This window comes from Bidens hawaiensis, unplaced genomic scaffold, assembly GCF_021521415.1.
Source record: "Bidens hawaiensis isolate Kalapana, Puna unplaced genomic scaffold, B.hawaiensis_p1.1 tig00028049_1, whole genome shotgun sequence".
NCBI lineage: Eukaryota > Viridiplantae > Streptophyta > Magnoliopsida > Asterales > Asteraceae > Bidens > Bidens hawaiensis.
The window spans coordinates 175,534-247,622 of NW_027494559.1; the positions used below are offsets into that span (position 1 = coordinate 175,534).

General features: G+C 37.7%; 2 protein-coding genes across 3 annotated transcripts; one reads left to right on the forward strand and one right to left on the reverse strand.

Moving 5' to 3' along the window:
• The first annotated feature begins 1,861 nt into the window (after positions 1-1,861).
• Positions 1,862-4,156, forward strand: LOC143576290 (two-pore potassium channel 1-like). 2 transcript variants are annotated; one of them, XM_077060415.1, is made up of 3 exons: positions 1,862-2,096; positions 2,879-3,795; positions 3,890-4,156. In XM_077060415.1, the coding sequence occupies exons 2-3, from the start codon at positions 2,903-2,905 to the stop codon at positions 4,077-4,079; spliced, it is 1,083 nt and encodes a 360-aa protein (XP_076916530.1). In that variant the 5' UTR covers positions 1,862-2,096; positions 2,879-2,902; the 3' UTR covers positions 4,080-4,156. The 2 variants fall into 2 exon arrangements, with proteins under 2 accessions (XP_076916530.1, XP_076916531.1); XM_077060416.1 differs by lacking the exon at positions 1,862-2,096 and having other exon boundaries at positions 2,868-3,795.
• Positions 4,157-23,943: 19,787 nt separating this feature from the next.
• LOC143576288 (uncharacterized) lies at positions 23,944-24,411 on the reverse strand. The gene has a single exon (XM_077060413.1). It carries the CDS (start codon positions 24,409-24,411, stop codon positions 23,944-23,946), a length of 468 nt encoding a protein of 155 aa, XP_076916528.1.
• Positions 24,412-72,089: the final 47,678 nt, after the last annotated feature.

The following is a 72,089-nucleotide window of genomic DNA, read 5'->3' on the forward strand; positions in this document are numbered from 1 at the left end:
TTGTTATTATTATTATTATTATTATGTAGGCCTGGGCATTTTTATGAATGATATGATTGCATTGTTACAACGATATTACAACTTTTTATACAAAAATATGTCAATTTGTATACAATTGTGTATCGGGGATTTGCCAAGTTTGGCTTATGTTCGTATGCTCGTTTAGGCGGTCTTCGAAAACTTTTTCCCATTCTAGTGCATCTGGTTGCGCGTATCTTGCCCAATTACTTACTGGCAACGAAATTGGGAAATTCTCTTTCAATTTTGCATGGATCTAGTGATTACCTCCAAAATTAACGATGGCTATAACCGGAATATCAGATAGTTGGTTAGGACAGTCTCTCGTCGGGAAATAGGATTGATTGTCAGTGCCATGTAGATTGACTAGAACACACCTATATGCCTGAGAAACCAAGTGTCTATGAGGGGGTACGTGGAACCAACGACTCTCTGGTGCCGGTCTAACCGTATTGAACCAGTCTAGTTTGCTACGCCACGTATCATAACGGTCGTCATTCTCTCTGTTGGAATGTAACTTCCAGAACGCTTCGTTTGTGTCCATCTCGTTTATCAATGTTTGCCGAACATTAGCCCAGTGTTTTTGATTTAACTCCAACCCACAGCGACTGCTCAAAATCCATAAATACCGTTTGGGCTTACGTCTTTGATATCTGAGATGAATGGGTGCACCCAAAAGTGAATACGCTCTTAAATCTTTCTATCAACAGTACTTGGCCAGAAGAATCCATCAAAGGAAACCTGAGGTGACGTCCCGACAATTTCTCAATAGAAGAACGTTTCAATGTCTTAGGACGCATGCTCGGTATTTTAAAGCGTGACTGAGACTGGGACATCGAAGGGGTGAGGGTTTCATGTGTGGGCACCTATGAAGAGAATGGGGTGTAGGAGCTGTGTCTTGGGGGATCCTGTTTTTTGGGACGCCCTTTAGGGTCCTCTCATTTCTCAGGCTCTTTCTTAATTGATTTGCCTGAAAAAACAGACATCTGCTTCGAGAAATACTTTTCTTTTGATTACGGTCGTTTATTGACGAAAGTGTTTTCTTGATATGGCCCCATGATGGCCTCACTCACTAAATACTTTAATGCTTCAATAATGCTACCAACAACTTCTTAACAAACTTTTAACACGTATCAAACTTTAAACTAAATGTTTTCCCATTGTCTTTTATCTGTTCACATGTCCTATACAATATTTGCATACAACTTTCAACTTATAATAGAAAGATTAAGGTATATGGGTGGTATTTTTAAATTTATTTCAAATTGACAAACTTCGGTTTTATTTCTTAAACAAATCATCAATTAATTGTTCAGTTTATCGGTTAAATTGGTTAATTCAAATACGGTTAGGTTGAATATGCCATTAATTGGCCAGCCACATTTTTTAATGTTGCTATCATGGTTTTTATTTAAAACTGTTGATATATATTACTAGTCCACTTGTGTGTATACATCTGTTTATTTTCAAGTGAACGTACATTAAATATTTATATATCAAAATATAAATACATGATCTATATAACACATTTATATAGTTTACTTTTCAGTAAGCATTAGATATATATATAAATTATTGATGTGTGATTATATTATGTATTTACGTACGTGTCCGTTTATATATATATATATATATATATATATATATATATTTATTTATTTTTTAGCGTCCATTAAAGATATAACCAGTGAATACCTATCTATGAAGGGTCCCATGCACGTCCAACGTGACGTTGTTGTCGGGACCATACTTTGTTATTATAATATTATTTAGATCTGTTTTTACATTTAATAATAATATACAATAAGACCACGCCAATAATATATATATAAAAGGTCTTCCATGATAAAAGAAGTGTGGTACAGACTTTAGTACATTAACAAAGGCAAGTATAAATCCCTTTTTAATTCCACCTTCAAAGGATCCAATCATCATCATCATCAACAGCTTACCAACAACTAATAACCCTGCCGGAGCCACCACCTTCCGGTCACCTGGTGAACTCATTTTCTGCCGGAAAAAGCTCACTGTCAGAGTACACCGGGAAAGTTAATTACCCGGCCTGCTTCATTATATATGTGAGTCATATATGAATTTGTGTAACTCCAAAAAAAAAAACATATTTTAAGATTTTTAATAATAATTTTAATTTATTTATTTTTTTGTTGTAATCAAATATACAGTTTTATTTATTTGGTTCGGAATTTTAAGTTCATTTAGTACAGTGTCGGTTCCTTTAATCAGTACTATTAATATTCAAATTTATGTTTCTAGCCCACTTGATTTTATAGGTTGTCCAAATACGCCCTGTAGTATCACACGTCTTTATGTTAGATAACGTTTTGAAGTTCTATACATACAATAACGATAGCTGTAACATATACTAGGGTGTTTAATATTCAGTTTCAACCGATTAAACTAAAAACTAACTTGAACTGAAAGCGTTGAACAGAATGACTAAACTGGTTTTCAGTTCGATTTTCCGTTCCGGTTGTTTTATATGACTCTATCCGATTCGTATATACCATTTTTGCCCGTATTTAGCTTAATCCTAGATTCAATTTTTGAATCGTTTCTATTTAGCCTAGCGGACCATTATCCATGTTTAGTCCAATAATCTAACAAAACCCAAAACTCCATTTAGTTTTTGGCTTTTGAACTGTCTGAATTCGATTCGGTTTCAGCCGAAAAGATTCTGAAACCGAAAACAATACCAAAGAACACCGTTACTCGTCAACAACATTTTCGAGCTTGATGCCACTTATTTAGGCAAACCTTACCTACACGTAAATAAAGTATTTGGGTCGATAATTTAACGTACGTCAAGCACACAAATTTAACATTTTGAGTCGTGTTTCAGACCGTTGCACCCGAGCTTCTTGCAATGACAACTAACGGCGACAAAATAGCTTCACCAAAACACCCAAACATAACGGACCAAACCGTATCCATCAAGCGAAGTAGATTCCGTAGAATCAAAAGCACCCCGCTGGCAGATTCTCTCCCATACCATAACAAACACCCAGATCCAATCAAACCAAACCCCAAGTCCGTGTTTGAACACTTCTACCCGAATTACCGGAAAGTAGCCCTCATATTATTCGCATATTTAGCCGCAGGCACACTTTGCTTCCATTTAACCCGAAGACAAATAAAAGGGATAAAAACAAAAGACATACTAGACGCGCTTTATTTCACCATTGTGACAATGACATCTGTCGGGTATGGAGACCTCGTACCCGACAGCACACTCACAATCCTACTCGCGTGTCTGTTTGTGGTCTCGGGCATGTTAATAGTCGGGTTGGTTTTAAGCAAAGCAGCCGAGCTTTTAGTGGAAAAACAAGAACGATTGCTTGTAAAAGCGTTACACTTACACGAAACAATTGGTGAAAAGGAAATCCTTCAAAAGATTAAAACAAAGAGGGTTAGAAACAAGTGTATCATATTGCTGTTGTTGCTTTTGGTACTCATGGCTGCGGGTACGGCTTTGCTGCTTTGGGTTGAAGATTTGGACTTCGTTCACGCGTTTTATTGTGTTATCGGGACACTAACGGGCCTCGGGTACATAGATAAGTGTTTTTCAACGACAGGTGGACGCGTTTTTGCTACGGTTTGGATATTGGCGGGTACGGTCTACGTAGCGCAGTTGTTGTTTACTTTCGCTTTGTTGTATACCGAGAAGAAGCAAAGGTCGTTGGTGAAATGGGCGCTTAAGAGGAAAACAACGCCTTCTGACCTCGAGGCGGCTGATTTTGATGATGACGGGATTGTCGTGTAAGTATTTAACTTATATTAAACGTTTGACATAAATTTGAGTATAGTATTGTTATATAACAGCCTTATGATATTATGTTTTGGTTTGAAACAGAGCTGCGGAGTTTGTTGTGTATAAGTTAAAGGAGATGGGAAAGATTAGCGAAGATGATATCACACCGATCATGAATGAGTTTGAAACGCTTGATGTCGATAAGACCGGAACGTTATCTCAGTCCGATCTTCTGTTTTCCCAGTCATCGTTGTCGGTATCGGATCTTATGCCTCCCCGATTATCGGTGTAAGATCATGTAACAAAATATAAAGAATTGTATATGTTTGTGAATTTCATAGATATTAAATGCTTGGTATTTGGGTAGAACTGGATATATAAGGGTGTTCATAGTTTGGTTCTGTTGGTTATGGAAAACAATAAAGTGAACCGGACTTCTTGGCGATTTGATCCTGTAATTTCATTTCATATTCAAATTACATTAGGTTTGTATGTAATCCAGTTAATGTCAAGATTTCAATAAGAGACTAACGATTACCAACTAAACACTGATAAATTTATGATGAACTTCATGTACAATCAAAATTACGAAATAGCTTCGCAGGATTAGTAATTTGAGAATGGAAAACTGTATAAAGATTATTGTATGAGAAAACATATAAGATTTACGGAGTCGTTTGAGAACAAATGTTTGCAGATTTTCAATTTTTGCTGATTTTTTATGACGTCGCCATGAAATCCTTAAACCTAATTGCTATTGAAGTTTGGGCTAAGTCATGGGTGTGACCGAAGTCACTAAGGGGTGTCCCACTACTAGAAAAGTGGGCAATTGCTACCAAAACTTGCGACCGAAAAAGATGGTTGCAAAATTTGCCACCGTTTGCAACCGAAATAAAAACAATCGAAAAATTAGCAACCGAAATCAAAATGGTAGCAAAAATAGCTACCAAACAAGATGCGGTGGCAAAATGGTTACAAATATAGGACCAAAAATGATCCGATGGCAAAACGGTTGCCACATAAATGCAAATCACGAGTAGGTATTTGGTACGGAAGTAAAGCGGTCGGAGTTTTTATAACCGTTTATTTTTTGTTGGAAATTTACTAAATGCTATGTTTTAAATGCCATGGTGGTATGATATGTTTGAATTGCCACGATATGTTTAAGCGATAGTAATAGAAAAAAAAAATTAAGTGGACGCTCCCATATTAAAAACCCTGTTCGTTTATAAATTTAGGGCTTTTGAAATCACAGCCTATATCTCAACTCCAATTCTCCATCGATTGAGCCACAGCAGAACAATCTGACCACTGAAGACCTCTGAGCGGTCGATCTCTCCGCCGAAGCTCGCCGTAGGTATCTGTGAGCGTATATCTAACATATACACCGTATATGTTTGTGTATATATATGGTTTGTTTGTTTTTCATTTGTAACAATTTATTCTGAGATAATAAAATTCTCTCTTTATGCTTTTCTTCTTCTTTATTGTGTTTATCGTTCTTTAACGATTTCATGGTATGAGAACATGGTTGTTAGTCCTGCTCTTCTTTTTAACTGGTTTCTTGCTGATTTTCTCTTATCCATCTGATCTTTTGTGTCACACCCCGACTTAGGGCCTAGAAGCGTGACCACAAGTTGGTACCTGTTTTGTAAATACATCAGAGTTTATGGGTTAATTTTTTAGCGGGAGACTTTAGGTTGTTTAAAATATTAATTTACATTGAAAATTTACTCAGGATTTAAATACCCGAGCATCTGGTTACAAAATATTTGTTTATATTACAAGGATTTCATTTATCAAAATTGAGCCATCTTGTAACGTGAAGTTTTATCTTCATGACGACTCCAATCCTTGCTATTGCTTACTAGTACTTAGTTACCAACAATTGGTGGGAAAATACGTAAGCTATGTGCTGGTGATCACATATGACTCTAAAACATTTAAACTACAGTTACAATACAAGTATAGTTTTCTGTACAAGCTCAGCAGAAAGTATTTCATTTTCGGGATTTGTACCACTTCCCTGCACACACAAAAGTTCTCCGAGCCACGTAGCCCCTATTGAAGAACTGGTTATGATTGTTAGCCCACGGCCACGTAGCCTTCGAATGTTTAGACTAGACAATTATGCTTGAATCCATACACATGTGCAATCGGTATGAGTTGCTTTTATTTTATAATTTGTATTAAATATAATGTTTTAGAGATCACGTAATCTTATGTAAACGTTGACCGACTCTTTAAGATAAACAACCTGTTCATATTATAGAGTATAAATATGTTTTGACTGTTTGAAAATGTTTAACGTATTCACATGTACCGTCTGTGTGCGTTTGAAAACCTTATTGATTGTGAATGAGAATGATATTAACCTATACATTAATAGGTTTTTATAAATATTTGGATGGTGTTTCTTGATTAAGCTATTCCCTTTGAGCTTAACCTTGATAAAGTTTCAACTTTGTCTGTGAATGAAAGCACTTGTTTTAATGTGACGTTTGATATAGCAATTTGGCTTAATAGGTTCTAACACGTTGGTGAGTTTCTCCACCGCGGTTGATTGAGATTTATACGAATTACTTTCCTTTGGCAAGAAACTCACTACTAGTGATATCCCCCTTACAGTTACTACATGTCCGTCAAAATATAACCTTGTTAAAATTATTTTTTCAAGAAGTAACGCTTATGAAAATTCATTATTAATGCTTTTAAAATATTTTCAAGGTTAAATGCCATAGCCTTTTTTAATGTCTAAGCTATTACTCAAATAATTTAAACATAACTCCTACCTTAATGTGAGCACTCAGAATGATAACAATAAGAAAAGTGTGAACTTGACGGGTAAGATCTGGATATAAATATGCTTAGATGATTGATAACGCATTTGGGACTTCGATACTTGCATGTACTTTGAGAAAACGGAATGCCGGTTCGTTGTAGTAATCAGACACGCTTCCCTAGGTTAAGTGTGTGTGAATGAAGGTGTTTTGGAATGAATGAGGTTGAATCCCGTAGCCTCCTATTTATAGGTGAATTTTGCACTCCATCGCGGTACGCGATGGAGTCTTTATGTGGCCGTCGCATATCACGACACCGCAATTTCTGCGAGAATGCCACGTGTTGACACATGGCCTGTCAAAATGTTCCACGTGTTGAAATTTCCTGGTTGATTAATAGGGTCATCGGGTAACACGATGATCCTATGGATCTGTTCATCGTGTATCGCAAAGCCGCCAAGTATCAATTTAAGCGAAGATCCATCGCGTAACGCGATGGGTCTATGACTGATGCAACGATGGGTCAAAATTTTCAGAATTTCTATTTTAAGTCCCTATACTTTAAGTATTGATATTTTTGGCTTAATTCTATTATAGAAATTTACGCGATGTTACATTTTGTGATCATTCTTCTGTTTTGTTCGAGATTCTGATCATTATTTGATCGTTTTCGTTTGTCTCATTTAAATTATTTTGAGATTTCATTTCTTCTCTTTCTCTACCTATTTTCATCTTTTCATAGGTTTTATCCTTTCATTTTTCATCAAATTCTCTTATCATCCGTTCATTCTTCATCAAATTCTTGTTTTTTGAATTTTCACTCATTGTTTCAATTCTCTCAATGTTTTCTGAATTTTCTCATTTTCTCTCAGTTTTGGTCAAAATCTTCTTTCTCTACATATACGCCATATACGTTTTTGACTTACACGACACATATCTTTTATAGCGTATATCATGCATATACACCAACATACGTATAAGGCTCTTTGACTTATACGCCATATATGTTATACAACACATAAGTGTTTCTTTGTTATACGAAGCACATAAGTTTCTTTCACGTTTTTGTTACGTTTTTGCTGTGTTTTTCTATTGGCAGCCTCGAACAGTTCTGTTGTTCAAAACATGACCATTGATTCCTCTAATCCTCTCTACCTTCATCCTTCTAATCATCCCGGTATGATCCTTGTTTCCAAGTTCTTTGACGGTACCGGTTTTGGAGCTTGGAAAGAGCATTAACATTTGCTCTTTCAGCTGAAAACAAGCTCGGTTTCATAGCGTCTAATAATTGTAAGCTCGGAAGAATGTAGTTGTGTGCCTGAGACTTTTATAGTAGAGACCACTAGCAATATTTTCGTTAAAATCACAAGAATGGTTAAAAATTGTAGGATAGAACTAGAGAGACGTGATTTCCCTGTTACTCTTTATGTTATGGCCTTAGGAGGGTTCGACGCAGTTTTGGGAATAGATTGGTTGTCTGGGTTTAAGGCTCAGATAGTGTATAAGAGTAAGTTGATAAGGTAAAAATATTTGGATGGTGGTATAGTGACAGCTTATGGTAATAAGGAAAGTTTATTAGGCGAGGATGCAGTGCCTCCCTAGCGTATGTTGTCAAAGCTACGACCAAGACGAAGGAAGTGAAGAATGTTCCTACAGTGTGTGACTGTCCAAAAGTGTTTCCAGAGGACCTTCTGGGGTTGCCACCAGAGTAAGAGGTAGAATTCTAGATAGTGTTAATACCAGGAGCACAGCTGATGTGTTATGAAATACACACATATTTGAGCTCGTTTTGTCATGATTTTTAATGTGTTTTAACGTATATATATCCATTATCGATAGTATTTTATATATTTATGTTTGATGTTTGATCATAGGAAGAGAGCATGGAAATAAAGCTTTAAAGTGATGGATTTTGTTCACCCGAGGATCAGATTGAAGACGGAATGCGTAAATGAGCTTTAACGAGTCAGAAGTCGAAAATCGAAGACCTATAGGGCATGGCCGCCACACGTGACCAGGTCAGCCCTCATAAACACGCAACGCGACGTCCTAGGAAGTTCCATCAGCTGTCCAAAGCCTTAGGCCCATCTCTTTTGTCCTTATGTGGGCTGGTCCGAACGGATTTGGGTTATATTGGCTTGTTTTAAAAGTTTAAATCATCCATACATATATATATATATATATATTATAAACCCTAGAACGATTATAATAACCTTCCCGCCACCAGAGGAGCTCTAAGGACAAATAATTAAAGAGGAGAAGCTTTCGGTTTCGTGTTTGATCATTATTTTGTACGGTTTCATTGTTTTAACGATTGTATGTTCGTTTTGAAGTTTTGAATCGTAAAACGAGTTTTATTCAGTTTCTAATGACCATGGTGATTATTATTATTATTATTATTCATATTTACTGTTGTTCCGTGATTATTATAGGCTCAACTTGTTTGAATCACCTAGGTTTGATGTTTAATAGTTAAAATAAACTAGTATAGAGTACTTAACAAGTGGTTGATTGTTTTTCTGTTGTCAAGTTCATATTTTGTGATTTTATCCCGTTAATATCTGCTGCCATAGATGTATCTCAGGTTGCATGAGCCCCGTGTGATTGATTATTGCATAAATTAGTTTTGTGTAGTCGTTAATTTCATAGTTCGGTTAATACTTTATGTATTGTTTGATTGTGATAGACGTATCATCAGGGTTTTTGTTGCATAATTCATTAAAATCAGTAGATTAACCACCTTTGAGTTGGATCAAAACCTTAGGTGTCGGCTTATCTTGCTAGTTAGTTGATCGGGTTAGTCGTTGCGAGACCACGTGCGGTTTTCCCATTGTCGGCTAGGTTAAGTTTGTAAGTTGAGTTGTTTTATCCTTAGTGTTGAATTACCCCTTTTCTCCTAGGTTTATAATAGCTTGAACCTAAAGCTTAAGCATGGACCAAGTGTTGAGTTATTAGGTTACTTAGAATAAACAACCAATAATTAAAAGTTAACTAGACGTCGTTAGGGTTGGTAAAACTGACCGTAGGGACCCAGTTACCTTGGCTTCACTTTGTTAGCTCATATTTAGAACCCTGGTTTCAACCACGAGTTAGCACCTGAGTCATCCTACAGCCGTTAGATCATCATACATAGGTGATTTGCTTTCCCATTATCGTTAAATCCCGTTAAGTATTTTAGTTAGTTAAGTTAAGTTAAGTTAGTTTAAATTAAATTAGAATAAAATAATTTAATATAAAATCAATTAAATATTATTAGGTAGGACTTGGATTAGGTTTTATAATCAGAGACGTTCACACGTGTCTTCGAGTTCGATATCCGGACTTCCCTAGTCTTTGATACACGCGACCGGTACACTTGCCGTTTGTGTGAACTAGGATAGATTCTTTGGATTTTAAAGCTTAGTTGCGATTCGTGATTATTATTTTTATATATTTTTTCGCATATCAAGTTTTTGACGCCGTTTTCGGGGGCACGGTCTGAGGTGATTAGAGAATGACCCGAGTTTGGGGACTTATCTTTTTTATTTTATACTTTCTTATTTTTTTTTTATTTTTCTTTTAGTTTAATTTTAGCCTAGTTAATTATAGTTTTTCTTTATAGTCGTATGCATCATACCCACTCACAAGGACCGCCGAAGCTTGAAACGTCCGACAATACCGAGAAAGTCTAGCCTGAAAGAGAGCGTTCTGTTTCAGCGACATGTTCTGATTCTCCTTCTTCTATTTCTTCCACATATTCTAGGGATAGGAACATGGGTGACCAACTGCCTAGGAGAGTAGTAGCTGACTACGGTTGGCTGACCCCGAATCCTCATTCTATCATTACTTTACCAGACGGTGCCGCCCCTGAAAACTGGTCCATTCCTTCCCCCGTCATGCAACTCATCAAAATCTCCCTCCAAATCCAAGGGCTAGAGAGCGAAGACCCTTCAAACCACATCGACATGTTTGTTCAAATCTGCAAAACTATCAGTCGCGGAGAAATGAACGTTGAAGCCATCTAACTCCGTCTTTTTTCCATTCTCACTTGTCGGCAAAGCCTACAAAAGGCTGAAGTCACTACCTGCTGGATCCATCACCACTTGCGCGGGCCTTCAAGAGAAATTCATGACCAAATTCTATCTGCCATCTATATCCGCTCGACTCCGTTAGGAGATTTTTTTCTTCCGCATAAGATCCGACGAGTCTTTCGGGGAAGTTTGGGGAAGATTCAAGGACCTCCTTCTTAGTTGTCCTCATCATGGTTTAGATAAGTGGATCCTCATCTAGAAATTATACAATGGAGCCACACAACACGTGAGAGAGATGTTGAACTAGACTGCTAACGGGAACCTCCTCAAGAACAAAGATCCCGATGAGTGCGTCGTTCGTTTTGATGATCTAGCAGGGATCTACGATGGGCACGAGGGTAGAAATTCTTCCATATCATCGAGTGGAGTACTTTAGGTTGATTCGAACACTAGCATGCAGGTGCAGATTGATGTTTTGAACAAACTCATTAGAGATCTTACAGTTAAGAGCGCCTCAAAGTGTGAGATTTGCCGTGGGGGTCACGACACCTTTGACTGTCCTATTAAGCCTGGTAGCAATCAGAAGGAGGTTGACTTCGTCAACAACCCCTTGAGATATCAAAACCCCGCCGTGTTGGAGAAATCAGAATAATTATCGAGGGGGACAAGCTAGTGGCTACCAAGCCCAATACCAAATGTAGCGTCGAGAGAATCTATTCGGGCAGGGGAGTTCAGGTCAGGAGAGTTCGAAACAAGTGGGGAGAGAGGAGAATAAAGCCTCACTGGAGGACATGATGGTGGAGCTGCTAAAGCGTGATGAGAGGAACTGAGTGACAAATGAAGCTAATTTCGGGGAACACAATGCTATGCTGAGGAACCAAGCCACGCCTGTAGCTAATCTTGAGCGTCACGTAGGAGAGATTGCCAGCCAGTTATCCGAAAGAGCACCAGGTTCACTACCGAGTAATACCGAGAAAAATCCGAGAGGGTTCGCCAAAGTAGTGACTACTAGGAGCGGAGCTAGAAGAGAAAGAGAGGCTGATCCTTCGAGATTTTTTACGCCTGAGGTTGATGAAGAGGAGCAGGTGGACGAGGAGATCCACATGGAGCCTCCTCTGGTCGAGGCACGCTAGCAGAATATTCTAGCGAGTACGAAGCCGACCGATAAACCTTCATCATATTCTAACCCACCTCTAAGAGTCTATAAGCCCAAATTGCCTTATCCTTGGAGACTCAAGACGGAAAGAGACGGGGCGCAAAACTCCAAGTTCCTTGAACTTCTCAAACAACTTCACCTGAACATTCCTTTCCTTGAGGCGCTCACTCAAACGCCCAAATACGCCAAATTCCTCAAGGACATTCTTTCTAATAAGGAGAAGCTAGCTGAGGTCTCTTTAATTCCGTTGAGTGTTAGGTGTTTTGCAGTTTTGCAGGGCAAGTTGCTTGAAAAGATGGCCAATCCTAGGAGTTTCATGATTCCCTGTATCTTAGGCGACAATAGAATCATCTTCGACGCGGGTTGAATTGAGAAATGTTTTTATTGTAATGTCAAATGACATTTAATTTTTAATTATCCTTACAGGAAAAGACTGAAATTGCCATATGAGTTTAATAATATTTCATTAACCTTTCGGCAATTCGAAATGCTTAAACAAAAGGCTAAACAACAAAGAAATTATATTAATTCATTGTTAAAGTCTCCTGAAAAGTCTCATTGTTTTATGATGTTAAATTTTTGAGACAACAAGCCAATAATCTGTTACCAGTATGGAAACCAAAAATCCCATCGGTTGTTATTGATCATGTTGAGGATACTGGTCGACTAAGACTATGGTTTGGATTTCAGTGTATCATTAATTATTTAGTTTTGTGAATGGGTATCCAAGAAGATCTATCAACGTCATATATAGTTGCAAAATCAAATTTGTTGATAGTGGATTATTTCGGCATATTGGTTTAGTTGGATTTGATTGGTACTTGTAAAGATTTAAAATTCATAAAATTTCCAATCGGAAAACTTGTTCACAATACACACTTTTTAAATGAAAATTTTCTTTTTAAGTGAACAAGATTTAAAAGTTTTATCCATGCTGGAAGATTGTTTTTTGCATTCGTTATTATTCTGCATTTTTTTGTTTTTGTGTATATTTTTAGGGGGGGAGCAAAATCAGAAAAGTTCAAAAATATTGTGTTTTTTGTATGAAAAATATAAATTTGTGAGAAATGTGATTCGACATATATGGGAAATGATAGTACATTAAGTTAATGGATCTAACACATAGATAAACTAGACTAAAAAGTGCAGTAAGATCAATTGCATGATGTGTAGATAGAATTGATAGATCGTATAAGGGCTGAAAAGATATAAACTTAAATGCTAGACAAATCTAGTGGTATTACCTCTTGATGCTTAGTTAATATCTTTTTCAAGCACCAAAAAGTTTGAAGATTGTTGTGTGTACATGCATTCATTTTGCAAAGAAATTCAACTTATTTTTCATTTTATTTTGCAAAGAAAGTCAACTTTATTTTTCTCTTTATTTTTGCTTAAGTCTTGGATCCTCTCTGCATGTAGTAATACCGATATGAGGGTTAAGGCCTAAGTATTCTGCTTTATTTTCTTGGTGTTTCATGAAATCCTTGAATCTTCTCTGCGTATACTATAAGCACAAATGTGTGAAAGTCATGTATCAAACTGGAGGTTAAGGCCCTATACAATTTCAACTAATTTAATCTTATTATTTTGTTAAAGGAGAACCTTATCTGTGTGTAGTAATACCGATCTTAAGGGAAAATTTTAAACCTTCTACTTTTTTTCTTTTTATTGTTTTTTCATGCGTCACATCTAATCATGTTAAGAAAAGAAAATGTATACATGTGAAATTCACTATATAAGATATGCAAATTGTCTTTGATTGATAGGGTCCATATAAGATTTGTACTTAATTGAACCTTAATATCTATCGTAAAGCTACTGAAGGATCTGTATAAAGTTTAAAGTGGAAAATTATATCTCAATCATTGTTTGATTATGTGCATAATAATGTCGAAAATTGAAGTGGAGTCTATGACGTTATTAGTCAATACGATCCCATGTTGTGATATTTCTCACTAAAAAATTTTATTATTTTTACTACTTACGTTTACTGGTTTAATTTTCTTTTCATTATTTTGAGAAAAATGTAAAAAGATTTAAGGTGATTTTTGAAATAAATTTAAAAAAAATCAAAAATATTTTGGGTGTGTTTTAGCTTAAAGTTTGTAAAAGCTAAAAAGATTTTATTTCCAATTTATTTTTGATCTTCCGACAAGTGATATACATTTTCAAATTGTTTTGTCGTGTTATTCAAATGTTTTCACCATTACACATTCTTGTTCATACTATTTTGTGCTCAAATGCTAAATCAAGATAAACTTTATGGTTTGTTGATGGAATGTGTTGATTAATTGTAGTTTTAACTGGATGATGATTATTCAATCGTTGAATCTTCTCAATGTGGTTGATGTGCTAAAAACAGTCAATTAAATATTAACTAAATTAAACAAGTAATAAAAACTAGACTTAAGACTCAACTACACAAAACACCGGCAAGTGAACCGATCAATTGTACTAAAGCTAAGTAATTCTGTAATCGAACCCACAGAACTCTATAAATTACGTTAATTAACTAATTAGACTCGACTTACGACACGACTATTTATTATTAATGTTTTAAGGGGGGGTTTTAAACTAATATTAAACTAAGAAAATAAATAAACAGGTAAACTAGAAAACAAGCAGATAAATCACAAGATCGAAACCAATCAGAGAAGGAATCTTCCTAGGTAAGAATCCCATGCATCAACGATCATCAAGCAATGGGCAAATAACAAACGTATTCATCTAACAAACCCTAAAGGACCCTCAATTGAATTAAGTAAAATCCTAAAGAATAAATATTAAATTATTAAGCAATCAATTATATTGACTTCCTCGCAGTTATCAGATAGGGTTAATTAATAGTATCTAAAGCAAGAAATCTTACGAAACACTAAACTCTAGAAACTTGATAAGCTTAACACGACATCATGAACAAGGATCAACATAATAAGCAAGAATATTGTCACTAATCTATCCTAGCATGCGATTGACCAAGACACATGAACAATTCCTCACCTTACAGCTATTGGAATTTAGCAGACCATTTATAATCCTAACCAACGATTAACAAGCTTCTATGATCTAATGGGCCCATTCAATCACAATAATCAAAACACCAAGTAATGATTAAACATAAACCCTAAATCTAAAGAACACAATCAAGAGATAAAAGATCTATGTGGAGCAATAGTTAATAATCAATTAAGATAACAAATACTCATATGTATCATGAAAACAAAATCAAGTCTTTACTATTAATATAACGAAACCATAATCAAAACATTAGTCCAAAGCAAAAATCATGCTTCAAACATGTTCATCAAACCTAGGTAGACATGAAGTCTAGCCTAGCATAGTCTTAGTCAAAGACAAATAACTAAAACAAAGAACAAAGAGAAATATCATGAAATATAATGAACAAGGATAATGATAAAGAACGAAAGAACCCTTCTTAATCGATCCTTGAACACTTGTATGAAAGCTTAATGATCCTCTTTGATTCCTAGCTTCAAAACTCCTCCAAACCCTTGGTTTTCTTCTCAAAATCGGCTGCCCAAAGTTGTCAATTCGTTTAGGTTTGAATCCATATATATATAACAAGCTGGGCCTTAAAAAATGCAAAATAATGCTGAAAAGAATCCCAAGACGCCACGCGACGGGCTTGGCCTCCCCCGGTCGCGCGGCGCAGCTTGCCCCGGGTGGAAATTTCATTTTTTGCTTTTTTTTATATTATTAAATCTTATAAAATCTTTTCCTTGAACTCCAACTAACGATTAGAAACTTCTAGACCTTCTTTTCCTTGACTCTCAAGCCATCATTTATATGAAAACAAATCAAAACTCTAAGTGAAGTAATCATGTAACCATTGATGAGCAAAACGAACTTAAACTTCTTATAAAATGATAGAAAGAATTAAAGCGTAACATTCAAGACACCAAACGATTTAAAACACTATAAACATATAATACTTGAATCAAAACCTTAAATAATAAAAGATAAATAAAACTCGAACTAAAACGAGCTCAAAACATTAAATAAACATAACTTTATAAGGGATTCGAGATGAATAAATAGATGTATATCAGTGGTGAATTTAATTTTTGGCAAAGTATTCGGGTTAAGGGGGAGTGATGATGTTGATCGTATGTACAAGCTTGATGTTGATAAAGATTTGAGATGTACAACTAATGCCAAGGGGGAGTTTGTTAGTTCATTGTCTTCATCGTATTACATGTATAAAGACTCACATGAAGATCAACTGAAAGCAACAAAGACTAAAGCTTAAACGAACTCCAGCAATTGTCAACGGGGAGTTTGTTAGTACATGAAATGTGGCAAGTGCTGAGAGTTTAACCAAGATAGTTGTTTAGTCTTTGTAATTAGTGTTTGAGGCTCATTCGTTATATCATGCAAAAGAAGATCTAGTGAATGAGATATCAATATAGTGAATGAGAATGTCAATTTAAGTTTAACGAATGAAGAACAATGGCTAACGAATGAAGGATGGATGCAAGATAACGAATGTGCATGTCAAATGTTATGAATGAGAGATCATGGTTAAATAATGAGCACGAATGGGAAGCAAATGGGAGATCAAGCATAACGAATGAGTGATTGATTGGTAATGAATGTGTCTTATGCTATATATATATATGTTGAGATAGTTTCATTTTGTAACAATTTATTTTTGCGAGACACTGATTTGTATTGTTACTTTTCCGAAATTTATAACGAGCTTCAACGAGTTATTATTTACATCTTGTGTAGTGCTCGGTCGTTTTTCGTTCATCGATTAGGTACGAAACGCATCGAATCAAACATCGTGCCTTTCAGTTTCGTAGATCAATATCCAGTTCATCGATCCTCATCGGGAAAAACATTATCGGTAATCCCTAGTGGTAGGAGGCTTGGGTTCTCCAATGGAGACGCGAGTTCGAATCCTACTTGTGTCACATTTGGGTGGATATTGACAATGAAGGATTTGATTTAGGCCTTGTAGAAAGGTTTCCAGTTTGAAAACTGAGCCCACTCGGGTTTTCTTCCCACCATGTGTTACGCCACAGAGTTATGTTCTTGTGGTGGCACAACGACTGTCAAGTGGAAGTCGACGGTATGGTTTCCCTTAGAACGCCAAAGCCAAACTCTAAAGCCAGTGTTGGTCCGGTTAAGACAACATAGTCTGGCCATAGTGGGCCATTGGGGCTCTCCAAATTTGGAGAGTGCGGTAGCCTAAATACAAGAAAGTCGTCGTTCTAAAAAAATTAAGTATCCAGCAAAATTCCACAGCTGAATCAACTATTTGTGGCATATGGGATCTTACCATCTCTCTTATTTCTCTTCATAACCCATATACAAAACAAGTTACTTTCTTATATTCTTGAGTAACTAGATGTGGAATCCATCGGCAATATTCAAGGAATTTGGTATTATATTCCTTGAGATTTGTACCAACAACTTTTCGATTCCATAAATAAGTTTGAATCTAGTCCATCTCATGGATTGGATAGAATTTATCAAGAATGAGACTCTTGAACGTTTCCCAACTAAGGTTAATCATTGTTTCTCTACCTTTAATCTGAATCTGGGTATTCCACCACTAAAGATCTTCTCCCTTTATATTGGATAGGTACTTCACATGTGCACTTGCTAATGAAGACAATTAATTATTGTTCCTCTAGCCATCTTAGGGTGGCTATAACATTCTTGTCTCAATAAAATTCTTTGGGGTTGTAGTCTTTAAAGTTTCTAAAGTTGCATCCCTTTTGGAGTTTTAACTTCTTTCAGGTTAGTCCCTTGAGTTACTATCAGTTGTAGAGATGTTGTAACTTTCATTCCTTCTAGATGAATAGAAATACTTCAACTTCTTTTGTTATATCTTGACTAACTTTGACTTGTAGAGATTCTTGAGTGCGTCAAAAACTGGAGTCATAGCTTCGTTGACCTTTTTAGATTCCGTCCATGTCACACCCCGAAAACCTTAGCTTAACACAGCGGAAGTCTTAACTTTAATTCGTTCGGGTTATGACAGACGCCGATAGTCAACAATAATAAACGTTTAATAATAAAAGCATCATCTTTTATTATAAGAAATATTTTACAACATCAGAGTTTATTACACGTGCTGATGCACGGTTTACAACACATCACTTTTGTTCAAACACCCCACGCTCTCGTTTCCATACCATCTCGAAACCTTCACTTTCCTGCAAAGCATATTTAAATAATATTTGGGTCAACACGAATGTTGGTGAGTTATTCCTGAGAAGAAAAACTTATTATATAAATATAAACAATTTATATATAAACAACACATGAATATAATGGTGTACGGCCATTATACTCCCAATTAAAGACCGATCAAACACGGTACAACACAATAACGAAACCCGCATTTTACCTTTAAGCACAAAAAGCGTTAGTTGTAAACTAGCTACGAATACAACGCGTGTATGACTACCAATTTGATAACTCGAAACGTACCATACTCGAAATATTCCCACTTTTAACCCAACGCGAATGGAAGTGGGGGGCGTCACCCCGATAGATCTACCAACATTTCTGTGCCCTCAATTCGGTTAACAGTTATTTAACCAAATTGATTCATCCCACAATAACGACAATTTGTAGTATAATGCGTTTTCAACACATATATATATATATAAACGAATATAGATATACAATATGCTTTTTGGAGGAAGAACTCACCTTTGATTTCGGGGTTTCGAATAAACGCTTGTTCCTATATTAGTACACGTTCATTAATTTTAGGTTTGACTAAAATATATATATTCTTATTCTAAAAATCCACACAAGCACATAACACATAAAGTTTACTACTTATAATCTTATTATTCTATACTTAAAAATATAAACAAGTAATAATCAACTAATAATTGTTTTATTTAATAATTTAATTTAATTATTAAAATTTATAAAAATTATTACCTTTAGTTGCTGGAGTGTTTTGGAAAAATTCAAGTTATTATTTTATTTAAAATTTTTTGACTCTATTATAATCGGTTTTGTCGGTTTTGCCGGTTTCGTTGATTTTGAGCTTAAAAACGAACCGGTTGTCATTTTTATGAAACTTTTAGTTTTAAATTATCTAGAACACTTTTTATATAGTTTTTAGACAAGTTTTATTGATTTTTCAATAAAAATGTTTTGGTTTTTATTTTGTTGCTAATTTCTTAAAAATGCCCATTTTTACCGTTTTCGTGTCGGTTTTCGCGACACGAACCGTGTTGGTTTAAGTTTTGCTATTCTTGACTTTTCTTATACTTTAACTTATGTTAAATATAAGAATATTATGACTTTAGGAGCTGTTTTAATTCAGTTCCAAAAACTCATGTCGGTTTACCTTAAAAGTCGAACTTTCCGATCGTTAAAGTCACCGACAAGCTATTTAAGTCACAATGTCAAAACCAAACCATTTGGTACAGCAAATATACATATAATAACAAATAATATATCATCATATACATGTTTGATCATCTAGCACCAAGTATGCACATAAAACAAATTTTTAACTACACATGCTCAAGCCTTAGCTTAAGTTTTTAACTACACGATAAACAAGTCGTTTCTATAATCTCTACAAGGTGTTTATGTACCAAAATTTCCAGATCTTAATAACTCATATTAACATCTTACTTCATCCCATTATTATCTTTTAACAAACACATTCTTGATTTCTTTAACAACAAAGTTTCTATTACTAGTAAGTAGCAATTTTTAATAACCTTATTATCATACTAACAATCTTTACAATAGAGTTTACTAAAGTAATCCTAACCACAAGTCTTTAATCATCCACACAAGACTATGTTCACTTATCAAATCATTTTGCAAAATATCTTGTACAATTTACAAAGTTTCCTTTATTAGTAAGTTTAACACAAACTCTTGTTTATCTAAGTTATTATGTTTCATGCATCCTAGTACTTCTAGTAGATTTCATTCCTTTCCATATGTCCCATTCAATCACTTAGTTTGTCATTATCAATCCATATAAAATCAATACAAGTCAAGTATGAGCTTTATGATCAAAAATCAAATTTTTGTATTACTTGCATGTGTAAGTAACTTTCCAACAAAGTCAAATCCCTACACTTTTGTCAACCCTTTTCCAAGATCCTTTCAAAACCATTATTATTATTACTTACAACTTTTTAAAGTAATTAAGTATGAGGGTTTTAAAAATTATCATTCTTCTTTAACCATTTTACCATTTAACAAGCTTACAACTTCAATCCAATACCAAAATCAAAACCCATGGTTCTAATGGTTGTTTTTACCCATAATCCATTTCCAATCTTTTGACCATTTACACATTTACTTCCAATATTAAAACAATACCTAAACCCATTTGTTAAACAAACTCAAGTAACATCCATATGGACAATCTATACAAGCTAAAATGCAACCATAACAAGTCCTATAATCAACAAAACCCATCTTACACATCCCTATGTAAACTCACGGCCACATACATACATGCATATATCCATATCATACTTGCATGTATACTACCAAACATACTAAAATCAAGCCTTCAACATCAAATAACAACCAATATACACAAATCTTTGAAGTGGGTTACCTTGGGTTTCGGATTTGGTGCCTATGGAGGTGATAATGTGACCTTGGGTTGGCTATAATCCTTCCTTTGGCTTCCTACTTCTTGTATTTTGCTTAAACCTCCACCAAATACCTCCTAATCAATTGTTGTGTGTGTGAAAGTTTGAAAATGTGAGATGGTAGGGAGGTGATGGGGTGGCCGGTTATATGAAGGGAGGAAGAGAGGAGTAGAGTGGTGAGTTGGATTCTAGGATAGGTGTGTTGGATGGCTTGTTGGGTTTACAAGTAACCTAAGCAATCATGAGATACATACATGTGAGCTTCTTATTGGTGTGTTTGGGAGGTGGGTTGGGTTGTGTGAGGGTGGCGGCTGAGAGAGATGGGAGAGGGAGAGGGAGAGGGAGAGGTAATTTGAATATTGACATGTGCTAAAAACTAGGTATTAACGTTTAACGTATCTCGTAATTTATCTAGCCAAACGACTTCCGTTTCTAATAATTTTTATCAGACTTTGAGTGAAATTAGATTACAGTCAATGTCTGCCTAAAAACATAATTTTCTGATAAACTTAATGTCGGGCTCTTACGGTGTCCTCTACTGACTTTCGGTTACTTATTTTCTAATTTTCGCGATTCGAACCTTCTAAAATTAAGTTTATACACTATCTCTAATATCCTAACATAAAATTAAATTTTTCGAGGTCATCTTGACACGTTTATGAATTTATTCGTTTTGAGATATTACCCGGTGTCAACTTACACAGTGTCAGCTACACAACAAAATTGAACTTTTTCGGGTTCCATACTTTAAAATTCAACTAAAATCAAAAACTTTGACTAAAAATATTATTCCTATGTATTTATTTTACTAATTAATACGCGATTATGGTTAATATAATTACCAGATTAGTCTAATTTTTGGCGGTTGTCACATTCACCCATCCTTTTAGAAATTTCGTCCCGAAATTTAGGATGTAGTGCTGGTTTCGGTTTCTTCTGGGAAGAGGTGAGGGTATTTCGCCTTTATTTGATCATGACGTTCCCACGTGAACTCGGGACCAAGTCTTGAATTCTAGCGAACCTTGACAAGCTTAATCCTGTTACGTCTTAGCTTCTGGATTTTCCAGTCCATGACTTCAACAGGTTCTTCTACAAATCGAAGCTTATCATCAACCCTTATGTCTTCAATAGGGACAATTAACGATTCGTCAGATAGACATTTCTTCAGATTGGATATGTGAAACACGTCGTGTATTCCACTGAGTTCTGAAGGTAGGTCGAGTCGATAGGCTACCGACCCTACTCGTTCGGTAATTTTGAACGGTCCGACGTATCGTGGGCTAAGTTTTCCTCTTTTACCGAATCTGACTATGCCTTTCCAAGGTGATACCTTTAGTAACACTTGGTCTCCTACTTGGAATTCCAACGGTCTCATGCGATTATCCGCATAACTTTTCTGTCTGTCGGCTGCAGCTTTTAACCTGTCCTTGATTTGAAAGACTCTGTCGGTGGTCACTTGGACAATTTCAGGACCTGTAAGTTGCTTTTCTCCAACTTCTGCCCAACAAAGAGAAGATCGACATTTTCTTCCGTACAAGGCTTCAAACGGTGCAGCCTTAATACTGGAGTGGTAGCTGTTATTATAGGAGAATTCAGCTAAATGCAGATAAGTATCCCAACTACTTCCAAAATCAATGATACAGGCTCGCAGCATGTCTTCCAATGTTTGGATAGTTCTCTCGCTTTGACCGTCAGTCTGGGGGTGATAGGCGGTGCTCATATCTAAGCGAGTTCCTAGGGATTCGTGAAGAGATTACCAAAAACGAGAAACAAATCGACCATCTCTGTCAGAAATGATTGAGACAGGTATTCCATGTTTGGCTACGATCTCTTTCAGATACAGCTAAGTTAACTTCTCCATTCTGTCTTTTTCTCTAATGGGTATAAAATGAGCGGATTTAGTTAATCTATCCACAATTACCCAAATCGCATTATAACTTCGCGGCGTAACTGGCAGTTTGGTTATGAAGTCCATGGTAATATTATCCCATTTCCACTGGGGGATCTCTGGTTGTTGCAGTAGTCCAGGCGGTCTTCTATGTTCAGCTTTCACTTTGGAACATGTCAGGCACTTGCTGACATACACAGCTATGTCTCTTTTCAAGTTAGGCCACCAATAATGTTCTTGGAGATCTTTATACATCTTGGTTGATCCTGGGTGGATCGAATATCCAGACTTATGCGCTTCGTCTAGAACAAGATTACGCAGATTTCCATAGAGTGGTACCCAAACTCGATCGAGTAGGTATAGTGTTCCATCAGACTTTGAGACAAATTCATTTTCAAGTCCTCGCAATTTCTCAAACCTTACATTTTGCGGTTTTAAGGCTTCATGCTGTGCATCACGAATTCGAGTAGTAAGAATCGTTTGAATCGTCAATCCTAATGCACGAACACGCAGAGGCTTTTCTCTTTCCTTTCGACTCAACGCATCAGCCACAACATTCGCTTTACCTTTGTGGTAACGAATCTCACAGTCATAATCATTGAGTAATTCTACCCATCGACGTTGCCTCATATTTATCTCTTTCTGATCAAAGATATGCTGGAGACTCTTGTGATCAGTAAATATTGTACATTTGGTTCCATACAGATAATGCCTCCAAATCTTAAGAGCAAACACAACAGCTCCTAATTGCAAATCATGCGTTGCGTAGTTCTTTTCATGCACCTTGAGTTGTCTGGATGCGTATGCTATCACCTTGTCTTGTTGCATAAGTACACAGCCAAGACCTAAGCGAGACGCATCACAATATACTACAAATCCATTAGTACCTTCTGGTAAGGACAAGATTGGTGCACTACACAACTTTTGTTTAAGCAATTGGAAGGCTCCTTCTTGTTTTTCTGTCCACTCATATTTCTTGTCTTTTTGGGTTAATTGGGTTAAGGGTTGAGCTATAGAAGAAAAATTTTCAATGAATCTACGATAGTAGCCAGCTAATCCTAAAAATTGTCGCACTCCAGTGGGCGATCTTGGTGTCTCCCAATTCTTAATTGCTTCAATTTTTGTTGGATCAACTAGGATACCATTCTCATTGATTACATGCCCTAAAAAGTGAACTTCTCGAAGCCAGAAATCGCACTTGGAAAATTTGGCATATAACTTCTCTTCCTTTAGCAATTCTAGAATCAGTTTTAAGTGTTGTTCATGTTCTTTCTTGGTTCGTGAGTAAATAAGTATGTCATCGATGAATACTATCACGAATTTATCCAAGTATGGCTTACAAACTCTGTTCATAAGATCCATGAACACAGCCGGTGCATTCGTTAGGCCAAAAGGCATGACCAGGAATTCATAATGGCCATAACGAGTTCTGAAAGCGGTTTTAGGAACATCCTCTTCTGCAACACGTAACTGATGATACCCGGACCGCAAGTCGATTTTTGAGTAATAGCTGGATCCTTGCAACTGATCAAACAAATCATCAATTCTCGGTAGTGGGTACCGATTCTTAATAGTAAGTTTGTTCAGTTCTCTGTAATCGATACACATTCGAAAAGAACCGTCCTTCTTTTTCAAAAATAAGACTGGAGCTCCCCAAGGTGAGAAACTTGGTCTTATGAATCCTTTGTCTAGTAATTCCTAGAGCTGATTAGATAACTCCTGCATTTCCGATGGTGCTAATCTGTACGGAGATCTAGCTATCGGAGCGGCATCTTGAACCAGATCGATTCTGAATTCGACCTGACGCTGAGGAGGTAATCCAGGCAAGTCTTTAGGGAAAACTTCTGGAAAATCCCGTACTACAGGAATATCCTCTATCTTTCGCTCTTTAGCCTTTGTGTCGACTACATTGACAAGAAAAGCGAGACATCCTTTCCTTAACATTTTGCGAGTTTTTGTGATACTAGAGAGTTTTAACTCGGTGTTACTCTGGTCACCTCGAATGCTCAGAATTTGACCGGTTGGGGTTGGTAAACGAACTAGCTTTTCGGAGCATATGATTTCAGCACCATTTTTGGATAACCAATCCATTCCTACTACTATATCAAAACTGCCTAACTCTACGAGTAAAAGATCGATTGAAAACCTAAGGTTTTCTAACAGCATATTGCAGTTTCGGACAATTTTACTGGTTTCAATTAGCTTCCCGTTGGCTAATTCTATTGAGTAATTATTGTCTAACTTGCTTGGTTCAATACCGAGAAGGGGTTCAAATTGATCAGAAACAAAACTTAAATCTGCTCCAGTATCAAATAGTACATAAGCATAATGATTATTAATGAGAAACGTACCGGTGACTACGGATGAGTCTTTCCGGGCCTTTTTCGCGTTCATCTCGAATGCCTTGCTCTTAGCATTTTGTACCTTGAGTTTGGGGCAATCATTTCTGAAATGCCCGATGACACCGCATTCGAAACATTCGAAAGTTCGGCTTCCCGAACCGGACTGAAAGTCCTTACTGAAACAGTATTGAGCCTGGTGTCCAAATCGGTTGCACTTCTGACATTTCCAACATTCCCCATAATGACTCTTTCCACACTTGTTACAAATGGATCCTTGTCCTGATCCTCTTGCGTTTGCTGCAAACATTCTTCGTGCTCCTTGGTTTCGCTTGAACTGTCCTCCTGAGTCACCATTCCACTTTCGTTTGAGTTCTCCGGTTTTCTGATTTTCGGTAACTGATTTTCGTTCATGTTCGGCGGTAGTCGCTTTCTTACCGAAGTCTTTCAGAGTTCCCATACGAATTGCATTATCAGTTAAAGATTTTGCCAGCTCTCGGGCTGACTGGATAGTGGTTGGTTTGGAGGAGGTAACCAATCCTCGGATCTCGGGAGCTAAGCCCCAAATGTACCTCTCGATTCTTGCATATTCAGGCGTAACCAGTCGGGGTACTAGTCGTGCCAAAGCGTTGAATCGGGAAGTATATCCTCCAATGTCAGCACCTTCCATCTTTAACTGCCAGAATTCGTATTCGATTTTCTGAAGTTCGTTTCGGGGACAGTACTCTTTTAACAACATTTCTTTTAGTTCTTCCCAGGTTAGACGGTAAGCGGCATCTTCTCCAAGATTTAGAATTATGGAGTTCCACCACTCGAGTGCCTCATCACGGAATGAGCACACTCCGTATTTTATCCGTTCGAGAGGAGTGCAATCACTGATTTTCATTACAGATTCCATTTTCTCGATCCACCGGATAATTTCCAAAGGTCCTTCGGCACCGTTAAATTCTTTCGGTTCGCAACCTTGGAAAGTTTTGTATGAGCACCCGCGTACCGTGCTACCTGAGGGGTTTTCGTTTAGATTTTCCTTTCTAGGTGCTTCTCCATTTGAAGTATTAGTTGTATTTAGGGGGTTTTGGCCTGCGTTGCGATTAGCCTCGTGTTGCTCAAGTGCCGTATTTACATGTTGAGCGATTAGCTGAGCTAACTCGTCTTGAGAGGAAGGTAATCCGGTTGCTTGATTATTAGTGGATCGCTTTGTTTTTGGCGCCATGTTCTTTTTAGAAAAAATATAATTTTGGTTAGTTTTGGAAAAAGTGATATTTTTCTAAGTTGTAAAGAACCAAATAGCATTATTAATAATACAAACATAAATATAATCATCAAATATTGGGATTTTATAATGTACCAAAATACCAAAAATTAGGTGTACTTACCTACACCTTGATCACCCACCATAATTCTAGTTCTTACCACACAAAAGACAACATGTTTCAAAGTTAAGTTACATCACAACTACCATAATAGACATATTAACCAAAACACCCTACTATGTCTAGTGAAGGCTCATCAAATAGCCTACGCAAGGCTCTATCATCTCATTCTTCATCTCAAGAACTCCTACCCTGGCTTTTGTCATCAGTCCCTGGTTCTTCAGTTCGTTCACAAACTGGTGCATCACATCACGAGTTTGGTCATCAAGACCCTGTTTATGCTCGATAGCAAGCACACGGTCCACCATGTTATGAACGATGTTCTCGTAGGCTGAGAACTTGGCAAGAAGAACCATAAGTAGCTCGTGATCAGAGGGTTCCTCGACCACAGGCTCCGGTGCGGGAGGCGGTGGTGGAGAGGATGGAATCACAGCTAAAGGGAGTGCAATGACAGGGGCCGATGCATCATGGTTTGCCCTGGTCCTTCTTCGAGTGTACACCTTCAAGGGTGTAGCTTTCGAAGTAGACCCGGCATCTCCTGATGCAACTACCGGACGCCACTCCACCGGTGATAGTGGAGTACCACTGCTACTAGAGTCGGAATCAGATACGATCGCCACAAAGTTCGTCATCTATCAATTCAAGTTAGTAATAACCAATTATATATATATCTTTGTTACCCTTTCGTTTCGAGAGGCGGGAAAAGAGCGCGTGTTTGAACATACCGTTATAGTTTAGAAAATTTTATATTTTCTAATTCTCTATAACTGTTGGCTCTGGTACCAACTTCAGTCACACCCCGAAAACCTTAGCTTAACACAGCGGAAGTCTTAACTTTAATTCGTTCGGGTTATGACAGACGCCGATAGTCAACAATAATAAACGTTTAATAATAAAAGCATCATCTTTTATTATAAGAAATATTTTACAACATCAAAGTTTATTACACGTGCTGATGCACGGTTTACAACACATCACTTTTGTTCAAACACCCCGCGCTCTCGTTTCCATACCATCTCGAAACCTTCACTTTCCTGCAAAGCATATTTAAATAATATTTGGGACAACACGAATGTTGGTGAGTTATTCCTGAGAAGAAAAACTTATTATATAAATATAAACAATTTATATATAAACAACACATGAATATAATGGTGTACGGCCATTATACTCCCAATTAAAGACCGATCAAACACGGTACAACACAATAACGAAACCCGCATTTTACCTTTAAGCACAAAAAGCGTTAGTTGTAAACTAGCTACGAATACAACGCGTGTATGACTACCAATTTGATAACTCGAAACGTACCATACTCGAAATATTCCCACTTTTAACCCAACGCGAATGGAAGTGGTGGGCGTCACCCCGATAGATCTACCAACATTTCTGTGCCCTCAATTCGGTTAACAGTTATTTAACCAAATTAATTCATCCCACAATAACGACAATTTGTAGTATAATGCGTTTTCAACACATATATATATATAAAAACGAATATAGATATACAATATGCTTTTCGGAGGAAAAACTCACCTTTGATTTCGGGGTTTCGAATAAATGCTTGTTCCTATATTAGTACACGTTCGTTAATTTTAGGTTTGACTAAAATATATATATTCTTATTCTAAAAATCCACACAAGCACATAACACATAAAGTTTACTACTTATAATCTTATAATTCTATACTTAAAAATATAAACAAGTAATAATCAACTAATAATTGTTTTATTTAATAATTTAATTTAATTATTAAAATTTATAAAAATTATTACCTTTAGTTGCTGGAGTGTTTTGGAAAAATTCAAGTTATTATTTTATTTAAAATTTTGACTCTATTATAATCGGTTTTGTCGGTTTTGCCGGTTTCGTTGATTTTGAGCTTAAAAACGAACCGGTTGTCATTTTTATGAAACTTTTAGTTTTAAATTATCTAGAACACTTTTTATATAGTTTTTAGTCAAGTTTTATTGATTTTTCAATAAAAATGTTTTGGTTTTTATTTTGTTGCTAATTTCTTAAAAATGCCCATTTTTAACGTTTTCGTGTCGGTTTTCGCGACACGAACCGTGTTGGTTTAAGTTTTGCTATTCTTGACTTTTCTTATACTTTAACTTATGTTAAATATAAGAATATTATGAATTTAGGAGCTGTTTTAATTCAGTTCCAAAAACTCATGTCGGTTTACCTTAAAAGTCGAACTTTCCGATCGTTAAAGTCACCGACAAGCTATTTAAGTCACAATGTCAAAACCAAACCATTTGGTACAGCAAATATACGTATAATAACAAATAATATATCATCATATACATGTTTGGTCATCTAGCAACAAGTATGCACATAAAACAAATTTTTAACTACACATGCTCAAGCCTTAGCTTAAGTTTTTAACTACACGATAAACATGTCGTTTCTATAATCTCTACAAGGTGTTTATGTACCAAAATTTCCAGATCTTAATAACTCATATTAACATCTTATTTCATCTCATTATTATCTTTTAACAAACACATTCTTGATTTCTTTAACAACAAAGTTTCTATTACTAGTAAGTAGCAATTTTTAATAACCTTATTATCATAACAACAATCTTTACAATAGAGTTTACTAAAGTAATCCTAACCACAAGTCTTTAATCATCCACACAAGACTATGTTCACTTATCAAATCATTTTGCAAAATATCTTGTACAATTTACAAAGTTTCCTTTATTAGTAAGTTTAACACAAACTCTTGTTTATCTAAGTTATTATGTTTCATGCATCCTAGTACTTCTAGTAGATTTCATTCCTTTCCATATGTCCCATTCAATCACTTAGTTTGTCATTATCAATCCATATAAAATCAATACAAGTCAAGTATGAGCTTTATGATCAAAAATCAAATTTTTGTATTACTTGCATGTGTAAGTAACTTTCCAACAAAGTCAAATCCCTACACTTTTGTCAACCCTTTTCCAAGATCCTTTCAAAACCATTATTATTACTACTTACAACTTTTTCAAGTAATCAAGTATGTGGGTTTTAAAAATTATCATTCTTCTTTAACCATTTTACCATTTAACAAGCTTACAACTTCAATCCAATACCAAAATCAAAACCCATGGTTCTAATGGGTGTTTTACCCATAATCCATTTCCAATCTTTTGACCATTTACACATTTACTTCCAATATTAAAACAATACCTAAACCCATTTGTTAAACAAACTCAAGTAACATCCATATGGACAATCTATACAAGCTAAAATGCAACCATAACAAGTCCTATAATCAACAAAACCCATCTTACACATCCCTATGTAAACTCACGGCCACATACATACATGCATATATCCATATCATACTTGCATGTATACTACCAAACATACTAAAATCAAGCCTTAAACATCAAATAACAACCAATATACACAAATCTTAGAAGTGGGTTACCTTGGGTTTTGGATTTGGTGCCTATGGAGGTGATAATGTGACCTTGGGTTGGCTATAATCCTTCCTTTGGCTTCCTACTTCTTGTATTTTGCTTACACCTCCACCAAATACCTCCTAATCAATTGTTGTGTGTGTGAAAGTTTGAAAATGTGAGATGGTAGGGAGGTGATGGGGTGGCCGGTTATATGAAGGGAGGAAGAGAGGAGTAGAGTGGTGAGTTGGATTCTAGGATAGGTGTGTTGGATGGCTTGTTGGGTTTACAAGTAACCTAAGTAATCAAGAGATACATACATGTGAGCTTCTTATTGGTGGGTTTGGGAGGTGGGTTGGGTTGTGTGAGGGTGGCGGCCGAGAGAGATGGAAGAGGGAGAGGGAGAGGTAATTTGAATATTGACATGTGCTAAAAACTAGGTATTAACGTTTAACGTATCTCGTAATTTATCTAGCCAAACGACTTCCGTTTCTAATAATTTTTATCAGACTTTGAGCGAAATTAGATTACAGTCAATGTCTGCCTAAAAACATAATTTTCTGATAAACTTAATGTCGGGCTCTTACGGTGTCCTCTACTGGCTTTCGGTTACTTATTTTCTAATTTTTGCGATTCGAACCTTCTAAAATTAAGTTTATACACTATCTCTAATATCCTAACATAAAATTAAATTTTTCGAGGTCATCTTGACACGTTTATGAATTTATTCGTTTTGAGATATTACCCGGTATCAACTTACACAGTGTCAGCTACACAACAAAATTGAACTTTTTCGGGTTCCATACTTTAAAATTCAACTAAAATCAAAAACTTTGACTAAAAATATTATTCCTATGTATTTATTTTACTAATTAATACGCGATTATGGTTAATATAATTACCAGATTAGTTTAATTTTTGGCGGTTGTCACAGTCCATATACTGGACTGAAATTTCATTTTTTCTTTGTTAACATTCTCCTCACTTCCGGCCTTGTTGGAAGGATTGTTCTGAGAGTTTGAGTTAGGGGTGTTCTTCGGGTTAGTTTTTTGGGTTTTGGGTTTTTCGGGTCGGATTCTTCAGGTTTCAAAGTTTTAAATCTGGACCCAAAAACCAACCTAAATCTCTCACGGTTTCTTCGGGTTCGGATTTTTTGAGTTGGGTTAATTAGGTTTCGAGTATCCTAAGAAAAAAAAACTACATTGCTAAATTTAAATGCAACACATTCTTCTTTACTCATAATGTAAATAAACCAACAATAAAACAAAAATAAACTGATAAAACATCCTAAAATTCGTAAAATTTAACAAAGTTCAACCATAATAAACAAGACCTACATAATCGTCTTCAGTATGGCGTAATTAGGATGTTGGATTATAGTTGTTTTTAGTCATAAAGTGAAACATTAATAAATAATAAACAATCGATTCATAATAGGTGGAATGAGAACAGTCAATTTGGACTAAGTTCTAATAATGTCGGCGGCAAAGGCTTAGTCTATAATAACTAGAAATATATATGGTTTTAAAACAAAAAGTTTATCCGGGTTTTTCGGGTTGACCCGAAACCTAGAATTCGGACCAAAGAACCAACCCGAATTACTTAGGTTCGGTTTTGGGTTAGCCTTTTCTCGGGTTCGGGTTTCTTGGGTCGAGTTAGTTCAGGTTCGGGTACGGGTTTTATCAGGTTGGGTTTCGGGTAAAAGTGACAACCCTAGTTTGTGTTTCCTTCTCTTGACATACCACAATAAATTTTAATGATAAACTCAATATTCATGGAAATCAAAACATATCTTTAATTTATCATACTGTAGTTACAAGAGTGCACAAAATTACTACAACTACACTGTTTACAACTACTAAGGTCTTTATTGTTTATTCTTCCAGCGAATGATCAATTTCTTGATCTTGTTGTCATTCTTGGTATTCTTGCATGTCTCCTTTTCTTTTTTCCTTCTCTTCGTTTTCCCTTTAAAACTTGAGTATAACTTGTAGTTGGAATTTCATAATGAGTTAGATATTCTTGTATGCCATCTAAGATTCCTGGATACTGAGAATTCATGAGAGTATATTCACTGTGATTATGGGAAAAGTAAGGATCTTGAATTGCAGGGAAATTAAAATATTCATGTCCTTGAGGATATTCTTTTGGATAAGTCATTACTTCTTTTCCCTTTGGCATTATTGGTTTCTTGGATCTACTTGATCCTGCTCCATGCATATTCTAATTTGAATTTATTGGAACTAGTGGGATGTTAGTATTGAATGAATCTGAATCTTCCTCCATTGTTATTTAATATGAATCTTCATCACTGGATACAAGAATTGGTTGTAGAGAGATATTCCCATACATCTTTTTCCTTTACTAGATGGAGGTTGAATTTATCCTTAACTAGAATAACTACGGTGATTGGACATTTGCGCAAAGTTAGATTAGGGACAGGAATGCGTTCCTATCTTATCTACATTGTTATACCTTATTCGTAATAATTTAATCATTTAACAGGTACCATTGATACTTTCAATCAAGCGCCTAATTTTCTGAAATCAATAACTTTGTAATAAGATTAAAACTTATCCCTGATCATAGCTTAGGTATGATTAATTGTCATATACGCTAAGATCGATGGCTCTAATACCAACCTGTCACCGCCTAGGCGTGTGACCCATTAGCTGGTACTTATTTTGTAAATAAATCATAGTTATGTTCTTTTAGCGAAAGTCTTTAAATACAATATTATTATATTAAAAACTTGGGGTTAAATACCCGTTTGATAATTCAAATACATGTCTTCTGAAAATATGATTCACTATAACCTTCTGAATTAAAATATCGGAGTCATCACATAGCATCTAATGACTATCTCCAATCTTTTAATCCGATCTTCAAATTTGTTCTAACATTTACTAATTCCCTGAAATATGGGGGAAATACATCATCACACAACTGGTGAATGACGCTGACTCTTGTTGTAAAATCGTTTCAATACCATTGTGAAATTAACAATAATACCTTTGTGACTGCTCATTTGGCACCCAACTCAATTGGGTTGGAATTACCCTAAGTACATGTACAATTAAACATATACACAAAACCATTCTTCGAACAGCCTGGTAGGCTTCCAAAGGCGTGTTGATGATATGCATGTCCTTAGGAAAAGTTGAGTCACCGTGTATGAATGGATGTAGACGCATGTATACTTTAACCATAGTGTCAGTTTCTTATTATTGTAACACAAAGTTTTAAGGACTCATAGATCATATGCAAACATTCAGACTTTTAAAGCTTTAAACCTTGACAAATTATTTGCTTGTATAAAACATTTTGCCCTATAATCCCTTAGTTTATTTACCAATTACATATTTCTTTTCTTCTTCTTCATGAAGAAACGTCAATACTAGGTTTCTTCTTCAAGAAGAAATATTAATTTAACTATATTTCTTGTATATAAAATTTTTTTGTTTCTTATAATGAAACATTATTTTAACTGTAACCTCTATATATGAAAAGCTATATTGTGCTTCATGAAATCAAGGTTTGGGCTACACACCACACTATGGTCTAAGACAAGTAATAAATTATAACTTAAGTGGAACCCCAAACTTACACGGGTATTTAGAGTTAAATGTCTGAGCTCTATGCCGTGTACTGGGCTTAACCTGTCGAAGCTTGGCACGAACTACGAGACTCACGTCAAATGTTCTATGGATACAAGTTATTTACTACTCCAAACTCTTATGTTTTTTATTCTGGAGTGCGTGAGTTATTTGTTTTCATCTCCATTTTTCTACATGTAATAAGCATTGGCATGCACCCCGATTTTGTTCTTTCACTATCAGTTGAAAAGGTTGAAGGTATTATAAAATATGGTCAAAACCTTGAAACTTTTTATCCAGGACTTGTTCAGAAAATATCATTATGAAAGGAGGATGGAACCAGGGGTAGCATTCACTACCCCTCAAGTTTTCGTCATAGTGTAATTTTTTTTTCGGGTTGTTTCGTATTTCGTTACCCCTGAAAAAATATTACGTTACCCCTATTTTTTTAAAGCCCAACCAATTTAAAATTTCAAATAAAATAAAGTCCAAACAAAGTTTATAGCCCAAAGCAAATAAAAATTATTAATCTTTTTTTCCTCCTTTTGTTCGAACGAGAAACATCAAACTAAACACTCTCAAACAAAAATAAGCTCAACAAAATCATCATTTTAAAGTTCAAGTTAAATAAAGCCTAAACAAAGTTTGTAGCCCAAAGCAACTAAAAACCATTAATTTTATTTTCTTTTATTTGAACGAGAAACATCAAACATAAACATGCTCAACATAATCATCATTTTGAGGTTGAAATTTTTAATACGGTTTTGGATATGCGAATTCAAGAACTTGTAAATAGATTTAGTGAGGTCTCAACTATTTTGTTAGAAAAATTGTCCACTTTAAATCTATGAGATTCGTTTTCCAAGTTTAACATATCTAAAATAGTAACATTTTTGGAGATATATTCGTGTGATTTTAGTAATGATAAAAGAGGGTGTACTTCAGGTGATCGTACGACGTTATACACACTTTAAAGGAAGATTATAAATTTGTAAAATTGGATGGAATGTGTGACCTTGCTCGTGTAATGATGGGAACTGGAAAGCACACAACTTTTCCTTTGGTTTATCGAAGATTGAAGCTAACGTAGGTTTTACCGATTGCAAAAGCAACCGTTGAATTATGTTTTTTTTTGCTAAAATGAAGCTTATTGATACGGGTTTGCGCAAGTGAATGGGTTATGAGCATTTGAAAAATGTTTTAATTTGTGTGGTAGAAAGAGAAAAGTTTAACAAAGTAAAAGAAGATAGTATAATGACTCGATTACAAGTTTTAAAAAACCGAAGAGGAAAATTTTTCACTGAGATGTTTATTTTATTTATTATCATGTTTCTACTTTTTTCGTTTACATTATATGAAATATGGCTTAAAAAATTGAACGTTATCCCAGAAATTTATGTCTAGATCCGCTACTTGTCCAGTTCCTACATAACTATCACTAAAATACCCCCCCCCCCCCCCAAAAAAGGGTTTTCCATGATATGGTAAATGAACTCTATTAGCCCCACACGAAGTTTGTGAATAAGTGATTATCTGATAATGAGAAAAGGATATTCGTCTTTCTACAAAAAGAAGATGAATTGAACTCATAATTCGTAATTAAATTGCTCCTAGTTGTTCAATCATTTGATAACTAGAGTCATTCTTTGATAAATGATCACTATGATACGTTTCCCGAGGTTAGCTATGTGTGAGTGAGTGAGTGTGTTTTGTGTTATGAAAAGTGAAGAGTCGGACTCCCTTATTATAGGCTGATTTCGGGTCTCATCGCGTAGCGCAATGACTTGGCATTCTAAAAGGTTGCCACATGGCCTGACATGTGTGCCACGTGGTAGGGCACGTGCCATCTCGCCCTAGAGGCTACGTCGCATATCTCGATGGACTCTAGGCTTGGTTCATCGCGTAGCATGACACCGCCCATTATCGGGTTTGCTTAGACTTCCATCATGTATCTCGATGGGTTGGTTTCTGATCCATCATGCAACGTGATCGTTATAAAAATCAGATTTTTCATTTTTGGTCTATGCGTCCATCGCCGGAACCCGTGCCCGTTCGTTTCGAGCGCTTTGCACCCTTGCTAAGGTCACCAAGTGTCTTGTCATACAAGAATATTATCTTGTGATCCCTTCTCCTTATAAGGAGCTCACAAGTTTCTTCTTTTATCAATGTGGAACAAATCCATTTTCTTTTATACCAATGTGGGATAACTTCATTTTCTTCTTTCTCCAATGTGAAACGACTTTAATTTCTTATTTCACCAATGTTGGATAAGCCCACTTCCTTATTTCACATTCTCCATCACATATTTTGGGAATATTTTGGGCCCATCATATGTCCAAAGTTGTCAAATTTGGACTGAAATATTTAGGATGTACGATCCACTCCATTCTTTCGTGGTGAGTCAAGATGTGGATCTGACAGGGCATTAAATGCCAGTGGACAGCTAGACACGGGGGTGTGCCTCACGGAGCACAAGGTCATGCCTGAGTGCCCAGACAGCCTATAAATAGTGGAGCATGTTTCATTCATTGGGTGTACTTGAAGAAAAGTTCTATATGGGTTTCACTTATAAAAGCACCCACATTACACTCATATTGAAGATCTTGTGGAGAGTTTGAAGGCTTGGAGGCTATCATCATCATCCATCACCATTGAAGAAGGAAGATCCATCCAACATTTGGTTAGATTGTTTCTACTTTACTAAACTACTTGTCTATTTAACCTAACATTCTCGTGGTAGACATGAGATTAAGCAAGGGTGGACTTGAAAATATGCATGCTACTTTCTTTTATATCATAGAATATATTCACTTAGAAATGAGGGGCTATTCTATCATATATTATTAAGACAAGTTTATCACCTATTTACATTATAATCATCAAGGAAGACTGGAGTGGATTCTTGATCATAGATGGTAACCTTCATATAACTGAATTACTCATTTAGAAATTCTCTTCTTGTTCCTATATATATATGTGTGTGTGTGTGTGTGTGTGTGTGTTATTTCATGAAAGTTTATAAACTTGTTAGATAAGCGAAGTTAGTGACAACTTCGCCTGAACATGCCAGGCGAAGTTGTCGTGTTTATAACTATAGGTTACGGCTGAGTTTACAATCGGTCGAGTCATTATTGTACGAGGTCCTGTAATCAGTGATTGATATCACGTGTTTCCAGTTGCAATATACAACGTGTCTTTGCTTATTGTAACGTGTGTTCGATCGTGTTAACTCGTATCGTCTTCTACGCTCGTAACGTCTTACGTAGGGATTCCGCACCTACGTAGAACGAGATATTCCGTGTAGATCCGGCTGGGAACCTACAATTGGTATCAGAGCTTTTGCTCGTGATTGTGTGATTCGGGATTATCACGCGGGTGTAGAAATCGTTCCGTTCGACTATTCGCAGGACGAGTTTACCGAGTTTTTGTGTCCTACTCACCTCCCACCATCATAAACAACCCATTACACCTTCACAAACCTCGTAAAATCCAGAAATCAAACCTGCAAAACCATCGTGTTCATCAGGCGAAGTTGCCGTCACTGTTTGTAGGGTTTAGGCGAAGATATAAGGTTAAGCGAAGTTATCCACAACTTCGCCTACCTTCTCAAGTTCGCTTATCTCAAGCGAAGTTACCCACAACTTCGCCTACCTCACAAGTTCGCTTACCTTAAGCGAAGTTATACACAACTTCGCCGAATCAGGCGAATGTAAAAAAAAAAAAGGGGGAGCGAAGTTCAGAATCAGCGAAGTTCAGACTTAAACGAAGTTATCCACAACTTCGCCTACAGTACTGTTAAAAATAAAATTTTTATTTTTCGGGTTTCTTTGTGTTTCGTGAAAGATGTTTTCAATAAATATTACGGAACTGGTGAAGATGGAAGTGGAAGCGGGTTCAGCTACAAAGGCACCGAAGATGCTTAAGGGAACCGATTTTGTAGCGTGGAAAGATCGATTTAAGCAATATGTCAAGTACCAAGATGCTAAAATGTGGGTGTGCATTCAAGATGGATACATTCCACCAACTGCTGAGTATGAGGGTCGTGATCAGATTAAGAAATACAAAGAGATGGAAGAAGAAGAAAAGAAAATGTATGAGGCTGAAAGCAAAGCTCATGCAGCGATAACAATGGCTCTTCCACAAGAGATTCTACACACCTTCAGAAAGTATAAAACTGCTAGGGAGCTTTGGGAAGCACTTGAAAACCGATTTGAGGGTAATGTGGGGATTCGTGCATCAAAGATTAAACTTCTCAAAACCCAATTCTCGGTGTTCAAGTATCTGAAGAATGAATCACTTGATGATATCATCACGAGATATTATCATCTGATGACCGAACTCAGCAACTATTCCATTACTTACAAAGAAGATGAGATCGTTGAAAAGCTTCTTGATGCTCTCCAACCGAAATGGGAGATGTACACTGTCTTGATGAGAGAAGACAAAGAGTTTGCCGACTATGACTTGGAAACAACAGTCAACAAACTAAGAACTTTTGAACTTAACATGGTTCGTAAAGAGACACCAACTGATCAGGTTCAGGATCCAGGAATGTATGGTGCAAAGGTTAATTCAAGTTCAAGTTCGAAGTCTGAATCGTCTGCTTACTACTCAAAAGGAGAATCGGGCGCTAACTCAACACATGAAGGTCATGTATCTCTCAACATGAATGGTGATGTGTGTTTTGTAGCTGGTGGATCAAATGCTCCTAAACCTCAAGCAACCAAGAGTAGTTTTTCATCAAGTGTTCCTAACACCAACTACTCAAAGATGCCCATGAGTGTTAAATCTGCTGAACAGCAGTTTGCTCTCTATGCATCTTTCATTGCTTCGTATGAAAATTACATTCAAGGTAAGATTGTTGATCCTGCAACATTGGATGAAGACTATGATCAGATCGATGCTGATGATCTGGAAGAGATGGATCTGCAGTGGCAGATGGCGATGATTGTGAGAAGGGTTAAGAGGTTTATGAAGAAGACAGGTAGAAAGTTTGTTGGTGAGAGACCGGGTTTTGACAAGTCAAAGGTGCGATGTTATAACTGTCAGCGGAATGGCCACTTTGCGAAGGAGTGCACAAATGAACGTGTAGAACGCAGTCAAAACAGGTCTACACAACAGAATGGGGGTGGTAATGAGAATAGAGCCATGATTTCCAGACAGAACGGGGAGTACAACAGGAATCTGCATGTTGAGGAAGTTTTCGAACAGGCCAATTTGGCGAACATCGAAGCTGTAGATAGTGAGAAAGTGACTGGCGAAAATGAAGCTTTCATGGCAGAAGTGAAAGACCAGCTCACCGAGGTAAGTACTAAACTCCCTTGCACTAAATGTGAAAATCTGTCTGAACAATTGACAACTATAACTGATCAGTTTGTTAGTTTGGATGCTCAATTTAAAACATTAAAAGAAGATCATCATTTCACTAAAGCTAGAGAAAACAGTTATAAAGTAAAAATAAAAGCTAGTGAGAAAGATATTAGGAGTCTTAAAGCAAATCTAGCTGAAAAAATTCAAGTAATTGATCTTAGCTATGAAGTGTTAGAAGAGAAAACCAAACTAATAGCTGAAAGGGATAAACAGATAGCTGATCACCAGGTGAAAGTGGTGGAACTAAACAGGAAACTTGAGCAATTCAGAAATTCCTCCGCTATACTTGATCACCTCGTTAGTGATCAAGGTTCCCCAGTTAAAAGGGGAGGAATTGGATATCATGAAGTTCCACCACCGTACAATCATAATTACACTTATGATCCTAGTAATCAGAAATCTGTTGATGTTGATTTTGGTCAGACAGTTCCGGTTAAGGTTACTATTAAAGAACCAGAAGTTAGTAAAGGCGAAACAAGTAAGCCTGTTTCGAATGTTAAGATTTCTGCTCCTAGTCTTGTCTCATCAAACTCGGACAAGTCATCCGAATCGAGTGAGACAAAAGAAAAGGCAGTGTTACCAAAAAGTGGAGAGAAACATAAAACAACTGAAAAGAAATCTCCACTAAACCCATATGTCCCACCATATGTGAGACAAACGGGCAGTAATGCAGCCTCAACATCTAAAATAACTATTGAAAAGAAAGTTGAACACAGGAGTTGTTTCAGATGTAATCAATTAGGACACCTAATTGCTGATTGCCCTCTGAAGCAGAGATTCAGAGGTATGAGGCCTTCAAAAACTGAGAATAGAACTAATCACTATAATAGTAAAAATGAAAACTCATCAAAGTTCAGACATTGGACTAATCTTGGTTTTCAAAGAAATCGATCTCAGTTTTTCACTGCTAACAACCAAACCATAAGTAATAATTCATTTAATTCACGAAGGTTTGGATGGCCTCATAGTCAATCTACAAGAAGGTATCCTTTTCGGACTTACAGAAATTATCCTGATACTAACTTTGGATAGCCAAAGTACGGGATGTATCGACCCAAGACCAATAGGTCTTGGGTCCCCAGATTTTAATCCTCTGCTTTAATCGTGCAGGAACAGTTGAACAGGGCTGCAAACAATCTATGGGTTGTGGATAGCGGCTGTTCCCGGCACATGACGGGTAACAAGAGTTTGTTACACGAATGGAAACCTGTTCAGGGAGGAAGAGTGAGTTTTGCTGGAGAGAGTGGTGGAAGGATCACAGGAATTGGGACGGTGACAAATGGAAAAATGACGTTAGAGAAAGTAAATTTCGTTGAAGAACTGAAGCATAATCTGCTGAGTGTATCGCAGATTTGTGACAAAGACTACACAGTGCACTTTACCAAGAATGAAGCGATCGTGCTGTATCCTGGTTTCAAGATACCAGAGGATTGGATTGTTATGAAGGCTCCAAGAGAAAAGAATACGTATATTATGGACATGAGGTCGACTGAGATGGCAACAGAAGAATCATGCCTTCTGTCGAAAGCAACTGAATCGGAGTCCGAATTATGGCATAGGAGAATGGGGCATATTCATCTTCGGAAAATGAACTACATTGTCAAGAATGGGCTTGTGCTGGGTGTTCCCTTGAAGAATTTCAACTTTGAAGACCAATGCTTATCGTGCAAAAAGGGAAAGCAACACAAGAAATCCCATCACACCAAGAAGGTTAACTCAATAGTCAGTACCCTAGACTTACTTCACATGGATCTCTTTGGTCCCGTGAATGCAAAAAGCCTAGGAGGAACATCTTACTGCTTGGTGATTACTGATGATTTCTCTCGATACTCTTGGGTATATTTCCTGAAGTCAAAGGATGAAACGGTACAGATGGTAATAAATTTGATTACCAAAGCTGAGAATATTATGGGGAAAAGAGTTAAATACATCAGGAGTGACAATGGGACTGAGTTCAAGAACTATCAGATGGAGCTCTTCTGCTTACAGAAAGGGATAGAACACCAGTACAGCGCTCCGTATACTCCGCAGCAAAATGGAGTGGCTGAGAGGAAGAACAGGACGTTAATTGAAGGAGCCAGAACCATGCTGGCTGATTCCAAACTTCCTGTGGTGTTCTGGGCTGAAGCTGTTGCAACAGCCTGTTATATCCTTAATAGAGTTTTAACTGTTAAAAGACTGAATAAAACATGTTATGAACTTATGCATGGGAGAAAGCCCAACTTGAGTGGTCTTGAACCATTCGGGTCCCGGTGTTCGATATTAAAGACAAATTCTAAATTTGATGAAGTAGCCGACGAAGGAATTTTAGTCGGATACGTTGTTGGGACTCCCAACAGACGAGTCTTTAATACATCGACCAGCAAGGTTGAGGTGGTCTGTAACACTGATATCACAAGTTACAAATCACCAAAACCAAGTACGGGACCCGCTGGGGTTTTCGACTATGATAGACTTTTTAAACCTTTTAACATGCCTTACTTGGATTGTGCAGAAGTAGATGAAAGAATAGCTTCGAAGATGATTTATGATGAGGAATACAATTATGTGCAACGACCGAAGTATGATGAATGTCAGCCTTCCTCGTCAAATGCTGTCGATACCCCTGCTGCCGCTACTGAAGAGGAATTCTTCAATCCGTTTTACTCTCAACAACAATCACCCATTGATGAGCTATCTTCGAACCTGGAAGACAATCTGCAAGTCAGTGCGGTTCCGACTACGAGAGTTCACAAAAATCACCCTTTGGAGAACGTGATAGGTGATTTGTCCGACGGTGTACAAACAAGACAAAGCTTGAATGAGCACACCTGTGTTTACACAAGCATTAAAGATACGGGCATAATTAACGAATGCTTGTACACCTGCTTCATCAGCCAGATTGAACTAAAGAACTATCAAATGGCTCTCAAGGACAGCTCGTGGGTCGAAGCCATGCAAGAAGAGTTAGCCCAGTTCAAGAGAATGGAGGTATGGAATTTGGTTGCAAAACCGAAGGCTGTGCATGCGATTGGCATAAAATGGGTTTTTAAATGCAAGAGAGATGAGAAAAGGATAATTATCGGGAACAAGGCGAGGCTGGTTGTAAAAGGTTTTAATCAGCAAGAGGGGATCGATTACAATGAGGTGTTTGCTCCTGTGGCGAGATTGGAAGCCATTCGATTGTTTTTGGCATTTGCTGCACATAAGGAGATGAAGGTATTTCAGTTAGACGTGAAGAGTGCGTTCCTTAACGGTAAAGTCGATGAGGTTGTGTACGTTGAGCAACCTCCGGGTTTTCCTGACCCAGACTTTCCTGATCACGTATACAAGCTAAGTAAAGCACTGTATGGACTACATCAGGCCCCTCGTGCCTGGTACTCAACACTATCCGACTACTTGCTTGAGAATGATTTTGAAAGGGGAAAGATTGATAGCACACTGTTCTTTAAGAGAAAAGGGAGCGACTTTCTACTGGTGCAAGTCTACGTGGACGACATCATCTTTGCTGCATCAAAAGTCGCCATGTGTCAGGAGTTTGAGGCCGTCATGAAAAAGAGATTTGAAATGAGTGCTATGGGTGAACTAACTTTCTTTTTAGGACTGCAGGTTGATCAGAAGAAAGATGGGATGTTCATTCATCAGACTAAGTATGTCCACGATGTTCTCAAACGCTTCAAGATGGAGGACTGCACTCCATTTGATACTCCAGTCTGCGTCAACCATAAATTGGGTGCTGATTCAGACAACGATGCAGACGTGGACCCAACCCAATATCGGGCAATAATAGGTTCGTTAATGTACTTAACTGCTTCTAGACCTGATATTATGTTTGCAGTTTGTCTTTGTGCACACTTTCAGGAAAACCCAAAGGAATCTCACTTGAAGGGTGCGAAGAGGATATTGCGCTATCTCAAAGGCAAACCTAAGCTGGGGTTGTGGTACAAGAGAGGAGGAGACTTGGAGTTGGTCGCCTACACAGATTCTGATTATGGAGGGTGCAATCAGAGTCGGAAGTCAACAACAGGTGGATGTCAGTTTCTAGGAGGCAGATTAGTGTCATGGCAATGCAAGAAGCAGACCTCAGTCGCCATTTCAACCTGTGAAGCAGAATACATGGCAGCATCCAACTGCTGCTCCCAGGTTCTTTGGATTCAACAACAGTTGCGCGATTATGGTCTGAATTTCACTCACACTCCTATTTGCATTGATAACACTGCTGCTATCTCAGTAACTAACAATCCCGTAAAACACAGTAAAACTAAACATATTGACATCCGTCATCATTTTATACGGGATTGTGCTGAGAAGAAACTGATTGTGCTCGAAAAGGTTGATACGTTAGATAATTTCGCTGACTTGTTTACTAAAGCGTTTGACAAAAATCGTTTTCAAAACCTTGTTGAGCTGAATGGGATGATCAATCCCGAGTAACCGTGTTTTGTGACTTATGCTTAAAAAAAAAAAAAAAAAAAACGTCACTATCGCTTAGAATTATGTCGGTAGCCTCAGTTTGAAGGACATATCTTCGGATATGTTTGGTCCTCATTTCTACTTGTAGAATATAAGGATAGCCATTAACCAGATGACTGAAAGTGACCGGGGCGGTTTATGATGTGTTTTTATTCTTTCGCTGAAAATTAGTCGATCATACTTAGTTAGAAGGACACATACTTGTATGTGGTCGGTCCAGCTGATCCATTGGATCTTCAGGATAGCCGTTTACCTGAAAACTTCAATTTGATCGGGGCGATTGAAGTTAAAATTTTTTTCGGGAGATGAAATTATTTTTCAAGTCTACTACTTCGTAAGAAGTTCCTTTACTATGTTTAACAGAAAATTGATCCAACCTTGGAAAGTGATAGATATACTGATTCTGTGTGCTTAACTAGTGAAGTTATAAGGCCTAAAAGACTTTAGAACAATCATTGTATGTCATGGTAGCTTTTTATGGTGCGTAAAAGTAGAAGTGATACTAACTAAATCTACTCGATTTTACGTGGAAACTCCTTAAGAGTTGTGCATGTCTCCATATATATCTTTCCGTATGATAGGCAGAAAAGCGATTACCCAGTCATACACGAGCCCGTGAGTGTTCTGATTCCCGTGAAGATAGCGTGTCAAGATACTGTAGTGATCCAGATTCGGGACTTGCAGTAGTTTATCTGAAGTTATGTAAATACTTAAAAAAAATGTGTGAGTTATTGAGACATTCTAGAGTTCATAATGTTAAGACTTCTCAATCAAGATGCAAGATAGAGAACGGGAAGAAGAGTCTAAAGATCGAAGAGTAATTTCTATTTAATCAGACACTACGGGTCGAGGTCAACTCGGGGTGACTTGGGGAAAGCCAAATACGCTTTGAGAATAGATAGGAGGCATCATAATCTCTGAGTTGTTGCCCACTTAAGTTTTGAGCTTAATTGAACCTAACCTGTATCACAGAAACGATGAAAACCATTCTAAGTCATTTACCTGCTTACAACCTGTTTCTTTCTGTCATAATACAGCTAAACACGGATCTGTGTGACAGTCACTTAATTAGTATGATTCCTGTTCGGATCTTTTCTAAAACATGGTAGTCCCTGTCGAGACTGAAATTTGATCCCGTGTACTTTAATTTTAAAAGTTTTTTCTACTTATGTAGTTGTATGATTTTATACCTGGTTACTTGGTCTTGATCATAGCATTTAACGCTTTAACGGATGTTTTAAAACTTAAATGCAAATTGTTCAAATTATAGGGTTTGTTTTTGAAAATTTTAATATCGGCAAAGTTATGCCTAACTTCGCCTGCAATAGGCGAAGTTATCCATAACTTCTCCGGTACAACTCTGACCCTATATAAAGGAAATCAAAGGTCAAACTGTTCATTTTTTCAAAAACAAGCGAACTTGTCTTCAAGAAACCCAGCAAACTTAATCAGTAAACCTACGGCGAACTTATAGCATCAATCCGATCTGTGTTATTTTCTCGATTACAATTCCGATTAAAGGTGTGTAGGCTTGTAGTGTCGTCGAATCACTATCCTTGACGTTAATCATCGGTCGTTTCGACCCGATTCACGACCCCGTTTATTCGAAACATCAATACCCGATTTTCAAACTTACTTTCACGTCGTAGTAATCAATTGAATCGTCTAGATCTTCATAATATCATGTGTTTATCACCGAACATTCTCCAGTTTGTCCAAATCACGTCGATTGAACGTCTAATCTGTCGCCGTTTCATATTCGGCGAAGTTACAGTTTAGGCGAAGTTATCCGTAACTTCGCCTGAGGTTTAACTTCGCCTGATAATTAATTATGTAACAGTATATGAGGCGAAGTTGAGGTTAGGCGAAGTTATCATTAACTTCGCTTGGCCCTTTTAATTTTAATTAACTGTTAACAGCGAAGTTCAAGTTGAACAACTTCGCCCCACCTCTAACTTCGCCTATACAGAATAAATCACAACTTCGCTCATGGTAACAGGCGAACTTGTGATTTGCCTTGACGTTTATCTAACTTAGTCTGTTTGATGCAGATATGGCTGCTGTAGCTGGAGCAGGCGGTGCAGGCGGTGATGATGGAGGTGATAACCAGCGACAGTTCTTTCCGGGTCATAACATGTACATAACATTAGACCCGGAGGCGAGCGGAGTTAATGATTTCCGCGAAATCATCACGTTTCTTTTACGCTCGCGTATATTCCACGCGATTACCACAACTCTGCCGATATCCTTGCCAAACATTGAGGATTTTTGGCAGACCGTGGAATATGACTGTCGCGTAGAGCCCCCGGTGATGCGAGCAACGGTCAAAAATCACATTGTTCAGTTCTCATCTGAACAAATCCGGGTGGCTTTGCGTTTTGGAGATGAGACAAGAGATGACCCGACAGACTTTGTTGCTTCTTTCCGAGATGGAGCGTTTCTGAGGATGGGATACTCTGGTCCCTTGGGGGACACTCAGAGACGGAAGGGGTTCTTACTGGACCAGTGGCGCTTTCTCATGCATGTCATGATCGTGTGCATGTCAGGGAGAAAGGCTGGTACAGATGGCATGGGCGCGACCATGCAGTCGGCGATGACTGCTCTGACTTATAATAAGTGTTACAGCTTTAGTCAGATGGTCTTCTACGAGATCGATCGACAGAGAAGAGCGGTGGCGCGTGAGAGATTTATCATGTATCCAAGATTCCTCCAAATGATCTTGAATCATGTTGCTCCAACACTACCTCAGCGCCGCCCAATCAGATATGTTGAAAGTGTGAGCAAACGGATCTTCACCTAATGCAGATCTTCTAGTGCGAGGAGCAAACCTGAGCTCCGTCCTCGACATACTCCACTTTTTGGGTACTTGATCAACCCAGAGTATGTGCCAGCTCGTGGGGACGAGTTTCGGGACCCGGCACCACAACAGGCAGGAGCACCTCAAGCTATACCTGCTGCTCCTGTTGTGTCACCGGAGGAGAATGTAGACCTTGACGCAGAGTTTGGCGGTCAAGGATTCTTTGATATGGAGAGGGTTGACCCTGAAGAACATGTACAGGTCACAGTTGAAAGGGTTTCGAGGGTGAATGTCACTAGGGTAGCTACAACGGTGGCTGACTCTGATTCAGAAGATGATGTGGCTGTAGCGAGACAAATTCTAGTTAACCAAGAACGGGTTCAAGGGAAAAGAAAGAGAACTGATGATGACAGCGAGTCAGATTATGAGGAAGAAGTACAACAGTTGATTCGTAGATCAAGAAGGGAACGGGCAGGTGCAGGTTCGGGAGCCGGTGAGAGCTCAAGGGTGGTACGTTTCACCCCACCCGCACTGTCCGGTATGACTATTGTTCCCTCATCATTGCCAGTTACAAGGCCAAGCGCCACGGACGTTCCCGTGGTGGCTACCTCATCTACATTTGGCCTCCCACCCACTACATTCCAACTTTCGGCTCCTGAGATTGTATCGTTGCCGCCTCCAACTCTTACTCCAACGGAGGTCGTGGCACGATTTATTGAGTCGACGGTTGTAGCCACTGCAGGGTTATCGGTGACGATACCACCTGCGGTTACGTTTACGCCTACTTCTGAGGTCCCGGTTACATCGGAAATCCCTCCTCAGTACACTCAAGATATATCTCATCTGAGGTTTGATTTCGATGCAACCCTATCAGACTCTGAGCGAATAGCAGCACTTGAACGGGTCGTGGCAGAACAATCAAGGGTGAATCTTATCCAGACCCAGGCTATTCAGCACCTAATTGCAGAGAATCAGTTGCAGTCGTCCCTGCTGGTAGAACATGGCAAAATCATAGATGCTTTGAAGGAGTTCTTGGCATCTTAGGGGGAGACGAGCTGTAAAGGCGATGAGTTCAGGACTAAGAAGAGAAATGACAGAGACGATGATCCCAATGCATTGAAAGGTGCAGGTGGAGAGTTGCCAAGAACTGAACAAGCTCTTGGGACTTCCACATCTCAGGGGGAGTCGACAAGTGCAGCTGGTGGTGATGATGTGGTGGTAGTGGACGTTGAGGAGATGGATGATGACATTATAGGTGATGATGATGTATTACCAGTTGATGAGATAGAGAAGATTGGTGCAGAGATTGTTATTGATAATGATATTGAAGAGGGAGAGATAGTAGAGGAGAATGTGGAGCATGAGATACCAGAAGTCGATAAGGCAGATATGAGTCAAGAGATTGGGAATGATGAGACAGAATGGGAAGAGCAGCCTAGATGGAAAGAAGGCTATGCTCAATGGTTCGTAAAAACGAAGAAACCGGCGGTCCCTACTTTGTTTAAGAAGAGTTACAACGTTAGAGGCTATGCTGAAGCGAGAAAGGGGATTATATGCTGGATATATGATGAGCAGTTGAGGCTCTTTGTGATTAAGAGATATGATGGTGTTCAGTACTTCAAGAGGCTGTTGAGATCATTGAATACATTGCCAGAATGTGAAGTGAAAGACTTAGCCAGATTGGGGTTGATAAACAGAAGTGATGATAACATGGCTAGAGTCATTGGGAAGATTGTTTGGAAGGAAAGTATAAAAGAGAAGAAGTTCGAGCTGTTGAAACCACAAAAGGGAAAACTTATTGAAGACAAAGATAGAGGGATGAGAGCAGATGGTAAGCCTTGGATAATCATGAAGTATAAGCAGATCCGGTATTTAAAAGAAGTGCCGATGAAACAAATGCCCAAGGATGTGCTAAAAGATCTGAAGTGGTGGTATGTAGATTGTGAGACAGCTGAAGCAGTAATGGAAGACGAAGATGAACAAGAGCTGCTGAGAGTCTATGATCCGATGCATCTAGTGAACTTGTCGCAAGCTGATCTGCAGGTGCTGAATGAGAAGAAGATATTTTATATTCCTTCTTGGAAAGACGAAGCGAAGAAATATCAAAGAGTCGTATCAGTTTGTGTACGTGAAGGAGTTCATGCTTAAAGATGAAGATACAAGATTGTTGAAGATTACAAGACACGTGCTTGAAGATAAAGATTGAAGCTACTGCCAAGGGGGAGTCTGTTGGTACATGATGTCAGTAGTTCAGTATATAGTGTCTGTAATCGAGTCGTTTGGATTTGTATTTTATATTAAGCGAAGTTAGCTAACAAGTTCGCTGATATAGGCGAACTTGTTAGATAAGCGAAGTTAGTGACAACTTCGCCTGAACATGCCAGGCGAAGTTGTCGTGTTTATAACTATAGGTTACGGCTGAGTTTACAATCGGTCGAGTCATTATTGTACGAGGTCCTGTAATCAGTGATTGATATCACGTGTTTCCAGTTGCAATATACAACATGTCTTTGCTTATTGTAACGTGTGTTCGATCGTGTTAACTCGTATCGTCTTCTACGCTCGTAACGTCTTACGTAGGGGTTCCGCACCTACGTAGAACGAGATATTCCGTGTAGATCCGGCTGGGAACCTACAAATTATTTTTATAAAATTAAAACACAATCTTGTGCGAAAGCTACATTCCAATCCTTTATACATTTTAACCACTCACGCACAACACATCAAGCTTTTGGCGCCGTTTCCAGGGACGTGATTTATTTTTAAGAACGATCCAAGTTTTAAATTAATCATTGTTTATAAATTGTACAAATTTCTAACTTTTATTTTTTTACTAACTATTAGATTAGATTTTTGTTAATTTAAGGATAGCCTAACCTTTACTTTAGTTTAGATTTAAATAGTTTGAAAATTTGATTTAATCTCTTGTATGTCCTCTACATTCGGACCTCAGCTTGTTTCTCCAATTTCTTAACTGAATGATTCTTTCGCCGAAGAATATGCAAACGGACAGCGGAGACCTCAGAAACAATTAAAGACGAATCAGTAGAAGCCACGAAATCAGGAGAAAATCAAGTCGAAGAAATGATGGCAACACAAGACAATGAACCAAACATGAGCCAGTATGCCAAGCCAACCCTCAAAGGCTATAGCAATGGAGTGGCTCCACCCGAAATCACCGAAAATTTTGAAATAAAATCAAGCACCATTCATATGGTGGAAAATTCAGTTCAATTTCATGGTCTCCTCAACGAAGACCCTCTTTCTCATATATCTCGATTCTTACGAATCTGCGGAACCTTTAAAATTCAAAACTGTTCAGAAGATCATATCAAACTTAAACTCTTTCCTTTATCTCTAAAGGGACATGCCTTAGAATGGACAGAATCTCTTCCTTCTAGTTCCATCACCAACTAGGACCAGATGGTTGAACAGTTTCTCCTCAAATACTTTCCGCCTGATAAAACTGTCAAATATCGAGCCAACATTACCGGATTCCGGACAAAGATGATGAATCACTACACGCAGCATGGGAGAGATAAAAAGCTTTTCTGAGAAGATGCCCACATCATGGACTGAGTGTATGATTTCAAGTACAAACTTTCTTTGACGCACAATCTACTCAAAACAAATAGGCCATCGACCAAGTCGCCGGTGGAGACCTGGGATCGAAATCACCTAACGAAGCATTTGAAATAATGGAGAAGGCAGTAAAGAAGAGTTTCACTTATAACCCACCAATATCTATACCAACTCATAAAGGAATGCACCACGTCGATTCCAACACTCTTGTCATCGCACAACTTGAAGCACTCTCTAAAAAATTCGAACAACTTCAAGCCGAACTATCAAAAAACAAGATCACCTGTGACACTTGTGGAGGAACACATAAGACACGTGACTGCAAACAAGTCCTTATGTCCATGAAATAAGTTGACTTCATCGCCCATTAAAACAACGCTTTCAGTAACAACTACAATCCAGGATGGAGAAACCACCCGAATTTCAGTTGGAAGGACGGAGGTAACACTCAAACCCTACCCGGATTCGAAAAGTGGCCGATGAATCAATCTTTCCAACCTAAACCTAAATTTCAAGAACAAAGTTCCAGTAGCCATCAGAATCCGAACTATTCAAGAATTGAAGAAATGTTGAGCCAATTCATGACCAAGACAAATGAAGCAGAAAAGAAGGCCGAGTTAAGAGTCATTGACATCAACGAAGTATTATTAAAGCATGAAGCTGACCTAAAAAGCCAATAAGCATCATTGCAGAATATAGAAACTCAGATCTAACAAATTGCCCGACAATTGTTTGAAAGACCACCTGGCGCTCTTCCAAGCAACACAATAACAAACCTAAATGCAAAAACAAACGTTGTTACATTGAGAAGTGGCACAACCATTGTTGCCTCACCAACTTTAGAACCAATTATGGAGAAGGAAGTTCCTGATAAGACACGGGAAAGACTGATCCCAACAGGCACCGTACAACCCAAGGAACCAGTACGAACTTATGTTCCACCTATTCCATATCCTGGACGGCTGAAACACGAGAGATTGGAAAAACACGAGAGATTGGAAGCTCAGTATGGGAAATTTTTAGAACTCTTCAAACAACTCTACATCAGCATCCCTTTCGTCGAAACCATTGCTCAAATGTCAAAATATGTAAAGTTTCTTAAAGAAGTGTTTACCAACAAAAGGAAGCTGGAGGAGCTCTCGCATGTCACCTTGAGTGAAGAATGCTCAGATGTCCGTCAAAACAAGTTGTCGTCAAAAATGATCGATCAAAGGAGCTTTACTATCCCTTGTCTCATAGGAAATTTGCATATTAGCAATCACCTGACTGACCTAGGAGCTAGTATTAATTTAATGCCTTATGCAGTTTTTGCAAAACTAGGGATAGGAGAACCAAAGCCCACCCGCATGAGCATTCAGTTAGCTGACCGATCCGTTAAATATCCTCAAGAATTGTTGAAAACATGCTTGTCAAAATTGACAAATTTGTTTTCCGAGTAGATTTTGTAATTCTGGACATGGAGGAAGACAAAAGTGTACCTCTTATTTTAGGAAAACCCTTTTTAGCCCCTGCGAAGGCTATTATTAATGTTTGCACCGGCAAACTCACTCTTAGGGTCAATGACGAGGCAATCACGTTTGATATAGGAAATTCTATGCAACATCCACAACATAACGATGACACATTATACTATGTCGACATCATCGATTCTATCGTGAGTTGCTATGTGCGAGATTCCTCCATCGGTAACACACTAGAAACACAAATCTTAACCAAAACTATCACCAAACCCATTCTAGAAAACGAAAATCTCGATGCTAACAACAACAATCAAGAAACATCAGAAGTAGTATGTGAGATCACCGAATGTAAGGAAAAATCAAAACCATCAAGCGAAGAAACACCAGCCTTGGAGTTAAAAAAAACTCCCGAACCATCTTAAATACGCCATTCTAGAAAAGACTCTCAACTCCCAGTAATTATTTCATCTCACCTTTCTAAAGAAGAGAAAGACGAACTTCTTAAGGTTCTTAAAAACCACAAGAAGGCTATCGCATGGAAGATCATGGATATCTTTTTGTGGTGAAGAAAGAAGTAATCTAACTCCTTGATGCCGGATTAATCTACCCAATCTCAAATTCACCTTGGGTTAGTCTGGTTCAAGTAGTACCCAAGAAGGGAGGAATGACAGTAGTAATGAACGAGAAGGATGAGCTAATACCAATGAGGACCATCACAGGCTACGCGAGTATGCATTGACTACCAAAAGCTTAATGACGCCACAAGAAAAGATCATTTTTCACTTCCTTTTATCGATCAAATGCTTGAACGTTTATCTGGAAAAATGTTCTACTGTTTTCTTGATGAATTCTCCGGATACTTTCAAATTCCCATTGCTCCTGAAAGATCAGGAGAAAACCACCTTTACATGTCCATATGGCACCTTCGCTTACCGAAGAATGCCGTTTGGATTATGTAACGCTCCAGCCACCTTCCAACGTTGCATGGTGACCATCTTTCATGAAATAATCGAACACTCTATGGAAGTTTTCATTGACGACTTCTCAGTCTTTGGAGACTCCTTCGATCATTGTCTGAAAACCCTAGACAAAATGTTAACTACGTGTGAAGAAGTTAACTTAGTACTCAACTGAGAAAAATGTCACTTTATGGTCAAAGAGAGCATTGTTCTCGGTCATAAGATATCCCAAGCAGGACTAGAAGTTAATAGGGAAAAAATAGAAACCATATCCAAACTTCCGCCACCAACTTCAGTAAAAGCAATTAGAAGTTTTCTAGGTCACGCAAGATTTTACCGTCGCTTCATAAAAGACTAGTCTGAAATTGCTAGACCTATGACCAAACTTCTGGAGAAAGATGCACCATTCGTCTTCTCTGAAGAATATGTTGAATCATTCAACATATTGAAAGACAAACTTGTCAATGCTGTTGTGTGTCTAATAAGTGCTCTTTCTATGGGAGTCACAACTAAGCTTTAAATTTAAAACAGAAACTCCTAATGACTCCACACACAACCGGCAAGTGTACCGATCACAAGTAGTATAAACCTAAGAAGTCAAAGTATCGAACATAAGGACACGTGAAAACGTCTATGATCACTAAACCCAAGACAAGACCTTCCTAAAAATAATATTTTTTTAGTTGGTTTTTAATAAATTAAACTACTTGATCTAAATTACTTTAACTAAATTAATTAATTTAACTTAACTGGACTAACTGAACTAACAAGCAAAACTTTCCTAACTTAGAGACTAGACTGACAATGGAGAAAAATTCTACCTAGGTAAGAATCAAATTGACGGTCTAACAAGCTCATGGATTGAATGATCTCACGAAACCAGTATCTAAAGATGACACAACTAAGCTAATGGAAACGAATACTACGCAACCATGGATAGAGGAACAATTTGGTTTAACATAAACTAGACCAACTAATCGCTCACGAACCCAAACCCGACAAGAACCGAACCCGCTCTCGCGCAATCCTAATCCTAACAAGCAAAAGCTATGAGAAGACTTTACTTCCTATCACCTCTCGGTCTCTAAGAAGATGCTCACCAGCTGAATTATATCAATTAACAATCTCAACAAAACCCTACGGTTGAACCTACCGCAAACTAACTCTAATCACCAAGTAAAGAATCAAAACAAGCAACAATTAATCAAAACCAATTCAACTAACCGAAGCATGAGGTTATTGAGATATTAATAAGTTCCCTGCCAATAAACACAACCTAATTCTATATTAAACCAAACTTTACAATAGTAATTCAAGTCTTTTGATCAAACAATCCGTAAAACTCATCAAAACCGAACAATTATCATCAAACCTAGGTAGAACTAAAACTTTAGCTACTCATGAAAAAAATCCAACCACTTAACATTTTAATAATAACCATGTTCATCATTCAAAATAATAACCAAGTCAATCAGTTCTCAACAACAATCAAACACAAGTCAATATTCAATCCGATTCAACAAAACTCAATGACTTGAATAAGAATTCGAATTATATTGCAATTACCGCTAACCAAAAGACTTAGCAATTTCGAATTGGACTTGAACTTGGCTCTTTTCTTTTCCTTCCTTGGTAGTCCCAATCAAACCACAACAAAAAAAAATCTTTTCTTTCCTCCTTGTTGTCCCGTATGTAAATAAATCCCCAAAGGGGTTTTAATTCTTATTTTTTCTTGATTGTTGCTGCCACTAGCCTACCAACTTTGACCAAACCAAAGACTTGGTTTATACTTTTCTTTTGTTGTGATTGCTTCTGTCGATCAGAAATAGGAATGCCTTGGATTATTTTTTTTTTTTTGTTTATTTCCTACTGCTACTGATTGGGATTATTTTTTGAGGTGCTTAGGGTTTTTTATTTTATGTTATAATATATATAATGCATGTAAGGCTTCACACAAATGGGCTCGGGCCGGGCTTTAACTTGGTTCTTCAAGAATTGATCATAAAGGCCATTTTCATCTTCCATAACCCGGTTCTTTTCTCTTTAAAACCCGCAACCTATGAAAGATATAACTATGTAATACCATACTAAATCAGGTTAAGAAACATTAAATATTATATATAAAAGCGACTAAAACAATGATAAATGGTGCGAAAAATAAGTGCGTTTTACAACACATCAAACATCCCCACACTTTAGACTTTTTCGTCCCTGAAAAAAAATCTACACAGGATCATAACCAACTGAAAACAACAAACTCCCAGATTATTTAACATTATTAAAACAATAGAAACAACTCGACATATTGATCGCGATTGCTGGTATATTTGTCCACTTTAAACCCAGCCACTTACCAATCAAGCCCCCCATTGCATTAAGCGCTTTAAGTTCAAAATCCAAGGCTACACCTACCCAACTCAGACAAAGAGTTCTAGATAAACTAGAGTCGAAGCTGACTGGTTAGACAAATCATCATAAGCCAAGGACACGTTGATGGTACTAAGTAGATGCACTCGGTGAAATTTGATGGATGAATGGTCATATGGAGGCCTACGAGCTATTCCAAAATATTATTGAACTTTGTCCTATAAATCCCTAATTTGATATTTATTGACTAAGAACCTTAAGCCCCAATAGCGATAAACTCAGAGTCACTATCCCCTTAGCAACGCGTAAATTCTCAGTCTCATCTATTATGTGCATCTTTGGCCTCTTTTACTATTTTTGGATGCTTTTTTGCATCTTTTATTTGTACTTTCTTTCTTTCATGCTTTTGCGAGATTTTTTAATTATTTATTTTTTTTCACCTAAATAAATATAACTATTTTCTAAGCTCATAAAAAGATGGGCATGTGATAGTGTGCTGGTTTGAGTGGATCTAATTCTTACCATCTCAAAGTTTTTAGATTATGGTAATCATCCCTAAGCATCGAAATTCGGTTTCATCATTTTTCAAATTATTAGATATATAAAATTTGCTAAAGAGGACTATCAAAGCTAGTTGGGCCTACCGACACATCCCAAATCAGATATGAAAACCATCTCTTTTATTATTATTATTATTATTATTATTATTATTATTATTATTATTATTATTATTATTATTATTATTATTATTATTATTATTATTATTTTCAAAAGTTCCGAGAGCTTGTTAACACAACGGTAATAATTTCAATGGACATTTTTTAAAACATATACATATATATATATATATACATATATATATATATGTTTAAGTTCAAGAAAGAAATCAAATTATTGCAAGAAATGAGAGAAATGAATATGAGCCACTAGTTTTATTTTAGGTTTTAAATATTTAAAAATAAATAAAAAAAATGTGAATGCAACAATTAATGCACTCTCTCTCTCCAATTAATACAACTAATATAACCATAATAAGTATCTCTAATTAATATATCTAACTAATTTAACTATAATAATTAAAAAGATAAAAACACTACTTTAGTTTTATTTTTTATTTACACATTCTTCATTTTATTCAACATAAATACAATTTATTCATATAATACTATTTCTTTATATTAAAAAAATAATTTTCAGCCAATATATTAGCATATATAAACGTATTTAAGTTCAATAAATATACAACCTACACAAAGTTATATAACCTACACTTGTTTTGAGCAATAAAAACGTACAACATACAAAAGCATATAGCTTACGTATGTAATTCGACATCAAAAGTTATATAAACTACACAAAGATACACATACCCTACACATGCGTAGGTCATATGTTTTTCTTATGTAAGCTATATGTTTTCTTATTCTTAGAACAAGTGTAGGTTATATGTTTTTGTGTAGGTTGTATATTTTTATTGACATTTAATGCAACCATGTGTAAGATAGTTTTTGTATTATTTATCACAATGTAACTACGTGTTGATGGATATTAATATGTTGAATTTGAAGAAATTGGTTAAAGAAATTAATGTATGAATAAATTGTATTTGTGTAAGATAAAATTCTTGTATAGTTTATATGTTTTTTGTGTGTAGGTTATATGTTTTCATGTGCCTGTGCATTTTATTGATGATAAATTTTGTGTGTAGGTTAAATGTTTTTCGTGTGTAGGTTATATGTTGTCTTATTCTTAGAAAAAATGCATATTATACGCTTTTGTGTAGTTTGTATGTTTTTTGTTGATATCTAATGCAAACACATGTAAAAAAAATTTTGGTATTATTCATCATAATGTATGTATGTGTTGATGAATATTAATATATTAAGTTGGAAGAAATTAGTTTTGGATAGAAAGAAATTTTAATGTATGAATAAATTATACTTGTGTAAGATAAAATTCAATAAACAAAAAGTAAGTTATAAAAATAAATTAGTTTTAATATTTTCTAATTATAATAATTTAATTACTTATATTAATTAAATAAATAAGTATTATGGTTTATTAGTTATATTAATTGAAGAAAGAGAATAATTAATAGTTTCTTTATTTAGCTTTAAGCATTTAAAATTTAAAACAAAACTAGTGGTCCATATTCATTTCTTACATTTCTTGCAATAATATCATTTCTCTCTTGAACCATCCCATATATATATATATATTTAAATTTTTCAAATTCAGTCACCCCAATCACTTTCAGTTTTGGGGTAAATGGCTACCCCGTATGTCTACAGGTAGATAACGGGACCAAACATATACAAGTATATGTCCCTCGAATTTAAGTAGCCGACATAATTTGCATCAAAAGAATAAAACAAAACACACAACAGTCGCCCCAGTCACTTACAGTATTCGGGTAAATGGCTATCCCTTATGTCTACAAGTAGATAACAGGACCAAACATATACAAGTATATGTCCCTCAAAATTGAGTAACCAACATAATTTTCAGCGAAATAGTGCAAAAATGTTATTATTAATTTTTTTTTTTCTATAGTTAAGTAAAATAAACTCTCATCCCCACACTTAGAACGAATCGTCCTCGATGAGAACAAGGTAAAGAAATAAAATAAAATAAAAAAACTTCAAATTTTCAAAAATAAAACAGAGAACGAGTTACTCCCCTGATTTATATCCAAAATTTTCATCAGTTGTGTGTCAATCGAACGACCTTATAGCATTTCATTCGCGGCCGCAACCTTTGGAGAACCAGTTCTAAAACGCCATCAAAGCTACCATATGCATAATAATACCTGCAATAATTCAAGCTCGCTCGCATGTAGCGGCGTACAAAACAGAAAACAAAATCATAAGAAATAAACAATTTTTTGTGTTTTTTTTATTTTTTATTTTTATTTATTTATTTATATTTTTTTTACTTATAATAATATAACAAATAAAACAGATAATAAAGAAAATTATAATACACACACTACAACTCGGGCTATCTCCTGAGTGATGAATCCAACACGTCTACGCCTTAGTGAGTAGGTCAAGGTAGAACACCTCGACTGTCTGAGCAGCAACCGGCTCACATATGTAGTGTTTCAACCTGTGACCGTTCACCTTAAACTTCTCGCTCTTATCTCGTATCTCAATAGTGCCATACGGGAATACCTTAGTGACTGTGAATGGTCCCGACCATCGGGACTTCAACTTTCCCGGGAATAACCTCAACCGGGAGTTATACAATAAAACCAGATCCCCACACTTGAACTGCTTATTACCCTTCAACTTTCTACCATGCGGTTCCTTCGTCCGCTCCTTATACCTAAACGACTATGCATACGCGTGATCCCGGAGCTCCACTAACTCATACAACTAGTGGAAATGAGTGCCCCCTATGGCGGATAAATCAAGATTAACCCTCAGAAGGTCCATGAAGCACGGTGCTCCAACTCAACAGGAAGATGACAAGCCTTCCCATAAATCATCCGAAATGGTGTGGAACTAGTCGGAGTTTTGTAGGCTGTACAAAAGGCCCACAAATCATCATCTAATTTGTCGGACCAATCCCGATGATTTGAACCAACCGTTTTGTCAAGAATATGTTTGATTTCCCGATAACTCACTTCCACATGCCCACTAGTCTGTGGGTGATAGGCGGTCGCAAGCCGATGGGTGACCCCATAGCGCTGCAACGCCTTCTCCATCTGCGCATTGTAGAAGTGAGTACCTCGATCACTGATCAAGGCTTTTGGGACACCAAAATGAGCAAAAAGGCTCTTAAGAAAACGGACTACCACTCGGGCATCAATCGTAGGTAAAGCCTTGGCCTTAACCCACTTTGAAACATAATCTACGGCCACGAGTATGTACTTGTTCCTTGTTTCCACACGAAGATGGAAACGGTCCAATGAAATCAATACACCACACATCGAAAACCTCATAAACCTGAATAGCGTTTTGGGGCATTTCATTTCGCGACGAGATGTTGTCGACGTGCTGGCGACGATCATAACTCCTCACAGACGCATGTGTGTACTTAAAAATCGAAGGCCAATAAAAACCAGAATCAACCACCTTCTTTGCCGTCGAACTCGTACAGTGGTGACCTCTTATCAGTCCTACATGGCAATCGCTCAGAATCTTCCATCCCTCCTTAGCATCTACACACCTCCTAATCAGCTGATCAGCACCGATACGAAAAAGATAAGGGTCATCTCATAGGTAAAACTCAACATCAGCAAAGAATTTCTTCTTTTGCTGGTAAGGCATCTTCGGGAGATACCCGTCCGCAAGATATTTCACGAAGTTAGCAAACCATGGAAAACCCTCTTTCTGTGCCCTAACAAACATGAGACTCTCTGTCGGAAAACGATCGTCGATCCTGACCCCCAAATCTCCTAACTCGGCTCCCTCTAGACGCGAAAGATGATCGGTCGTCAGATTCTCGGCCCCTTTTTTTATCACGGATCTCAATATCAAACTCTTGAAGTAACAAGATCCATCGGATAAGACGAGGCTTAGCAACCTGCTTGCTTAAGAGATATCGAATAGTATCATGGTCCGTGTACACAATCGTCTTGGACAGAACTAGACTGGACCTAAATTTATCGAATGCAAACACCACAGCTAAAATCTCCTTCTTGAGGGTGGTATAACACTCATGTGCACCATTTAAGGTCCGGCTAGCGTAGTAAATTGGATGGAAGTCTTTATCCTTTGGTTTTCCAAGAATCGCTCCGACTGTTAAGTCGCTCGCGTCACGCATCAACTCGGATAGTAACGACCAGTCGGGAGCAATCATGATCGGGGCGTTAACGAGTTTGTCTTTCAAAAGATCAAACGCCTTAATATACCGCTCAGAAAAATGAATGGAGCATCCTTCTCCAGAAGTTTTGGTCATGGGTCTCGTGATGTTAGAAAAATCTTCGATGAAGCGTCGGTAGAACCCGGAATGACCTGGAAAACTCCGGATGGATCTCACAGAAGTGGGCGGGGGAAGATTAGAAATGGTCTCGACCTTCACTCGATCAACCTCTATCCCCGCACTCGAAATCCGATGCCCCAAAACAATGCCCTCGCGTACCATGAAATGACACTTCTCCCAATTAAGGACAAGTTTGGTGTCAACGCAGCGAGCCATCATCCTCTCAAGATTTGGAAGGCGATGATCAAAGGACCTCCCAAATACAGAAAAATCATCCATGAACATCTACATGGAGTCCTCGATCATGTCTTGGAAAATAGCCACCATGCATCTTTGAAATGTGGCTGGAGTGCTACACAGTCTGAACGACATACGTTTATAGGAAAACGTACTGTAAGGACATGTAAAATTGGTTTTATCCTGGTCATCGGGAGCTATCGGAACCTGGAAATACCCGAAGAAACCATCTAAAAAGCAGTAGTACTGCTGACCTGCCAAGCGCTCCAACATCTACTAAATGAAGGGTAAAGGAAAGTGGTATTTCCTGGTGGCATCATTCAGTCTACGGTAGTCGATGCAGACTCTCCATCCAGTCATAGTCCAAGTGGGAATGAGCTCGTTCCTCTCATTGGTGACGACAGTCATGCCACCCTTTTTAGAAACCACTTGAACTACACTCACCCAAGCACTATCAGAGTTGGGAAAAATGATCCCCGCATCAAAGAGTTTAATGATCTCCTTCTTCACAACCTCCTGCATTTTCGGATTAAGTCGCCCTTGCGGCTGAATGACAGTTTTGAAATTATCCTCCATGAGGATTTTATGAGTGCAAAACGAAGGGTTGGTACTCTTAATGTCGATAATCTTCCATGCAATCGCTTCCTTGTTCTCTCGTAGCACACTCAACAACTTCTTCTTCTCAACCTCCGTCAAATTAGATGCAATAATAACCGGCAGCTTCCTCTCTTCATCTAAAAACACATACCCCATATGGGCAGGCAAATCCTTAAGCTCTAAAGAAGAAGGAGGACTCTCGACGGAAGGTCGGTCCATCGGATCGTCTCGTATGATCCCAGCAGACACGCCATATTCAGGACCATATGACTCGGTGTCGTCATCCATGGACTGATCAGTCATGGCAACCATCTCAATCTCCGAAATCTCCCTATCGAGAATCTGGGCGTCGGAGGAAGATCCTCCACAGATCTCGCTGAAAAACTCCTCAATATGTTCCATGATGGTATCGATAAAGTATAAGGAGTCATCAGCAGACTTGGGGTGTTTCAGTGACTGTCGAACGTCAAAGGTGACGTTCTCATCCCCAAATCTCAAAATCTACTTACCTTGTAGACGTCGATCAATGTCTGTACAGTAGCAAGGAATGGTCGGCCTAAGATAAGAGGGACACTATCATCACCGTTCATTTCCAAGATGACAAAGTCCACTAGGAAGATGAAATTGTCGACACGAACGAGCATGTTCTCGACCACCCCTCGGGGGTATTTTATAGAATGATCAGCAATATGGATACTCATTCGGGTAGGCCTAGGTTCGCCTATGCCCAACTTGTGATGCACAGCATACAGCATGAGATTAAATACTTGCACCAAGATTCGTGAGCACATAAACTACCGTATCATCACTCAAGATGCAGGGAATCGTGAAACTCCCAGGATCGGACATCTTCTCTGGTAACTTTCTCTACAAGACTGCAGATCAACTAGCACTCAATGGATTGGAAGAGACCTCAGCTAACTTCTCCTTACTCGAAAGAATATCCTTAAGGAACTTTGTGTATTTCGGCATTTGAGTTAGTGCCTCAAGGAATGGAATGTTAAGGTGAAGCTGCTTCAAAAGATCAAGGAATTAGAAGTTCTGCTCCTCATCTCTATCCCTGCGGAGTCTACCGGGATATGGAACTCTAGGTTTATAAACTCTCGCGGGTGTGCTGCGTAACTGCTGGTTCCCGGCCTGTGCTGTACTTCCTGGGCTGCGCCTCTGATTTACCTTAGCCGGCGAAGACTCCAACTGAATCTCCTCATCCACCTGCTCCTCTCCATCGACTGCAGGCTTCTCAATGACTCCTCTCATCTCCTCTTGAATCACGGGCTCGCTACGTGCCCTGCACCATTCCTCGTCATCACAACCTTCGCGAATCCCTTCGGGTTCTGCTTGGTATTGTTCAAAAGTGTTCCTGGCGACCTCTCATTCAGATGACCTGCTATTTCTCCCATCTGCCGCTCGAGATTTTGAATTGACGCTCCCTGATTTCTCATGCATGACTCGTGCTACCAAAACTTCTCTTGGGTCTCTTTGTGACGGGAATCCTCTCGAGTCATGAGTTGTGACAACATCTATGTCTGTTGTTCCATCATATCCTCTAAAGTGGGCTTCTTCTCCCTGCTACTCGCTCCCTCACCGGAATCGTGGAATAGACTCTGACGCTGCTGGAAGCCGGATTGATTTCCATTCCTCCTGTTGGAATTTTGATTACCTCTCCACTCAGAATTATAATAATTGAAAGAATTTTGATTTTGGTTCAGATTACTAACAAAGTCTACCGCCTCCTCCTGGTAACCTACGGGACACTGAACAGTATCATGCCCTTCTCTACAGATCTCGCACAACTTACTCTTCACCTGCAAGTCCTTCACAATCTTCGCTAACGCCTCAACCTTTGTCGCAAGTGCGGTGCTCGTGTCGACCGCATGCATGTCGCATGATAGGGAGTCGACGGCCTTGGTGCTCTTGGTGGGTGGTCGCTGGTATCCACTCATGGCTAACAAAATTCCTCCCGCGGCCGTGTCAAGCATACTCTGCATCACGTACGTCACTCCGTTATAGAATTTCTCAACAACTGCCCAGTCTTGCAGGCCATGGTTCGGATATAAAGCTAGTAGATTTTTGAATCTTTGCCACGCCTCATAGAAACTCTCAGTCTCCTCCATCTGAAAAAGAATGAATCTGATTACGCAAACGAGCGGGCTTAGCCGGAGAATCGTATTTCTCAAGAAACTGGGTCTACATGGCGGCCTAAGTGAATATGGAGCCTTGTGGGAGGGACACAACCCACATACTCACATCATCAACGAGTGAGAACAGAAAAATGCGGAGTTTGATGGCGTCTTCGGATACGTCGACAAGATGAAAAGTGTCACAAATACGTGTAATGCGAGTGAGATGGGAATTCAGGTTTTCGTTGAGCAACCCGTGGTATTCAGAATGTGAGATGGTATTCAGAACGTTTGATGGAATCTGCCAATTCATGTTAACAGCGATGGCTGGTGGAGCAATGCTGGATCTTGCGCCCGCATCGATCGGATGGACCCGGACTGCAGTTGTCCTCCTCTGTGATGCGTCAGCCATAATCCTATCCCTAATGACGGATTCAGAAAAATTAGAAGAAGAGGATGTATTACCAATAGATGTAGAAGAACCGGAAGACGGTCTGGTACGACGTCTCTCACGACACACACTCTCTCTCTCTCTCTGGTTCGGAAAATCCCTCAGATTTAGGCGGGCCTAAAGATCGAGTACGTCGCATACAACTATTAAAATAAACAAAAGGAACTAAAATTAGCTAAGCTATTTTAACTAACAAACAAAGAAAAAGAAAAGAAAAGTAGCAAACAAGGTAGGTCCTAACTCGAGTCGTTCTCAATACGCCCCAAACCCTGTCCCCGACAACGGCACCAAAAACTTGATGCGTGCCTAATGAGTGCTCTTTCTATGGGACTCACAACTAAGTTTTAAATTTAAAACGGAAATTTCTAATGACTCCACACAAAAATGGCAAGTGTATCAATCACAAGTAGTATAGATCTAAGAAGTCCGAGTATCAAACACAATGACACGTGAAAACGTCTATGATCATTAAACCCTAGACAAGACCTTCCTAAGAATAATATCTTTTTAGTTGGTTTTTAATAAATTAAACTACTTGAACTAAATTACTTTAACTAAATTAATTAATTTAACTTAAAACTGAACTGGCAGATAAAACTTTCCTAACTTAGAGACTTAACTGGCAACAGAGAAAACTTCTACCTAGGTAAGAATCAAATTGACGGTCTAACAAGCTAATGGATTGAATGATCCCACGAAACCGGTATCTAAATATGACACAACTAAGGTTCGCTCAAGAAAGCTAGATCACCTCTCGGTCTCACTAACAAACCCTAACTTACACTTAATTGATTTTAAGAACAAACCGGGAAACGAATGCTAAGATGTTCAAATGTCGACTCTCCTCTAGGACTCACCGACACACGACCCTAGTGGAAACGAATACTACGCAACCAAGAATAGATTAACAATTTGATTTAACATAAACTAGACCAACTAATCGCTCACGAACCCAAGCCCGACAAGAACTGAACCCGCTCTCGCGCAATCCTAATCCTAACAAGCAAAAGTTATAAGAAGGCTTTACTTCCATCACCTCTCGGTCTCTAAGAAGGTGCTCACCCACTGAATTATATCAATTAACAATCTCAACAAAACCCTACTGTTGTACCTACTGCAAACGAACTCTAATCACCAAGTAAAGAATCAAACAAGCAACAATCAATCAAAAACAATTCAACTAACCGAAGCATGAGGTTATTGAGATATTATTAATAAGTTCCCAGCCAATAAACACAACCTAATTCAATATTAAACCAAACTTTACAATAGTAATTCAAGTCTTTTGATCAAACAATCCATAAAACTCATTGAAACCAAACAATTATCATCAAACCTAGATAGAACTAAAACTTTGGCTACTCATGAAAAAAATCCAGCCACTTAACATTTTAATAATAACCATGTTCATCATTCAAAACAATAACCAAGTCAATCAATACTCAACAACAATCAAACACAAGTCAATATTCAATCCGATTCAACAAAACTCAATGAGTTGAATAAGAATTCAAATAATATTGCAATTACCGCTAACCAAAAGACTTAGAAATTTTAAATGGACTTGAACTTGGCTCTTTTCTTTTCCTTCATTGGCTGTCCCAATTAAACCACAACAAATAAACTTTTTCTTTTCTTTCCTCCTTGTTGTCTCGTACACAAATCAATCCCCAAAGGGGTTTTAACTCTTATTTTTTCTTGATAGTTGCTGCCACTAGCCTACCAACTTTGACCAAACCAAAGACTTGGTTTATATTTTTCTTTTGTTGTGATTGCTTGTGCCGATTGGAAATAGGAATTCTTTGAGTTATTAATTTTTTTCTTTCTTTCCTACTGCTGCCGATCGAGATTATTTTTTGAGGTGCTTATGGTTTTTTATTATATGTTATAATATATAATGCATTTACGGCTTCACACAAATGGGCTCGGGCCGGGATTTAACTTAGTTCTTCAAGATTTGATCATAAAGGCCCTTTTCGTCTTCCATAAACCCGGTTCTTTTCTCTTTAAAACCCGCAACCTACGAAAGAAATATAACTATGTAATACCATACTAAAACAAGTTAAGAAACATTAAATATTATGTATAAAAGCGACTAAAACAATTATAAATGGTGCGGAAAATAAGTGCGTTTTTCAAAACATCAACGCACCAATCATGAGTACACCCGATTGGACCCTTATATTCGAAATCATGTGAAAAGCAAGTGACTTTGCAGTTGGAGCAGTACTCGGACAACGCAAAGAGAAACATTTTCACCCAATTTACTATGCTAGTAAAACTCTTAACGATCCACAAGAAAATTACACCACGACAGAAAAAGAGTTATTAGCCGCAGTTTTTGCATTTGAAAAATTTAGATACTAACTAGTTCTCTCCAAAACCATAATTTACACCGACCATGCCGCCTTACGATACCTCCTCAACAAGCAAGATGCAAAACCCAGACTTATCCGATGGATTCTACTACTCCAAGAATTCGACATTGAAGTCAAGGACAAAAGGGGAGCAGAAAATGTAGCCGCAAACCATCTTTCACGCTTAGAATGCCCAACTTCAGAAGAACATCACAACAAAAAAATCGATGATAATTTTCTACATGAAGTTCTCATGCATATCTAAGCATTCATGAAAGAGGAGGATGAAAATCCTTAGTTTTCCGATATCGCGAATTATCTAGCTTGCGGAATCCTAAGAAAGGGGCTAACTCATCAACAATGATATAAATTATTCTACGACCTTAAGTTCTACTTCCAGGAAAACCCTTACTTGTTTAGGATAAGAGCCGATTAGGTTATTCGTAGGTGTGTGTTAGGAAAGGAAACATTAGATATTCTCAAACATTGCCATGAAGTACCAACTGGTGGACACCACAGTACCGCCGCCACAGTCAGAAAAGTGTTTGACGCGAGATTCTTTTAGCCCACCATATATAAAGACACACATGCTTTGATCCAAGCATGTGATGCTTGTCAAAGAGCCGGGAACATCTCAGCCAAAAATGAGATGGCTCAAAAAGGCATTCAAATATGTGAGGTCTTTGATGTATGGTGAATAGATTTCATGGGCCCATTTCCTAACTCATTCGAAAACAAATGCATCCTAGTAGCAGTCGACTACGTATCTAAATGGGTAGAAGCACAAGCTCTTCCCACTAACGATTCTCGGGTTGTTGTACGATTTCTGAAAAATTTATTTTCATGATCCGGTACTCCAAAGGCCTTAATCAGCGACAGAGATACTCACTTCTGCAATGCCCTAATGGACAAATACTTAGCACGATATGGAGTTCACCACCGTTTGGCAACACCATATCATCCTCAGACCAGTGGGAAAGTAGAAGTCTCGAATCGAGGGATAAAGAGGATCCTCGATAAAACTATTGGGATGAATCACAAAAATTGGGCAAAAGAGTTAGATGACGCTTTGTGGGCCCTTATGAAAGCCTACAAAATCCCCATAGGAACAACACCATTCAAACTTGTTTACGGGAAAGCATGTCTTCTACCAGTAGAACTGAACCACAAAGCTTACTAGGCTCTTAGAGCAGTGAATTTTGATCTAATGTTCGTCGGTAAAAACCGGGATGATCAGATTCACGAGTAAGAAGAACTGAGAGCACTGGCCTACGAAAATTCCTGGTGTTACAAAGAAATGACTAAATGTTTTCACGACGCCCACTTAAAAGGAAACAAAAAGTTTCAAGTTAGAGATCGTGTACTATTATATAACACACGTTTACGTCTTTTCTCATGAATACTGAAATCTATTTAGACAGGCCCATACATAGTTGAAACAGTTTTTGACAATAGGACAGTTGAGATTTCAAATTCTGACAGTCACAAGTTCAAAGTTAATGGGCATAGAATGAAGCCATATATCGATGGACCATTCGAGGCCATCTCGGAGGTAGTAATCCTCCTTCAGAACCAATGAACATACTAGAAGTAGGGTCTGGCCGAGACCCTCATTAAACCAGGCCTTGTATATATGTTCCTTTGTTTAAAAAAATTAGTTAATCAAAATACGAGAGCGTGCTTCAGTTAGCACGGTCCCGTGCCACAAATTGCTGGTCGGACTCTTTGCTGCAAAAAACTCAGTCAGTTTAACTCGTAACAGAATTGTCAGGCTGAAGCACGGGGCCATGTTTGGCAACTTTTTGGCTGTATATTGTATCTCTTACCAATGCATTTCTTGCACCAAACCAAAAAAAAACTCTCACCTCTGAGATATCACAATGCCTACTGAGATGAGCAATGAAATTCCCGTTCCTCGCCAACCGAGAAATGAAACCCAACACGTTTCCAAAACCGAGCAACTACTCAAACTTCAAGAGCTCGTGAAGGAACTCACCGAAATGAATCTCCTCGAAGAGATGCGTCTCATTCAACTCACCGAGTCGGTGGAAAGTATGAAGATGGAATTACGGGACATCAATGAACAATTGCAGTTTCAAGTCCTTCGTTTCACCTACTTTCCTCCACTCGGGCCATTCGATGGAGGAGACCCATTTAGTGGAATCTAGAGTCATTTTTATCTTTTCATGTGTAATCAGGTGCATTAGGCACAAGTTTAGGACTTTCGGGCTTAACCCAACTTAATTTCATGTTTAGGATATTCGTGCTTATCCCGACTCAATGTGTAGGACCTTTTATTAATGAAAGTAACTTTAGTTCATAAAATGTGTTCCATTAGTATCTTAAACGTCATTCCAAAAGTTCCTACTCTCGCGTTTTGCTAAATATCAAAGATAAAATTCCAGTGGCTTGAAACACGGGTCGTGCATCAGTGTACACGGGATCGTGGTCACCCTAGAATCTTCAACATGATATGCGCTAACGCCGTACAATTCTTTGAATCAGAAACATTTATTCCCTCAAAAACACGGGACCGTGTAACATGTTACAAGGGGTCGTGCTCGACGTCCAGTCCCTCTATATATTGCAAACACACTTCACTATTTCATACATACCAAACCAAAAATATCCCAAATGGATAACATAAGAATGGAATGGAAACCAGTGAGGAAGTTCAAGAATGGTGAAAACTCATCACATCTTGAAAAAGAAATCACAAGGCTCCAAAGTGTAGTGAGGGACCAAGTCGAGAGCAGCATGCAAGCGGAGGCTCGCTTGATCGAACTGACAAACAAGATCAAACTACTAAGGATCGAGAACTTCCACATCATTGAAAGTCACAACAAGGATGTGGCCTTCAAGCTCAACTTTCTTAACCGAGAAATCGAAAAGCTTGACAAAAAATTTTCTGAACTCTTGGAAGCCAAGAGAGCCCCACCACACATTCAAGACCTGTTCGGAAATGGTGGTTGTTAGTATTTTTGAGTAGGAAAAGCCTTGTTTTGCTTCCCCTAGGCTTTATTATCAATTAAGCTAGTTCTTATGTTTCTCGACTCGTTTTATTTTAATTTAGGTGTAATGTTTAAGAAGTTAATGAAATTTCGTAGGATTTTATGTTTTTAACCTTAATCTTCAGAAAAAATTCAGTTAAAAATAACTTAGCTCGTTAAAATAAACAAAAATGACCTGACTGCTACCTGCAGCACGTGTCGTGCTTTATGAAGCACGGGGCCGTGCCCCACCTTACAGTGCAATTACGGGAATTTTATATAAAACACAAAATTTCTCATAACTTAACCCTAAAGACTCCAGCCGCCTATCTCCGAAAACCAGCGACCAACCAACCCCTCCTTCCAATCTTTACTTCAATCCTCCAATATCAAGACAAATGTATGTTAATTCAATGATTCTATGGTTATAATCTACCATTCTATGTCAAAATCGGGTTGTAGGAAAGCCCCAAATATGAATATATACCCATTTCGTTGATGAATCGGGTCAAAACCCGAATAATATGGTAGTTAACTGTTACGATATAGGGTTTTGATTTGTTGAAAAGGATTTGACCCGATTAGAACATAGGATTGAAGGAAGTTTTAAAAGAAAACCATTCGGGTTCAGGTTTGAACAACCCATACCATATATATATCGAACCCGGATGATCAATTCCTAGAACCGGGTTGAAATGCAAGTTTGAATCGTAACACTTTCAAAATTCGGATTAAAAACATGGGATGTGTTTCTGCAAAACACGCCCCGTGGTAAACTGCAGGTCAACCTAAGGTCAAAATTGGTCAAATTGGTCAAATTAGTCAAATCTGCCAAAATCCCAAAACATGGGGTCGTGCTTCAAGAAGCATGGGGGCGTGCTTTAGCTTCTGTTCCATATTTTCAATTAAATTTTTTGATTATCTGCCTAATCTTGTTCTAAATTTTAGATGGCTGAGTATGGGGATGATGAGCATGCTTTCTTGATCTTTCCCGAGGGCACAGAACGAGATGAGGTCGCCCGACAAAGAATGGGATACTTGAACAACCGATACCCAGAACCAAATTTCTATGCGTGTACCGACACATTGCAGCAAGTAAACCAATTGGGAAGGTACAAAAGGCTTGTCAAAGGGCCATGGGCACGTGTCTTTAAAAAAAGGGTAAATCGGTAACCGAACTGACCAAGGAATTCCCGGCTTCGTTCTCAATAAAGACGAAAAATTTATATATGTGGGGCAACACAGATATCCAGTTTCGAATCAGTGGAGCATGGTATAACACTTCGGTCATGCAATTGGGGATTGATATGGGTATTTATACGTCCGAGGAAACCGACTTTGCTTTATGGTATGAGGCAGAGACGACTTTCTCGGACGAGGATGATCAAAATACGAGTGAAGCAGGGAGAACCAGATTTAAGGCATAGGAACAATTGAGCTATGGGAATGAAAGGTATATACCAAGAAGCACCAAAAGCACCGTACTATGCGACCCGTTGATGCGTTACATTCACCGCTTGTTGAGCCACACAGTGACACAGCATGGCCAAAGCGAGGGGGTTGTGGGGTTGAGGGATTTGTGGGCCCTATATTACATCAAGAACGAGGTACCATGTAGCATCACTTATCTGTTCTGTCAGCTATTTAAAACAAACGCGAATGCAAAAAGCCCCAATACCCCAATCGTTGGTGGTGCCTGGATTTATAAGCTCTACAAAGCCTATGGTGCAGAACGCGACAGAACACGAAGCCCGAACCCAATTGCACTCGATCTCAACTTCTGTATCAGTATGGAAATGGTCCAACAGATTGAACGAAACCCACCAAAGTGGAGGTTTCAGGATGCCTACAACCAGATATGGGATCCTGAGGACCCCGCCGACATAACCATTTAAGATATACCTGAGAGGAGGACCGGATCACCACCACGACAGAACGGCCGCCACACTTACTCATAGCAGGGCGGCCCATCATCATCAGGTGCCGACCCCATCTTGTCATATCATAGCCAGTACTCTTTTCAGGGGTTATATGGGCTCATTGACCGTTTTCAGACTCACACGTCCGCCTCTATTGACAGGTTATCAGGACAGATCACTACATCTGAGGCACAACATGCCGCAGAGTACACGGAGACGATGCGGGAGATTCATCAGCTAGGTGAGCACATGGATCGGCATTGGGGACCCTTTGACCCGGAACATCCGGGTAACTGACGAGCGACGGCGATGGTAAGTCTGGGTATGGGCATGGGCATAGGCATAGGCATGGGTGGTAGTACTTGATGACATTATTATTATTATTATTATTATTATTATTATTATTATTATTATTATTATTATTATTATTATTATTATTATTATTATTATTATTATTATTATTATTATTGTTATTATTATTATTATGTTCGTTTGTTTGTTTGAGACAATTTTATTTGGTTGTTTGTTTGATGTTTGTTATGTCCGGGTGTGCCGAGATATTTGACTGTGGACTTATTAGCCCATGTGGGTAGGTTGTGGATGATTCCATACCCAATTTTCAGTATTGTTATGCTTTGGTTGTTTGTTGGTTGTGTGTAGTTTTTATTATTTAGGTACACAACAAGAAAAAGGACGAACAACAGGGGACGCTCTGTCGAAATTTCGTTAGCTCGTAGGGAAGTTCCTTTCCATTTTACACCTTATACTTATTATGAATCTTTTTATAAATCTTTTCACATTGAGGACAATGTAAGATTCAAGTGTGAGGAGGGGAATTACTTGATCAATTGCTTGCTCAACTAGTTATATAATACTCTAATAACCAAATTTTTTTGAAGAAAACAAAGACTATTTTTATAACAAAGCCAAAAGAAAAACCCAGAAATTTTATTGCAATTAACCATCTAAAAATCTATTATAACTAAAAAAGTGAAAAAGTAAAAATAAGTTTTGTAATATTGAGAATAAATTTATGCAAAGTATGGCGTTTATACCTAATCCCTCCGTTACTGTGAGATAAACCTCATGCCATATAAATATTTTTTCAGAAGCTTTGAGTGAGTCATATGTTTCGTGTGATTTAGAACTTGTCTCAAGTATTCATTTCAAAACTGCACGAAGTGTTGTATAAAGAAGAAGGTAATATTATTCCCTCAAACCATTCTTCAAATTACAAAACCCAAAAACCTTATCCAAAAAAACCTTACCACTTTATTCCTCTTACTGGTAAAATACAAAACTAGTCTTTTACCAACAGACCCTAAAGAACTGGAAATGCATTCTTTTGATTTCAATTTTCTTTGCTGCATACATTTCACAAAACCTAGGTTGCCTCCAGAACTTAGAGAGAGATTTTTCTCTTTAGCAATGAGGTGAGGAAAAAGTGGCGCCAAGACGAACAAAAGCCACCATTTTGTGGATTTTCCAAAAGCGCAATGAAAAGAAGAGCAAAAAGATACGAACGATGCTTAGGATGCGAAAACTGGTCCCATGAAGGAATGTGTAGAAAAAGTCAAACTCAGTCTCAATAGGTATATACCGAACTAATAAGGGTGGGGGCTATTAGGCTCAAAGTCGAACGATCCATTAGAGTTGGGAGTTATATTTATAACAGGATTGAGGAAGAACTGATTCACATCCTCGACTAAACTGGTCTTGACGATCCAGCCTTAAACGAGTCACTTTGTTTTACTTGTAAAAAAAAAAATCAGCAATCGGGAGAAAAGAGCTAACCACTGAAGACATCTTAAGACTCCCGACAATCAGCAGGAGTTGTAATTACCATCCTCACCATCATTAACCTAAACCCTTGAACCACCACAAAACACCAAATCCCTACTCTCACAAAACCAACCCATATTACCTTCTGATCTATGCAACCCTTCACAAAGGTGGAGATTTGAACTTGTAACAAGCTTATTTATCACATGTCACATTTTGGCTAAGAGTGTTCAAATACATATACCACAGGTATGATTAGATTTAAAACCGAGTGTCAGTGAACATTGTGAGAACGTGACGTTTTGCATAAACAGAAGCTTATAAAAACAAATCGCCTCTTTATATATCGCTACATATATTTCTGTGATTCAAGGTTGGTTATTTTGTTCTCATTTTCTTGGAACTCTTTTGGGGATGTTTAAGCTATGGTCCTGACTTGCTATTTTTAGAGAATATTTATAAGTAGCTTGCTTGAGAACAAGCAAGGTTCAAGTGTGGGGATGTTTGATGTATATAAAAATATACATCTTTTTAGCATCAAATAATTTCAAAAAACTACAATAAAATCATAAAATATAGTTCAAGTAACTACTTCTCATGTTAAAATGTATTTTCAAGTGAATCCAAGCCTCAAACAAAAAAACGAATGAAAAGCCAAAGAAAACCCAAGAAAACAACAAAACACGCCCCCATGCTTCATGGAACACGCCCCCATGCTTTCCTATGCAAGAAAAGACAAAAATATGCAAGAAAATACAAAATACTT

Bases quoted from the DNA above. Each gene is read 5' to 3' on its own strand.
- LOC143576290 (XM_077060415.1), top strand. From the start codon at position 2,903: ATGACAACTAACGGCGACAAAATAGCTTCACCAAAACACCCAAACATA. The intron at 3,796-3,889 runs GTAAGTATTTAA...GGTTTGAAACAG, and splicing joins GATGATGACGGGATTGTCGT to AGCTGCGGAGTTTGTTGTGT.
- LOC143576288 (XM_077060413.1), bottom strand. From the start codon at position 24,411: ATGCTGTTAGAAAACCTTAGGTTTTCAATCGATCTTTTACTCGTAGAG.